We start from the raw sequence: 70,207 nt of genomic DNA on the forward strand, positions 1-70,207 counted from the left end.
GGCCACGTCGCCGTCGCCTTCCCCGTGACACAGAAATGTCTCGCACACAGTTTCCTCCTCGCATGCCCGTTCCCCAAGTGTGACGCGTATATCATTATATCGTTGTATTATCTGCTATGGCAAGAGTAAACCCCACCGTAAGTTGTGATTCTTTTCTAGGATCGTCAAGTGGGCACTCGCTCTACAAGGTTTACAATGTTTTCTCCGAGTGTTCTTTCTTGTTTAGAACGAAATGAACATTCATCTACTTCACAATTTTCTCAAATAGCCAACACTGGCAGTCTAACCAAATTCCCGAGAAGTATTTATCAGATGTCCAGCAATTAATACTTTTGGTTGGAATTATCCCACCTCTCTCGACCATAACACATGGGTCAATAAAATACTATATAATATTATACGTAGCAACACACAAACACTATGCTAGTATATAATTTACATGGGTCTACCCTTCCTCCCACCTCTCTCGACCCTAACACATGGGTCAATGTGAGGGGTACGACAAATCTATCAAGAACTACCCCGAAGTACCCCGACAGATCTATCGACAAATAGGAACCGTCCATCTGATAAAATCTTATGATGGTGAAGGTAGAAAGTACCCCGAAGTACCTAGAATAAAGTATCTAGTACTTCCGAAATGTAGGACCAAGTACCAAAAAGTGAACCGAATACTAATTTAATTTAATTTTTATAAATATTGTCCATATATCAATGGCTATAAAGTACCTATTGGTACTTTACAATTATTGTAAAAGAGCCCAAAAATTAAACCTGCTTTATGGATTTTGTGATGGGACACGGACGATGCAATTTGTAAAAGAGCTCAAAAATTAAACCTGCTTTATGGATTTTGTGATGCGACACAGACGATGCAAACGAAGAGCGGGCCAAAATGTCCACCCCAAACGGTACAGGAGGGGACTCCGCTCTGCGTGGAGCAGACGCTGCGCAGTAGGTGTCGACCTGACATGTTGGTAAAAAACTTGATAAAGCCATTGCCGAGTCAGAGGAACATGTAAAACTCCGAGCAAAAGACAGGTCACGCGGCAGTAGTCTATCATGTAAGATAAGAAGTAGTAACAGGCTGGGAGGCCTTTTTTTTTATTCCGGGGCGCAGGCATCCTACCTCTACCGGGACGTGAGCAGGTAACCTAAACATGTGCTGAGAAAAGAAATTAGTTTTTGATAGAAATGTTTTTGAACTCACGATTCCTATGGCTCTACTCTCCCTCCTACTTCCTTCGACTCAACAGGCGGGTCCAGTGAGGGGTACTCCAACCGGCGGGTCCAGTGAGAAGTACGGTGGACACGATCTGAGTAATAAATATTTTCAATTATTTTTTATTTTTATATAATATATGGATAGATTGAAAGAAGCAACCATGTTCGCCCAAAGGGCAAAGAAATTCACATGTTAATGAGAAAAAAAGAAAGGATCATTGGATTTTACTAGTATAGATGCACGTACGACAAACACGTAATTTGAAAAAAAAAACTAATTAGCTTTTTTAGAATGGGCAGGCAATTCTAGCTGGAGCAGGGAACCTAAATGCAGTGCAGGTCAAGGTGCTAAAGGTCTGAAATCCAGACCAAACCTGAACCAAACCAATTACAATTATGCTCACCGATGAAACCTCACCGGACCAAATTGCCTGAATCAATAACCAAACCAATCCAATCTGCACGTGTCTTCAAACCAAATGGAACCCGCTCCTAGACTTGGCTTTGACGTGCTAAAGACAATTTTTTGAAACGAAAGCTAGCGACATTTAATATATGCGGGGAGATCAGACTGAGCCGAACCAGTCCACTCTAACTGCTAACCCGAACTAAACTAGCCCAGCAGCCTTCTCAACCTGTTTACTACCAAACCGAAACGTCCCAAGAGGAAAACCAAACCATTTAACCCGGTTTTAACACAGACCATTACAAGCATGAAGTGCAGGATGCTTTATGTGCGGAGGCAAGCCCAGGAAGCCCTGTATTTAGGGAGGCGCGAGCTGAGATAAGATCATCTTTCGCTGTTTCACATATTAATTTTAGTCCTTGTTCTTGTAATATGGTGGCACATGAGCTTGCTCGCTTAAGTCTAAGTTGGGACCCGGGTCAATTCATGGTGTGGAACCACCCATCCCAAATTTTGTAACTCGTCTTGTGTCTCAGCAACTTGACTGAAGCTGTGATGGAATAAAGTGAACACAAGAAGCTTAAAAAAAACACTCCCTGCTGCAGTTTTTTTTTTTTGAGAAACAGTTCAGACGCAAATGCTAATATTGACCATGACACCTCGGTCGGATATTCCAATAATCAGAGACCGGGAACAACGATTTATCTGAGCATATTCAGATGTTCTGGAAGTTCATGTACAATTCCTGTACCGAACATTCCGATCTGTACATTTTATAGTGTAGCATTATGAATTTGCCTACTAACAGTTCTTTCTAGTGAAAATTCAGCATTCTTTGATGGAAAATGACTCAATCTAAGCCAAAAGACGTGCATACACGATTACTATTTTTTCCCAATAGTTTCTTTAGAAATGGCCAGCATATGTATTAATAATTGCTTACCATTTTTGCGCGAAATAGATTGCATTCACCCATCCTAAAATATAGCAACTTTTAGACTTGATTGAAGTCAAATATTTTTATCATCTTTAATCAATAATATCTTGAAAAATAATTATTATTAAACGAAAAGTTAATAGTTTGTTTCATTGTTGATCATCTTTATAATTTTTTACTACATATAGTCAAAGTAGGTTTCAATTTTAAAAAACTAAAAAATAGATATATTTTAGGACAGAGGGTGTCTATATATATATATATATATGACCCAACGAGAAGTATGTACATGGAGTATGTGATTATACTTGAACATCTGTGATAGTATATACATTAGGTATGTAACTATACATAAAATATGTGGACATACTTATTTTCATATACTAGTATTAAAGTATAATCATAGTATATTTAAAAAAATGGCTGCTCTTTAAAATTTTCATATATATATCCCTTTGATGTATCTTAGAATTAGTATGTGAACATACTCGAAGTGACAAATGAGTATGAAAACATACGCACGGTGATATACTGATGATGGGAGTAGTTATACGCGAGTGTAGAAAAAACTCGTCATATATATATAGTAGCTCTATTGGATACCCTGGATATGAAATAAACAATTCCATACCCGAGCCACTCGCGCCCGATCTGCCGGTTTTCCCCATCTGGTCTTCGTCATCCGGTCCGGGGCTTCGCTCTCCCCGGCCCACCACCTCCCCACCTCTACCGTCACCGAACCCGAGCCCAGACCCCGATGCCGCACCACCAAAACTGCCCAGCTCGGATCCCTGCCGTCGCCATTCCTTCTTCCCCAGACTCGCCCCCAATCCCGGCATCCAGCTCCGATTCGCGCCCCCAATCCTAGCACCAATTCGCCGCTCCCACCTTCAGACGCGACCCCAATACCGGCGCCCAGTTTGGATCTTGGCGGCACCGCATCAACCTATCGTCGGCGCTCCTTCACCCAAGAGACGCGTCCCCAACTCCGGCGCCGTACCACCCCCATCCTGGCGCGCCTCGGTCTCCCGTCGGTTTGTCTTCTGGTGCGTCAATTTGTCTCCTATTCACCGCTTTACTCGATTCCTCATGTGTGTTGATTCAGGTTCTCTCCACTTTTCTGGATCGGCGGTGACGGCCCCCAAGATCCGCCGAAGCCGTCAACCTCAGGGCCGCCCGATCGCCGGAGAAAAAGGCGGCTGCGTCCACCTCGCCCTCGGTGCCGCCCGATCGCCGGAGAACAAGGCGGCTGCCGCGGCCAAAGACGCGGCACCGGCGCCGCTCGCTGCGCCTGCTCCATCTCCCTCGCCAGTAGGGCAGAGGATCTCTAGCTGGCAGGCCACGGGGTCCGTGCGCGCGCCCATGCGGGTCGGCAAACTGGCCTCCGCCATGCCTTCCTCGAGCAGATCCACCTCCTAGCGCGGGGCCTCGGGCGCCAAGCAGCTCACGCGGCGACTGCGCCTGCAAGAAGACGCAGACGGAAGTGGCGGCAGGGAGGAGGACGAGCGCCTTCTGCTTCTGCTTATTATGCAAATCGATGAGGTAGGGGGCGTATGATTTTTCGTCTCCCATTCGTTCAGTTGAAATCAATTGTTTTTCTCAATTCCCGTGGTGGATCTGGACGATTCATGCAAGCATCGAGCATTAGCTTAGTCTGATGCGCTTTTCTTGGCAGTGTATCATCAGCGTCAGTCCATCGCTCCCACTGGCACCGGCGACGGCCCACTCAGCCAGGTTCAGCGTCGAGTGTCTGAAATGGCAAGGTCAACTTGCGGGGTTGCGGCGCCTGGCTCCATCATCATCACCTGAAGCTGTCGATTTCTTCTAAGGTTTCCTCCCTGCTGCTCGAAGCCCTTCCATCCCCTCCTCTATCCTATTCCATGTTGCTCGATTTCTCATGGCTACTTGACTACTAGTGTAGTGTTAGGGATTTTCTCTTTTGGAATAGGTCCAGCTGCCGGCGCACGTCCCTAACCTAGGAGCTAGACGCAACTAGCACCCCCAACCTCTGCAGGCTCTGATCTGAATACAGTTGTAGAACATCCTCTTTTGAGCTGCTGAGTGCCAGGACCATCCATTCAACCCAAGATAATATTGACAGTGTTTTGAATTTTGAATTAGCTAAATACATCGACTATGCTATCCAATAATAGTTTCTGCAATTGGATTTAGACTTTTTGTTTCTAATGGATTACCTTTGAAACTAAACTTTTTTACTTACAGATTTTCTAGCTGTTCATTTCGATCATTCATCGATGAAGAGGTGGTTCTGCCGATGTTGTGTTTTTGAGCTCCCTATTTAAAAGATTGTGTGTTTAATCTTGCATGCACTGGATTTTATCCTCTTATAAGCAGATCTGTTGGCCCCTCCTAGTTTAATCTGGATCTCCTGTTTTAGCTATGCTTTTTCCCCAACAGTACCGTTGATGCAAAAAGAATCTTTATTTTTGTCAGGTTAAGATTCATTATGCCATCTACTATGCTTCCATCCTATCATCCCTGTAATTAACTAGCACATAAATAAGGAAAATTTTAGCAGTTCAATGCCTCTATCATTGATGTATCTCTGGTTTACTACCCAATACCCAATAATGTTCCAAATTAATCTACTTATACAGTACCACGAATGCTTCGTTATAGAAAATGTGATTTCTCAAACTGATTAAATGCCAATTCTTTTAGTCGGCTTCTTTTATAGATCAATTATTCTTTGCTGATCAATTTCTGTGAGCTGACGATTCCGTGGAAGTGAATGCTGGCTGAAAAACTAGGCATGTACATGCATCTGATTTTTTTTTTTGAAAATTTGATCAATTTGCAATATACTAAGCACAATTACATTTGCATCTACCCATGTCTATTTATTTTAGGCAGAATAGATTATGAGCCTGTTGTGCTTTTGTTTGTTTTAATGCTATGTATATGTATTATGCTAGTACATTCCACAGTTTTTTTAGAACAGTATATTCCACAGTTAAGAAAATATCAGATGACTATGAGAACTCACAACAGCAATTTAATCATGTTGAGCTAGATTGGGTATTCAAGTTGGCATATTTGCCAACCATTTTACTTTCACCATTAAATTAAGCAATCTCTGGTTCGTGGAAGTACATTTGGATTTGTGTAGTTTGACTTAAACAATTTACATCTTCAGTTCAGCTGGTGAACACTATTGTTCATGGATCTTATTCACGGTATTGTTACAGATTTAAGGTTCCTGACTTTTACTTTGCTTAGGACACATTGCAGGTGTGAGAGCATCGAGTAATCTCTGCACCAGGATCACATTAGAGCAGATTGGTCATAACAAGCAAGTTTGACATTTGTTTGCATTATGGAAGACATCCAAACTCGCTGTTATGTCAGATGCTGGTGAAAGCTGAAATATCTCTGAGGGAAATGTAGAAAAATCTTGCTAGCGTCATCGTTTATATCTTTCCGAGACATACATTTGTGTGCCTGTAATATGATTTCCAAGGCATCCCGGTGCATAAGATATATAAATTCTTTCATGTATACTTTGTTCAAAATTTCTAGCTGCTAATCCTTATTTTATTTTATTCATATATTTAGCTCATTTAGTTAGTTGATTAGTGCGAAATTTTGTTAGTCTTTCTCGTAAAAACTTGACGCCCTCAAGCGATAAAAAGCACTTATAAGGGAAAGAATAATTATGCATGTTTACCGTCTCTTTCTACCACTGTGCAACGCACCGTACCTTGGGCCCTAGGCCGTCAGAGCCCTGACCTACGTTTTTTAATAGTGAAAAAATCGCGTAAAACTGATACAATGACGCGCCCAAAAAACTGCAGCAGAACGTGTGGACGCAGCAGCGCCCAAAAAACCACAGCAGAACGTGCGGACGCAGCAGAAAAAAAACTAGAGCGGGACGCTCGGTCACGCGGCACCAAGGAACCGCACTAGCCGCTGGCGCAGAGGAAAACGTACGCGAGCCAGGCGGCCGCGAGCCGCGTGCTCGGGTGGGCGCCAGAGGTTTGGCTCGGGTACGGAATAAGTATTCCATACCCTGGGTACTGAATAGCGGTGTCCTATATATATATAGTTACACGGTTGGTCTATTCAGCACCCAGTGTGTTGAATAGTTATTTAACGCCCACGGCTCCGGCAGAAGGAAATTACGGTGCGTGATTGAGAGGATAGTAAAATATAGCATTTTGTTGGCTTTTAATGTGGTTTGATGTGGGTCTGGTCATAATGTCGTGGTTTTACACGGGCCTAGAATATTTAATACAACTTCAATGTCTTGCATGTTATTTTAGCATTGGTTGACTGGTAAAACAGGGGCGCCATCAGTGTGTCATAGTGAGGCGCTTTAGCTTGAAATTTCTAATAGAGTATAAATTATAATCAGTGAATGTAAAAAACTAGATTACAGTTACGTGGGTCGTGGCTTCAAGAAAAGAATTTGTTCCATGCATGTGTGTAATTAGGGCTGCCCTTGTCCGTGTCTGGTGAAGTGTAAATTAGACTGTATGGGAGTAAAAAGTGGTTTTTCGATGATTCTAAGCACAGTAGAAGATGAATGATATTGGGCGCTCCCAGCAAGGCGTTATGGATGAAGCCTCGATGAGATCCACGTCACATGTTATTGTCAAAGATCTGATAAGTCAAGTTACATTTAGTAGTACGATCCTAGAAGTAATTTTAAGATTAGTAGTATGATCGTTGGTAAAAGTTAGTAGTAAAAACATATGCCGGTAAATATTAGTGGTACGATCCTAGAAGTAATTTCTGTGGTGTTAGTATGTTTCAGGAATAATAGATCGGGAGTAAAAAGCTAGTTTATTGGGGGTCAAATATTTTTAAAAATAGACGGGCTAGCGTGACAATGTTTATTCTATATGTGGCATATTTAATTTGAATATGAACGTAATTTGTGAGAGATGGGGTCTGGAGTTGGAGGGACACGGTGGGCAGGCATAAACGTAGATTGTTGCTGGGCATTTAAATCTTGTTTGACTCTTGCTAGCCAGGATAATTAATTACAGGATACTGAACACTTTAGCCGGGATGTAAATGCTAAGATTATTTATACAAATGGAAAATGATTAATCTATTGAAGTAAAATGATTCAGACATTGGAGTAGAACATTTCATCCAAGTGCGTAAAATTATTTATCATAAAGAGTAGACCTCTATTGTTGTTGTGCAGTTATTTAATTGAGCCGTTGTAATATATTTTAGGATGACTACGAGTAAAAATCTAGGAGTACTTAGTGCTGCCAACTCCTAACCATTTGCTTCACAATACTGTGTACCCCGACGTAGCAAGCCATGGCGTCAACATATCACAAATGTCTAGGGATTCTAAGTATTATAATGGTATGAAACATTGAAACGAGTAGTAAGTTGATTTATCTGAAAGAGTAAAGTGATTCTCAGAAAGGAGTAAATGTTTCATCCGAAGGTGTGAAATGATTTATCCAAATTTGTAGAACGCCATTGCTGTGGTGTATTTATTTCATTAAGCGGGGTCTAATATATTTTTGAGCATGATGTTCCTGCGGCATGCAAGGAATCTCCATTGATGTTATCTTAAACTTGCATTTGAGAGCAATTTTAGGAGGAAGTCAAAACCTGCATGCCATCCTATTAGTTTGAGCGAGATTTGTGAGAGAAATATATGCAGGCCTTTGTGTATTGAAAGAATGCATTGAATCTGTAGTTGTCATAAAATTGAAGGACGAGGGATTTCAGGAGGCTATTAAAAGCATTCATGCACAGAAACTAACTTGAGTGAGATTTAGGAGAATAATTAGCATGCATTTGTGTTTTAAAATGAGATATCCTTATATGAATGTGTAAAAAACACATGATGGACTCATACAACACACACATTCCTTTGGTCTCAATTTTTATTTCTTGTGTATATGGCCAATTATTCCTTGTTCTATAATATTATTTCTTACTTGGCATTTAATCCATTCATCTATATAAACACAATTTTAGAAATTATTCCTTTACAAAATACTCCTTTGTTCTTAGAAAATTAAGACATGTAATATCTAGAAGTAATTTTCCAAATTTTGAGAAGTAAAATTAATTATGACATCGATCCAATGATAGAGAAGCTGTTTATATTGTTATTACTTCTCTAATTTTATGATAATACTCTTTGATATTGATAATATTACTACTAATATCAGGTATGTGAGAGAAATAAGGGGAGAAGATAATGCGTAATTATTGTGCACTGAAAGTGGGCAGAAAATTATGAAGTGACACATTATTGTGTAGTTATTGTAGCAAGACCTTCTGTTGCAGCAATAGATATCATGAGAATTTTACTCCAGTGTGTTGAATAGTATTCAACACCCTGTGTGTAGAATAGATAATAGGTCACACATACACACACTGGCAAAATGCCCGTGCGTTATTACGGGTGAAGCTATACAAATACAACATCTGTTTCAAAATAATTGACAACTTTAACTTTTACTATTTATAATTTGACAAACAATATCTCTTTAATTATAAAACTACATGTAAAGAGAAACAAATATCATTGGATTTGTGATAAGAAGTACTATATCGACATAATACACTTGCTATCTACACGTGCAAATATTCATATAATAGATGTATAATCAAACTTTGAACAGTAAAGTCAAAGTTGTCAGTTATTTTGAAAGCGAAGGTTGGTATATTGATTAGCTCTACCACAACAATCGCACTGCCGCCGCTGGGCTCCTCGGCGAGTTCCTCCACGTAAGTGAAGAAGTGTCGGCGAACCTACCAAAATTAGAGGATAGGAGTTGCAATCTTGCAGCTGTAGCTGGTTCCCGGGCCAGACACCGTGGAAGAGCTCTTCTTCTTCCTACTCCTCTCCATCATCTCTTCTTCCGTGCGCTTGTGTGTGTGTGTGTTTATATATGTATATATACATACGCCCAGGGTCAAGGTCACCCGGCCTGCCTTGACCTGGCCCGGGGGCGCCTGCCCGTGGGACCCACCTATCGGTCTCTGGCCTGGCACCTGTGGCCGGATCCGGGTGAGTTTAGCATTTTGGTTAGGGTTTTCTTAGGTTTTATATGTCTGCAATCTTGAAAAATGCATAGAAAATTGTCCCGATCTCGGAAAAATACGAAACTTGTTTCGTTGTATTCGTATCGCTAAGATCTACTTAGGAAAAATGTTGTTTTGTATGTTACTTTGCTGTAAATTTATCTATAGGTTTATCTTGCAAAAGTGAGTTTAATGCTTAGTTATTTGAGTATTGCTCTAAAAATTTCAAACTAAATTTTTTTAGACTCTTTGTGAGGTGTAGTTTTCAGTGGTGCAATTTTTTCACATGCTTCCTTGCTGTTTATCAAAGTTTTAGCTTGTTTTCTTATGCTTTGTCTGAAAATGGTTTAATATAGAACTTTTTTCTGGAAAGTGAGAAAATAGTAAAACCAGTTTTGTGAGATTTTTTCATGCCTAGTATCTAATATAATTTTCTTGGATTTGTTTAGACAAGTTTGCATGTATTTTCTGATTTATCTGGTTTGAATAGCTGAAAACTAATATATTTATGATTAATTGTTGGAAAATGTTTTTGCTGCAAATTCAATTTTCATCAGTTCCTTGTATTGTTCTCTGTATGCTCAATTTATTCCATGATTTATACTTGTTGTTTAGTTCATTTCTTAATTCTTGCACCGCATTCATGTATTATAGTGACCGAACCGTCGGAGGTCGAACCCGTGGAGCCCACCGAGTCCGTCGAGCCTGAACCCGGAATCCCTTTCGTGGTCGAGCCGGAAGTTAACCAAGGCAAGCAACTAAACATGAATCATTGCTCCTATTTAATCTGACTTAATTAGTTATCTCATCGGGTAATATTAGGTTATGTATAGTATATATGTATTGCATTCTTGTACCTATCTGCGGGCATTATCCTTCCTTGATTTGTCATCCTTGTTCTTGGCACTAGTTAGTCAATTAATTACTTAACTATGCTTAGCCTCGCTTAGAATATTTATATTGCTCGCTAGACAGGAATAATTTGGAGGATCACATTTACCGGTTACCCTTGATCGCACTGGTTCGGCCTGGTCGTCAGGTCTGGTAGTATCGAGGTTTGAGCGGAATGGTAGGGCCTAAGGAATGAAGTCACATGGGCATAGTCCGCTTGAACCGATTAAGGACCGTCCGTGGATGGCGTTGGTTTTGAGCAACTTTCCGTGCTACCACATATCCAAATAATGGGACGGATGAGCCAATTACCTTCTTTGACTTGATCATTGATGTACAGTCCTAGATACGTGGTCAAGGGCTATGCAGAGAGGCTTAGAGGTGTCCCCGGGTGGACCTACGTGTAGGAAAATTTAGAGATGTCCCCGGTGGAAACTAAGTCTCTACGCGTAAGATAGGTGTGAAGATTTCAATGATCGAGCCTTGTTGGGAACGGTTGACGAGAGTACCCCTTGCCCGACGTGATTGTTTGGGTGAGTCGCATGGTCCTCGCGTCGTGTTGGTAAAGTAGTACACCCTTGCAAGATTTTAATCAATTCGAATTGCCGCGGTCTCGGTTATGAGCAAGCTCATTATCCCATAAACTCCTCGTAGAAATTCGGTTATGATGGAGATGGTTCATGGCACCTCTGTGACACTTTACATGTTATACTCTTAACTAACTAAAAGTTATTAGGGTTTGGGCAACATTAATCAATTCTGATAGGTGATAGTGTAGAGAGCTAATGCTTATGCAATAATTACTTAACCTTAAAGTTTTTACTTGAGCCAATGCATGCATGATTCTTGCTTATTTAATTGCGTAAGTATTGCGAGTACCTTTTATACTCAGGTTGCTTTCTAAACCTAGTTGCAGGTGAACCGGAAGTGGTGTTCGGCCACTTCTATCCCGCTGATCCTAATGCGGGGGAGGAGTAGGTCGTTGCGGCTGTGGTGATGTCCTTGAGCAAGGCATCATCATCTTAAGTATGTTTTATCGTAGCTGAACTCTGTGAGAGCATGTAAATACAATAAATTTTAAGTTTCTATTTAATATGGCTTTTGTGAGCCCAAGACTTGTAATGGAAATTAGTTGAACCCTCCTATTTTGAACTTGTAATATTAAGTTTCGGACTCTGGTTTTGTAAAACTGCTCTTTGTGGATTATTGGCGATGTATTCGATTGTAAACGGTATGTGCATATGCTGATTCTGGGCGTATATTGGAGCACATACCGGGACTACCGGATTTGATATTATTTTGGATGAATGACGTGTCGATTATTCATGTCTCTAGATGTGTGATAACACGTGGCACGCTCTCTCGTAAATACGTGTTAACTCTCATCTAGATGATAATAATTATCAGATCATTTAAAATAGTATTAAATTGGGCGGTTCTCACAGCAGTCACCTTACTCTCCTCTCCATCCTCCTCGCATGGTCAAGGAGATGGAGCAGATCTAGGCCAGCCCTGCATCTGCCGCCGGGTCCCCGGAAGCTGCCGCTCCTCGTCAACCTGCACCAGGTCGGCGCCCTGCCGCACCGGAGCCTGCGGGCGCTCGCTCGGCGGCACGGGCCCGTCATTCTGCTGCGCCTGGGCTCCGTGCCGGCGGTGGTGGTGTCCTCGCCGGAGGCGGCGAGGGAGGTGATGAGGACGCACGAAGCGCAGTGCTGCAGCCGGCCGGCCATGCCGGGGCCGCGCCGGCTGACGTACGGGTACAAGGACGTCGCCTTCGCCCCCTACGGCGACCATGTCCGCGAGATGCGCAGGCTCTTCGTCCTCGAGCTGCTGAGCATGCGCCGCGTGCAGGCTGCCTGGGATGCCAGGGAAGCTCAGGTAATGCTCGCTCCATGACACTGAGCTAGCAAAACTTCCAACTGTTACTTTCCGTTTAATTCGTTTGATTTTTTAAATTCAAATTTGATCGCTCGTCTTAGTTAAAAATATATATATAATATCAATTCTTTTATTATAACTTGTTTTATTAATACAAATTCTTTAAGAATAATTTAAGTTTAATTATGTTTACACAATTTTTTTAATAATACGAGTGGTTAAATTTAGGATCAAAAAGATAAAACGAATTTTAATTTGGAACGAAAGAGATACATACATCGAACACATGTTTTGTTAGGTGGACAAGCTTGTTGAGAACCTGAGTCGTGCCGGGCCGAACCCGGTGGCGCTCAACGAGCACATCTTCGGCGCCGTGGATGGCATCATCGGCACGGTGGTGTTCGGGAAACTCTATGGAACGGAGCACTTCAAGATGCAGTTCCTGGACATGCTCAGTGAAGCGATGGACATGCTAGGCAGCTTCTCCGCCGAGGATTTCTTCCCCAACGCCGCTGGCCGTCTCGCCGACCGCCTGACGGGCCTCGTCGCCCGTCGTGACAGGATATTCAGGAGGCTCGATGCCTTCTTCGATGCAGTCATCGATCAGCACCTGAGCACCACCTGCAGCAAGCTTGATGGCGAAAACTGCAGATCAGACCTAGTGCAAGCGCTGATTGAGCTATGGAAGGGCAACGGGAGTGCGGTGCCTTTCACCCGTGACCATGTGAAGGCTATGCTCTTTGTAAGTCTTATAAGTTTCCTCAGTTGTTATGTCTAAAAGCATGACGATCTTATTTTGAGCTTCAGCTTTTCTACCTTATGTTTCTTAATCAAGGAACAAAACTATTCCAGCCGCTGCTTCAACCAAGCATGACGAAATTTTAAATTGCATTTCCATTTTTCTCTTAGCTAAGTTTTCTTTTGTTAGGACTACTCCATATATAAGTAGCACATCAGGATTTAAATCTTGAGAGGGAGATTTAATTTTCAAATATAATAATGGTTCCTTGGAATGATCATATGATTTATCAATGCTCTAAACATATATGTTGGATTGTGAATTGTCTCTGTTTATGTAAAAAAAACCATGGAAAGTCGTCTTGCTGGTCATTCAAGTTTATATTTGCAACCCTTGGAACCAGCTCATGCCATTTTGGTAGTTTGCAATCCAGAAAGATGTGTTCAGTTGAACTAGGCCCAAGTGGAATTGAGATAAGCACGAATGGTACTTGTTCCTTAGAATGTTTTGCCAAACCCTCTGCATTTATGATTAATCAATTAAACAACGGTTTACTTAGAAGGCATTTATTCTGTATATCCAAGTTTGTTATTCCAAACCCTCCTTGGTCCTTTGGTGTGCAAATTATACTCCACATGAATAGTCTATATTTCTTTTTATATTAATCACTTTGCCAAACAAAAATCTAGAACAATAGTAATCTAGCTTTTTAAGAATACCCATTGGGACTTCAAAAAACAAGATCATTTTTAACATAGAGTCACCAAAACCAAGTTATTTTGGTACCTTTTTTGAAACATTTTCGAGGACTGTACAGAAACTTCTTTCAGTTAACAAATCGAGATATTGCTACTTGATCTCTCCCAGGATACCTTTGTCAGCGGAATCAACACAAGCGCCGTCACCATGGTGTGGGCGATGTCAGAAATGATCCAGCACCCGGGGGTGCTGAAGAATGTACAGGACGAGATCAGAGCTGTGGTAGGAAGCAAACAGAGGGCTTCACGTGATGACATGTCAAAGCTGAAGAACCTGAAGATGGTTGTCAAGGAGACCCTCCGGATGGACCCTCCCTTAACTCTGCTACTGCCAAGGGAGACCATTCAGCAGGTCAATATCTCAGGGTACGATGATCCGGCGAATACAAGAATTATCGTGAACACATGGGCGATCAGCAGGGACCCTAACATTTGGAAAGATCCAGAGGAGTTCAAACCGGAGAGGTTCATAGGGTCAAACACTGACTTCAATGGCAAACATTTTGAGTTCATGCCGTTTGGCTCGGGTCGCCGGATCTGCCCTGGCATGGCCATGGCTGTGACTAACATGGAGTTCATCTTGGCCAACCTGCTATACTGTTTTGAGTGGGAGCTACCTGAGGGTGTGGCAAAGGAGGACATAAGCATGGAGGAGGCAGGGAGCCTGGCGTTCCAAAAGAAGACACCACTCATGTTGGTGCCAAGGAGGTACCAGACTGCTAGTTGTTGAAGTAAATGCACATTCAACAAAGGTGAAAGTTATGTTCGTTGTCATTGTCTTTGTATCTAAGGAATTACGTATTCCGTATCCCTAAATTAGTATTGTGGATATTTTTCTAAAATATATGTACCATAATATATAATATAAAAATGATTAAACTCTCTAAAACTATTGTAAGTTTGTACCTAGCACGCTTAACGACGTGAGCGAACACGTGTGTCAGTATCACCTTTCTATCCCTTCTTATAAACTTCTCAACCGGTGTTGTAGCAAGACTCCACTTTAAAAGTTGGTTAGGGATCTCTTAAAGGTGGTTTGATTCCAATTGTAACCACCACTATTTCTATAAGTCTTGAGGTTTAACTGATTAATTTCTTATTGGAGCATGGACCCGACAAATCTAACATAAACATAATTTCCCCTTGCGAGCAGCCGAGCAGACCAAATCAGATTCTGATGGCCGTTCAGAGAGTTGGGCTTCCTGGGCTGTAGTTCGAGAATTACGCTCCATTGGGTTCCCCTGCTTTGGTCTGCTTTTACGATCGAGTCCAAGCACCACAGAATAGCCTAGAAAATGACAAGCAAATAGGAGCGACACAAAGTTGATCAAAAAAGTTGATTTCTATCCTTTTCGCCAAGTTTCATGAACGTCAATTGAATCGTTTGGAAGATGATGAAAATACAGGTTAAAATTAAACATGCATGTTTTTAAACATTAACAACATGTTGGGATACTAGGTCATTGGTTTGAACTCTAAACAGAGCCAAACTAACCTCTCCGTGCAAACTATAGAAACTAGAAGCTTCAATTTGAGTCATTGGATCAATATCCAAGGGGTATGGGGGATTGGGCAATTTTACAATCCGGACCCGCCATTGGATTGGGTAATCACACTTTTGCAAATCCCCCCTCCCACCTCTCTGCGCCTCTCCCCTTGGATGTTGATCTGATGGCCCTGATTGAAGTTTCCATAGTTTGCACAGAGAAATTGGTTTGCACCTGATATATTCCCATGTTGTTACCTGGTCTCCGCTTTGTGCTAGGCTATATGGACTTCTTTTGAAAATTGCTCATTAAATCTTAAATCCAGGTAATATTCAAGGGAACATGCATGCATATTGGTATCGCCAATTTGCATTCCTGCAGCAAAGTGAGAACATCGCCAGCTGTTTGTCAACTGTGCATGGAGATTTAACAGTAGAATCTGTGCTTCATAATGTCTATAATTGAAACTTTTGTGTTTGTCAAATGTACTTTTAGATAACAGGGGAGTGTAAAACTGTGGTTCTGAACAATAAAATGTTGTGGTTTTACAGAATGGAGTTTCACAGGTTTAGGCTTTTAGCAATGCTGTGGTTTTCAAAATTAATAAAAATTGTTGTATCCCGACATTACCTATCTTAGTTTTCTAAACCTTCGTTATTTTGCAAAATCATACTTATTTTCTTAGACTCAAAAAATAGTTTACATCTAAACATGGCCTGGTCCTATTGTTAATTTGGCTATATTTATATAACAAAACAATATTAATATTTTTTGAAAAAAATATAATTTAATATAGTGTAAGGAATCTTCTACATGCTTGACAGCAATTAGCTAGGGATAAATCACGTAGAGATGGCCGGGTAGAGGTGCGCTGGCAGCCGCGGCTTGGCCATCAACATGTCGTGCCCCGACTCGCTGAAGGAGATGAACCCACTACGGGAGACTGCTGCTTTGTCGTGTGCCAAAGCACACGGCAAAGAACACACGGCATTCAGACGTCGGCAAAGGCGTTGTTTGCCGTGTGCCATTTATCGGGCACACAGCAAAGTCTTTGCCGTGTGCCAAAGCTGACCCACGGCAAAAAAACAGAAAACCTGGGAAGTGACGTGGCGGCCGCCTTTGCCGTGTGCCTGTAGACGTAACACACGGCAAAGTATTTTTTAGAAAAGAAAAAAAAACAGTGACAGCCGCTGCCGCCACCATGCCGGCCACCACCACCACGCCGCCGGCTGCCGTCACCACCACCACACCGGACAGCCAGGAGAGGAGGGGAGGGGGCGGCGCCCGCGGGATCCCGCCGGCCGCCGGCCATGGCCGGGCCGCCGCCCAGGGCCGTGCCCCCGTTGGCCCCGCCGGCCGCTGCTGCCCGTGACCGGGCCGCCGCTCGGGGTCGCGCCCCCGCCGGCCGCCCGTGCCGGGCCGCTGCCCGGAACCGCGCCGCCGTCGCCCGGGGCCGCGCCACCGCCGGCCGCCGCCGCTCGAGGCCGCCGGGGCTGCCGCGGGAGGCCGCGCCGCCGCCGCCCGAGGCCGCCTGGGCCGCCGCGCGAGGCCACGCCGCCGCCACCCAAGGCCGCTAGGGCCTCCGCGCGAGGATGCGCCGCCGCCGCCGAGGCCGCCCGCGCGCGCATGCCGGGGGCGCACCGTCCGCCGCTGCAGGGAAGAAGGAGAGAGGCGCGCGAGAGAGGGAAGAAGAAGGCCGCTGGTGGGGATGGATCCGTGGGAAGGTGTTTTAGCCAATAGGAAGCCTTCGTTTCAAAGAACTGGATTGCTGACGTGTCGAGTTGTGTTTTTTTTTATGATCTTATACTGTATTTTTGGATAGGCAAATGAGCTCAAATAAAAAAGTGTTCAACTACAAAGTTTTAGATCTCAACGAGCTCTACAACTTTGGTATAGAACTTAATTACATCCGAAGCCATTTGAAATTTTTAAAAAATTTAAATTTGAAACCAGATTACTTATAATGTACTTTTGAAGTACTAAACAATCTCAAATAAAAAAGTTTTCAATTACAAAGATTTATATTTTGTTGAGTTTTATAAATTTCAAAGATAACTTATTTACGATCGAGGTCATTTGAATATTTTAAAATTTATGATTTCAAATTAGATAACTTATAATAATATTTTAAAATATTAAACATTCTCAAATATAAAAGTTGACAACTACAAAGTTTTAGATTTCATCGAGCTATACGACTTTGGTATAAACCTTTTTTACATATGAGATCATATGAAAAAGTTTGTATTCAAATAATACATTCACTAACTCTCGCATATATAATCACATTTACTTCTTATGTGATGTTTCAATTTTGTAAACATCATCATGATAAAAGTGTGCGTAATCTTCTCAGCTTTTTATCACAGCATTCACGTGTGATACCATCACATCAAGACAAATCTCATGATTTTCATACTTCATTTGCTATTTTTAGAATTTTAAAATCATTTGGACACACATTCGTGGGCGTGTTTTCTGGACAAGATGTTAAAAATTTCTTTTTATTTCATGTGTAAGGCCTCAAATTGGACTAAATAACATGAATATAATTTTTTCGCTACTTTTATTCTATTATTTGAGTCACTTGCGGTTCAAATTTGACTTGATTAAAAAATTACTTAAAATGCAATAAATTAGTTAAATATAGTAAAATAATTTAAAAATATACGAAATTTTAACATGGAGTACTAAATGTTGTATGTAGAGGGTAGAAAACGTTTCGAGGTGAGAAGTGAAAAAAAATTATGACTTTGCCGTGTACTAAAAATAACACTCGGCAAACTATTGAGTTTGCCGTGTGCAAAAAAAAATGCACACGGCAAAGTCTTTGCCGTGTGCAAGCACACGGCAAAACATGGATTTTGCCGTGTGCTTTTTTTGCCGTGCGTTTTCGTCGTGGCACGCGGCAAAGTATCTCTTTGTCGTGTACCCGACAAAAAGCACACGACAAATACCTAGGCAGACGGCAAACTAGCGATTTCCCGTAGTGACCTCGGATCATTCTCGGCGAGCGTGACATCCGCCGTCGTCGGATCGCTGGTGGCGAGGTGCCTATCTGTCGGCCCAAAAACCAGGAGAGTCGGCCCAACGGACGCACATCCGAAGGAAGTCTTACTACACCCCAAAAACTAGCTCAAGAGGTGAGAGACTCCTCCACTTTTATGTATAGGGTTGCGGCCGAGGCCGATGCGGCTGAGGATGACGTGGCTGCCCTTGGGGACGTGGTAGCCGGAGACAGTGGCGTCGGCGAGCACGACGTGGGGCACGTTGAACGGCGCGACGGGGTGGAGGCGGAACGCCTCGCGGAGGCAGGCCTTGAGGTACCCGAGCCGCGGGATGTCGACTCCTGCACCAGCCGGTCACGGCCGACGACGCTGTCGATCTCCTCCACCGCCTCTCCGGCGCGTTCACCATCTCGGCCAGGGCCCACTCCACCGCGTTCGACGGGTTGTCCATGGCCGCCAGCATGATGTCCTGCGCCTGAGCTTTGACCTCCTTGATGGTGAGCTCCGGCTTGCCCTCGGCGTCCTCGAGGGTGATGAGCACGTCGAGCAGGTCCTCGACCTCCCGCCTCTCGCCGCTCTTCCACCGCCTCCACCGCTCGTCGATGAACGCGTCGTGCAGCCTGGTTAGCTTCTCGTTGGCCTCCATGACCATCTCCTCGTGGCCGTCGAGGTCGAGGCCCTGCAGCCATGGTAGGTAGTCGGAGACGCAGAAGGACTGAAGGAGTAGAGGAGCCCCAGGGAAGCGAAGACTGCGTCCACGTGCTGCACTTCCAGCTGGCCAGGCCCGCGGTCGGGCCGCGGCGGCTCGCCAAAGTAGCGCCGGCCGAAGACGAGGCGGCGGACGACGTTTCCGCAGTAGTGGCGCGCGACGTGCCTGACGTCGACGGCGCCGCCTCCGCCGCCGGACCCCGCTACGGCGAGGTTGTAGACGTAGCGGGTGAGGTTGTCGGCCTCGCCGGCGCGCTGGCCGTGGAGCCACTTGTGGCGGGCGGGGCAGACAATCTCGGAGGCGAAAACGCGGCGCATCTTCCTCCACTACTCGCCGTGGGGGGACATGGCGGCGTCCGTGTAGCCCCTGCTGAATGTCCGGGAGGCCAAGGTCAGCGGCCGGGAGGCGAAGTTGGCGTCTTGCTCCTTGAGCACCGCCCGTGCGATCTTGGGCCAGGCGACGGGGATGACGTGGACGCCGCCCAGCTTCACGCAGGCGATGTCGGTGCCCGCCTTCTCCATGACGAGGTGGATCCGCCGGAACGCGGGCTTGCCGCTGAGCAGCATCTCCGGCATGTTGCCGACGAGGGGCCACGGCGTCGGCCCTGGCGGGATCGGCGCGGTGCGCGTGCTCTTTCGCCGCGGCACGAGGGTTTGGACGAGGTACACCAACATCACCATAAGGAGTAACGCTTTGATGACGACAGTGGAGGAGGGCAAGGGCGATGCTCCAAGCGATGGGGAGGCAGCGGCCACCGCCTCCATTATTGCCATGTTCAGTTTTGCAGGATGGGAGCGTATTGGAGAACTGATCGATGAGCTGCTCTTCAGCGGCCTACTCACTACTCAGTTACGATAAATACACCAGTTTGTTGGATCCCCGGGCAGAATAGCAGAGTTCTGTAGATTTGACATGGCATTATTATAGTGCTTAAGAGTTAACCTTATCAGTTAGAGAAAAATCCTGAGGTCCTCAATAAATATACGTTTATCGAATTTCTCAAAAACTTGTCTGAGTTTACTCTTCTTTCTGGATAAATATTAAAATAAATCCTTAAATTGTACACAAATAATCTAGATTATTTTCAAATAATCTAGATTATTTTCAAATAATCTAATATGATAAATAAGACATCTCAATACTTAGAAATGAGAAGACATATATGGTAGGAGGAAAGGGGTGGCAATGGCACGAATTCAAAATGACTGAAAAAATTTGTGAAAAAAATGACTGAAAATTTTTCAATAATTAGGAAAAAATGTCACCACCAATAAACGTGTTTATTGGTTTTTCAGGGTTTCTTTTTCACGGGAAACTTTTCCTCGTATGACAAGGCATCGATATTGACCGGTAGCCTTTGCATGGACTTGTGGCTAACATGCGCCCAAACCCATTTACAAACACCATGGCTATATGAGAATCTCCGAAAGACTAAACTTTTAAGATCGACAATAATGTTAGGAGGTGTTTAGATCTAGGGACTAAACTTTAATTCTCACTTTTGACACTGATTAGATGGTCAAGACGAACCTATTGATGCTAATTAGCCTATGATTAGTACATGTTTACTGTATTACAATATTATCAAATCATGATCTAATTAATTAGTATCAATGGGTTTGTCTCAAAAATTAACCTTCATTTATGCAAGTGTTTTTTCAATTAACCTATATTTAATATTTCTAATTGGTGTCCAAACATCTGGTGACGGGCAGTCCCTGTAACCAAACAACGCCTTAGTGGTGGGTCTCGTTGGACTAGCATATAAATGAAAAAACAGCATCATCGACTATTCAAGAAATTAATGTTCGCACTAAGTCTAATTGAGACTCAAATCAAGTAAACAGGTTTTATCTCGTAAGGAAAATCTAACCAATTGAGCTCGCACGTGCGTATTAATATCTTAAAATGTTCGCACGTGTGGTCACCCGCCAGTTCTATGACTTTTCAAAAAAAAAAAAGATATAGTATGTACTGTTAGATGCATGTCATGCCATTCAACCACCAGTTCTATCTTGACGAACAGCCCTCACTGCCTCACAAGCCTTATCATCGTGATAAACGCATGATCCAGCTAGTGTCTCAATTATTGCTAGCATGGGTTCGGCGTTCAGTGAGTTGTATACGTGTATGCATCCCGGCCGCTTCATGGAATGCACAGAATAGTATATAATGACGATTGTGCTAGGTGTTCTGATTCCCACGTTGTACATCTAGTCATCATGTGTTTTGTTAGGTTTTCAATCCAACCCTCAGCTTACTGTATGTGTCGAGGTCAGTACCAAGCCATATATGCCAAATTATTGGCAAATACAAGGGCAAAGAAGGTCGTCTGCAACTTTCACCGTGCATGCCTAAGGGCACCATTTATCAGTGTCCCAAATCCCTATGTTGTCGCCATCAATCCTGACCTCATTCACAGGGAGAAGAATCTTTACTAGATCCCCCCCCCCCCCAACACACACAGAGAGAGAGACTTTTCAATAATCCTCATTTTGGTTCATATAAATACCCCGGCCCCATCAAGCGGCGTCAAGGAGAATCAACACCATAACATATAGACCATCTAGTTTTTTCCTAATAATTTTTATATCTCATTTTTGGTTTATACATAAACGATTCTTTTAGTCCCGGTTGGAGGTTTCAACAAAAACTAAAGATCTCTCGCTCCCTAACCGTTGGACCCGGAACTAATGTCTATATTAGTCCCGAGGCCAAATATGATGGGGACAATTGTGCGGGATGGATGTGTCGTTTTTGTGTAGTAATGAATCAAATGCATGTATATATGTATACAAAGGTGAAAAAGAACTACCTCTCAAGGAATGCCACGCGTCTTTTCTTTGATATATTTTCAAACTCAGAAGTCCTTACATATTCGTGGATGGAAGGAGTATAAAGTGCCAAGACGACAAGTTCTATTTGTTGGTACGTGCAGCCGGCACTCTCAGCAGCCATTTGTATGGTGCACATCCAGTTTTGGGTCAGCCTTGGACGGTTACTTTTTTGTTGAGAGCCATCGCCGGATGATGAACCGTGAACGAGGAAGGCTAGCTGTTGCGTGCAGTATTCGTCACTATGCCAAAACACAATATAGAAGGCACCCCATTTAGTGGCATATCATTGAGCATCTATCAGAGCGGATTCTCTTATGTAGTTATGTCGAGTCACTGACATGTCGTCATGACATACGTCATCAAATAAGAAATCGCTGGCAAATGAATAGAAACCATAGTGGTCTGCATTACATCATCACTCACTATGCTCAAAATTTCCCCCTTGCGATCGTGCAGCTCAAATCCTTGCGATCGTGCAGCTCAAATCCTTTGGCTGGGTATAAAAAGAGTTGGGCTTCCAGGGCCGCCAGGTCGTGTGTGTGTGGCCCCTCACCAGCCGCCGCCCATCCACCGGAGTTCGAACATTAGGATCCCGCTTTTGCTTTTATGGAGGTGATTCTCTAGCTGAAATTGATTCCCTATGGTTCTTTAATATCAACTTTATGAAAAAATAATTAGGAGAAACTATTTTTTCAGCTCCCAGCTTCGTTCATTTCAGATAATCACTTCACAAAATCAGTATAGAATCACTTCTCTCAAAAAACTATTTGGTATTGCTTCTTTGGGATTCAGCTGACAAGCTGCTTTAGGAAATCTGGCAAATAGGAGCTTAATTTCCTTTATAGCCTTGGACCGAAGCGTTTCTATATTTTGATAGTATATAGATATCTGGATGACACTCAAAGTTCAATTTGTGAAGGTTTAGATCTACATTTTGAGAGAATGGAGGTCTAAATGACATAACGTGCCGAGTTTATAGACCGTCCATATATTTTACTCAACAATCCAAATATATATAAAGTCCGATTTTGACCCCTCAACTATTGAGTTTGTCCAACTTTAACCCCCAACTATGAAACCGGGTACAATGGACGCCCTAAGTTGTAATACCGTGCAAATTTAGCCCTTGTGCTCGTTTTCGGTGGTTTCAGGCTGACGTGGGGTGGTTTTGACCCGCCACGCTGGCAACGACGTGGGCCCACCCACCCAGCCTGTCGTTCTCCTCCCTCTCCCCTGCCTTTGACGCGGACGATGGCGGAGGTGCGCCAGGTCGGCGGGCCGGGGCACGAGGAGAACGGTTCCGGCGATGGGCTCCGCAAGTTCCGGCGGCGGGCGTTCCCGTCACACGACGCCACAGTGTTCGTGTTCTGGTCCCCGTTCCTGGTTCCCGTCACACCACGCCTGTGCCAGCGCCGTGCCGCGTCGTCGGCCAGCGTCTCCCCTGCTTTCGGCCGAGCTCCACCCTCTGGCCAGATTCGCAGCCACTGCGCTGTCTCCTCGCAATTCCTCGCACAAGGAGCAGCCCTGTGACCCAGTCAACCTCCCTACCACCTTGCTCCAGTCTGCCATGCCATGGAACCTTGGCGCTGGCGAGTCGTGCCCGCTCTTGCCGCCTGCTCTATTTCCAACTACTGCCGCAGCCGGGCCAAATCCGTCGCGGCCACGCTGCCATTCACCGATTCCTCCGGCGTAGGGATCCACCGCGCCCTCGCAAAGCTCCCCACAGCCGCACCCTGGCGCACCATCCGTCGGAGCTGCCTCCCCACCGGCCGCTTGCGCCGCTCAGCACCGTCCTCGCCACCACGACCACCGCTGGTGAGCTTCCCCCTCCGGTTCCCTTTTCACGTGGTGGTCCTGCCCGCAGGGCACTGGTTCCGCCTCGCCGTCCGCGGCGCGCTCCGCGATGTCGTCCTCCGCGGCGCCAGGGCTGCGGGCTCCGTACCCGGCCGCCTCAGCTTGGGCCCCACAACCCACCTGTGCCGGTCGCCTCCTCGCGCGCCCTCTGGCTGTGCGCGCCGGCCGCGTCATAGCGCGGGTCGATGGGCGCGTGTCGCCGCCATCCATTGCCTAGCGCTCACCGCCCTTTGCCCAGCGCCGCCCGCCCACCAAGGGCCGTCCGACTTGCGTTCGCCGCCCTCTGACCCTGCGCCGGACTCGCCACCGACCGCGCTGCGCCGTGCTAGCTTCCATCCGCCCAGCGCCGCCCGTCGTGGGTGCCACCAGGGAGGAGCTGCAGGAGCCGGCCTCGACGGCGGTGGCGCGAGCGTGCGGGCGTCGGACGCGGCGTCGGCGGCAACGGCAATGCTCTGCTCTGCTCCCTCTCTCTCTGAGTCTCCCCTCTGGGGATGAACCAAGTCCGTCACGTCAGTGCCACGTGTCCAATACTGCCGCCACGTCAGCACAAAACCACCAAAAATGAGCACAGGTGCCAAAGTTGCACGGTATTACAACTTAGGGTGTCCATTGTGTCCGGTTTTATAGTTGGGGGTTAAAGTTGGACAAACCCAATAGTTGATGGGTCAAAAGTGGACTCTTTCCTAAAGCTTTTTATGTTTTTTACTCTCTAGTGCTCAAATACTTTGTAACTAATGTTCCTATCCTACAATTAGCCATGAAAATTCTAGGTAATGTTCGTAGAGACTCATCTAAAATAAAAGAAAACTTGAAAAAAAAATAAATTTAGAAACATCAACCCGTGCTATTTTTTTCATTCCATACTATGTACTAAGTCTGAGTGGATCAAAATGTGGTACTAACACCTTTTTTAACTAGGATAAAGATTAGTTTACTCGCCTTACATATCAACTTTGTCTACTTAACCCACTAGATAAAACTTATGCTCATTTACTTCCTTGAACTATTTTATTTGGTCCAATCTACCTCTAATGAGATTTATCTTTTTTATTTCTCCCTGTACAAGTGGGATTTTAACTTCAATTTTTGCAAGATGGTTTAAAATATGATACACTATGTTAGAAAATATAATATGAATTTCTCATAATTATTTTTTCATTCAAAAATGCAATTTCATATTAAATATTTCTAACCTATAAAAATAAAAATATATTAATATATTTTTAACATAAGGCATCATGTACTCTATCCACTCACAAAATTTAAACTTAAAATTCAATTTGTGCAAGGAGAAATAAAAAATATTCATTAGGGGTAGATTGGACCAATTGAAATTGTTCAAGGGATTAAATTGAGCCTAAATTTTGCTCAGGGGGTTAAGCGGACACAGTGGATCTGAGCAAAATTAATCTCTATAAGAAATTATAGATCTCACGTGCATTTGAGAAATCACAAGTTTTTCTTATATGAATCTATATGAAATTAATCTCTATAAGGAAATAACAGCTCTCGATGAGATCTAGAACCTTTTAGTTTGTCTATCAGTTTTTCATTTGATCTGAACATTAGGGCAACTATATATTTCGATGTCTATATGGGTTCAAATGGGAGAAGATCAAATCCAAGTTTTATCTCTGGAAAAGCTAAGAATTCATAAGAGAATCATCTCTATCTAAATCTACACGAAATATTACAATTTTTGAATATATGTGTTGTGTGTGCAGTGATGGTGTGGGCGACTTTTGTAAATTTTGCACACCCCATAAAACATGTCAACTAACTTTTGCCATGCAGCACATTCCTCATGTGCAGATATGTACACACAAGTGGCCGACAATGATGGACCGACGATCATTTACCTGGTGTTGTTTGGATTTAGGAGGTAAACTTTAGACTATGTCACGTCAAAGAAAATCTTAATTTTTATAAGTATTAAATGAACTCTAATTACAAAACTAATTGCAAAATTCTAAGGCTAAACTGCGAGACGAATTTAATGAGATATACTAATCCATAATTAGCTGATGGTTACTGTAGCATCACTGTAGTAAATTATGGATTAATTAGGTTCATTAGATTCGTCTCGCAAATTAGCACCCATCTGTCAAAAAAATTTATAAACAGATTTTATTTAATACTCCTAAATAGTAGGATTCTTTTTGATGTGACAGAGGCTAAAAAAAAGTCATGAGAAACAAACAGGGACATAATCACACAACAGGGACTTTTATTTGCCATAATTGGATGTCCTATACTTGATTCCAGTCACAGAACAGTATAAGGATTTATTTTGTATTGTGCACATGTGCAAGAGCACGTGCGATGACATTGATATATAGAGATAGTAACCAGACTCTTATGCAGTACATGACCTAGGAAAACGAAACAACAGAAGGAAACAAAAAAAAGATAGAAGCTATGTTTGGATGGTATTCTATAAAGTTTTTAGTACATACGTAAGGCATAGAGTAGCCACAAGATATTTGAGGCCACCAATTAAGTGGAGGGCGTCACACCACGTGGAGCGCGAGTGTGTTTGAAAAGATAGAGACTGCTATATTGCGTGGCATGCATCGTATTGAACGGTGTCCTATCACATTTGTATGATGTGGATGGATGCAACTATCATGTTTTAAATGGTGTACTGCCAAATGTGCAGCAGATGCTGCAATTTGTTGGAGGAAGACCTCGTTTGGTTAGAGGTGAAAAAAGTTTCACGAAAAAAAGAATCTTGCGTGTATGGAGTATTAAACGAAGTTTATTTGTAAAATTTTTTTATATATGGATGTAACTTTACAAGCCGAATCTAATGAGACTAATTAATACATGATTAGATACAGTAGTACTACAGTAACTATGCTTTAATCATCCTCCAAACATGCGGTCAAAGGCCACGTTAGCTACGGTATTACTACAATAACTATGGTTGTGGAGGTACTTTTATAATTAGACTTCATTTAATACTTCTAATTAGTGGTCAAAGTTGCAAAAAAAAATTCGTGAAAACTTTCTCACCCCTAACCATGGTGGTTAGAGGCTTGGCACAGCTAGATGTGGGTGGTCGTAAGTGTTCATGCTAGTCATCTTCTATCGTCCTTAGCGTGAACCTTGAAACTGTGTTATTGTGTATTTAGAGAAAAAAAATATGTGAGGCTAATTTAGGTTTATTGTGCGTCTTTATATGTATTAGTATTATTAGCCTTGAATTAGGTTGAATGAGTGATGGCCCAGTATCATTTTTGTCTTGCTAGGCCATATAATTGGGCCTGTGGACGAGTGACTACATGTTTTTGTACATGGGAGTGTAGTAGACTGCTGGTGTGAAGTGCTGCTGCTAATGAATCCAATGACGAGCAGTACAGGAAACGCTAATTTACAATCACAAGATAGAACAACATTAACGAAAACACCTCCATAGTGAACAGGTTAGGTGCTGGAGTCCCAGTTGTTCTAGATCTTGTGAAAACAGATGCAGCGTCTAATCTTTGCACGGCCATGACGGTTTACATACTAGTGAAAGGTTAACAGCCCCTGGGAAAGCATGCCCACCTATTCAGAGCACAATACCAAACACACGAGGTGAGGTGGAACAGGCAAAGAAAATTACGATAAGGCATATTACAAGACAAACTCAATTATCTTTAAAGGTACAAATTCCATGTTGATCATCACGTATCAAGATCTCACTTTGAACTTCCAGCAGTTCTTACTCCTAATAGGCTACACATATTCTACCAAAACCATGGAATCCCATCTCAAATCCCAGTTTCCTTTATATGTCAACCGAGCAGCAGCATGCACGATGTTGCAACAATACCTTGGAAACAAGGTGCTCTAAGTTTCTCTAGAGAGTGGTTCTATCAGTCAATCTTCACAGAAGCATAGATCTTCCTCACGAACCAGAAGCAGGCATAGAAGCCAATGGTACCAGTCAGCACGAAGAAGGCATAAGAGATGATCAGCATATAACCAAAGTACAGGATGCCTGAGACAAGCTTTGTGATCTCCAACTTGTTGAAGAAGTAGAAGATAGCATAAGCAAACAGATAGAGCGCTGATGAGCCTGCAGTCAGGTATGCCCTCCACCACCAGTGGTAATCCTCGCTGCATAGTTGGAAGTAGCATAGCACAATCGTGATCTCAGCACAGGTCACAATGAGGATGATGAAGACTATGAAGAGGAAGCCAAAGATGTAGTAGAACTGGTTCAGCCAGATGGATGTCAGGATGAAGAAGAGCTCAATAAAGACAGCCCCAAATGGCAATATGCCACCAGCAAGTATAGCAAAAGCTGGCTGCAGGTACCATGCTTGCTCGGGAATTTGCCTGGGAATCTTGTTCGTCTTCACTGGGTCCTCAATGGCTGGCTGCTTGAATCCCAAGAAACTTCCAACAAAGACCAGTGGTACAGAGATGCCGAACCAGAGGAGGAACAAAGCAAACATTGTTCCGAAAGGAACTGCACCAGATGATTTCTCACCCCAGATGAGGGCATTCAAAAAGAAGAAGACCGCAAAGATAATACCAGGAAACATGAAGGCAGTTTTGAGGGTGATCTTCTTCCACTCAGTGCCTTTGAACATCTTGTACAGGCGAGATGAGGTGTATCCTGCCAATACACCCATGAACACCCACAAAAGGACCATAGCAGTCATGAGTCCTCCACGGTTTGCAGGAGATAAGAATCCAAGTAGCGCAAACATCATGGTTACTAGTGTCATCCCAAAGAACTGCACGCCGGTGCCAACATAAACACAAAGGAGACCTGAATGGACAGGAGGCCGGAATACATCACCATGCACTAACTTCCATCCAGTTTCTTCCTGGGCCTCATCCTGATTGTCAAGCTGATTATAGTTTGCTATGTCCTTGTAAAGGGTTCTCATCATGATCATGGCTACCATACCAGAAAGGAATAGGACAATCATCAATGAATTAACAATTGAGAACCAATGGATTTGACTATCGCTAGAAAGAAGGTAGACATCCCAGCGAGATGCCCATATGATCTCACTAGCCTGCAATAGGTCAATTCGAAATTAATCAAAATTTGGGAACAACAATCTTTGTCACAATCTTTGAGAAATGAGCTATATACCTCAAAGGTAACATCGTAAGAGAATACTACATATGCATCAGGGGCCACCTCTTGAGGAGTGTGACTACCAGGTGTAATCTTAATGTTAGCATTGCAAGTTTGCGCTGTGGGATTAGTGTCATCCCAGGCACCATATTCATGCTTGATGCTGTAACAAATGAGCAGAAAGAAGTTATCAAATATAGATGACTTCATAGTTCATATGCAGATGGAAGTGGGAAGCAATGTAAGCAGAAAGAGAACAAAATGTTTGAAATAGGTCAGAAAAATGTTGGAGTATGCAAGCTAAAGATCATGAAACATGACATACCTGCTGGGAATCACATGGAACCCAACAATGCGAGCATCGGGAGAAGTTTGGTCTTCATGGTACAAGACTTTAAAACTCAAGTGGTTGTTGATATAATACTTGTCATCCTTGAGCTGGCAATATTTCATTCAAATCAAATAAGGTATCCAATAAATATTTTAACTAATTCATGTTTAACTTATGAGACATAAATTTGTTATGCTCACCTTATAACCAACTCGGTAACCATGCTCAAAGCTTGGTGTTTGGCTTCCTTCCCGTGTCTGTCTAGGTACCACAACTGGGAGATTATCTAGAATCCTAAAATGCACAAGTTAAACAGAACAAATTAAGTTAGGCACAGTACTGAACCTAACACATAGTGATATAATTCATGCACACTTCAGAAATTTCCAGTCTCACGGACATTACAGTCGAACAAGCAAATGACAGTGAGAAAATAGAGTGATAGATCTCATGTGCACAAATTTGAAGCAGAAAAAAACTCAACTCTAATTGCTAGATGGTCACATTGTTTACTGACAATAAAAAATATATAAATTCAGCTTTAACTTGAAACCTACATGTTAACTCGGTATTCATCATCGATTTTTTCTTTGAAATTCTTCACAGCTTCTTGAGAAAGCTTTCTTCGACAAATAATCTTGCAACTCTCATCCCTCCTCATCTTGAACTGTATTAATCAAGAATAAAATGACAGCTGATCAAACAAGTTCCCACAGTATTTTGTATTTTTGTCAAGCAATCCCCCTTCTTTTTACTTGAACTAAGTATAAAAGAAAAGGTTTCATGCCCTTACATTATAGACAGAATTTTCGATGCGGTCCCCACGAAGGACTTCACCCAAGTTCTCAGCACTGTTCTTAATCGCCTCAGGTTTGCAGTAGTCCAGGAAATAGTAGTCATATGGAAGCTGTGTCTTTATAGATGACAGTTTGTTGACTTTCACCTGAAGCTCATCATCCTGCACAGTGGGTGATCATAAAGAATTAATACTAGAATACAAATATTTGGCATTCTGTTTATATTCTGGACAGTATGGGGTCACCACTTCTATGGTCAAATAACAATCATCCCTATATCATAATCAGTGGATATCAGGAGTCAACAAGCTTGCAATGGATAAAACGAATACACAATGTAAAAGCCAAAAGAGCAAAATTCATCTGTTGATTGAATTATAAAATAGTGTACAAGTTTTCTAATATTTCCTACCTACCATAGTGATTACACTTTGACTAAGTGAGGCACTAACCACCAACTACCTGCAGCCCTCTACTGGCAAAGCCTTATCTCGTGGATCAACACTCCAATGCAGCAATTTCAATAGCACTGAACCAAGAGATTCAAACTTTATTAACAAACAGACACAGTGCACGCACTGCCAAATCCACTTGTCATATAATCATGGAACTAGATCAATTGCATGTGTATCATAGTTCTTTAGGATTTGGCTATCCTAAACCTTCCAGTATTAGTTAGCAACTGCACTAACTAGAATGAAAGCTACTCTATCAAACAAGATGCTTATGCACGTTTGCTAGCAACGAATTGTCTCTTCGCTAATTAGCCATAATGATACAGATTTAGCTAGTTATATGAAGGCAATGCTTCAGCTCACTTCAAGTCCTCCAGTACTTGCCACTCGAATGCCAAACCTTAATGCAACTGATTGAAGGAAACTGCAATTGGTGAAACTTACGAGTGACAAGTGATCTACTCGGCCCCATACACCCACTTAGCTAACAGGCCAAATTAAGCACAACTTGTCAAAGACAAAACAACAACAAAATCAAGCAGCAACATATACAATCACAGCATTGTATATACAGTATCACACATGAACTCAAACAAGAAAACACCAGAAAACTCAAAATTCACTGTTATTCCCGGTGACCACTGCATCGAGCTATGCAAAATGCAACACTAAAGTCCTCAGCGAATGACGAAAAACATGTTATCAGTGTCAGGGGCCACGCGAGGAACGGAAGAGCTAAACTCTCCAACGATCTCGCGCCCCGGCATGGCGCGCAGCATCAGTTTCCCCCCACGCCCAGAACACGCGTGCACACCAAATGCAATGACACTGCGCATCCCTAAACCCTAAACCACGCGCGCAGCCACTGCTCTCCCCCCGCGCGTCCCGGAAGCCAGATCTGAGGCCGCTCCTCCCAGCACTGCCAGATCCGCGGGCGCCGACAACCGGAGAACAAGCACCTACCGCTGGATCCGACAGGGAGAGGAAGCGGGGAAACATGCGGGCGAGAAGACAGGGAATGGGTCGGTCGATCACCTTCTGGAAGTCGCGGGGTGCCACGCCGGGGAGGTAGAAGGCGCCGACGGGGGAGGAGACGGCGCAGAGCACGGCGGCGGCGGCGAAGATGAGGATGTGGCGGGGGCGCAGGCCGCCGCCGGGGTTCGCCATGGGTGCGCGGCCGGTGGCGTTGGACGGGGAAAGGAGTGGGATGGGGGCGGGGCGAGGGAGGCGGCGGCCGGTGGGCAAGGGCGACTAGTTAAGGACACGCGGCTCGAGGCCCGGGAGGAGGCAAGTCCCTCTGTTCGGCTCGAGTCCCAGGATTATTCCATTCCTGGTAAAAGAAAGTAAAGAAACTGAATAAATGAGGTAAACTTTTATTCAAAAATAAAGAATAAATGAGGTAAACGCCTGTAGTAGATTTTAAAGAAGGCTTCGTTTGGCCTTTTCTTATATTTTTTCCATATAAAACCGTTGTAAAAGTCATAGGTTTATCATATATTTTTTTAATTACACATTACAACTCAAACAGTCACACTATATATATCGTGGTTGTGCAAGCTTTCTAGATTACATCTTCTATATATATCGTGGTTGTGCAAGCTTTCTAGATTACATCTTGGTAAATATAGGCCTCTAGGAGTGTTCTTGGTGACTATAAAAAATTTTCTACAATTTTGAGAAGTTTGCCGAGTGAGCATACAATATATTTTGCTAGAGGCCTGCTTATGATCAGGTAAAGCCGGGCTAGATCATTAGATGAATGGTGGAACATTTAAAAATGTTGTTGGTCAAACAATGAGATCAAGTAGACAACATCAGATTGATTCTACTAGCTTCATAATGAAAAGTAATTTAATAATGTAGAGCATTTTCTATTTGAACTTATGATATCTTTATATGCTAGTCAATAGTACTATTTCAATGCCTTGTAGACATAGTATATTCTATACTTGGGACATGAAAAGTAATGCCGATTCCAAAAAAAACACACAATGGACAAATTTTGATGCGACTTATACCAAAAATAATTTCCAAATATATTTAGGTGAACGTATTGCTTCTAAAGGCGTACCAGCAACACAAAACGTGAGCACAGCCAAAATCAAACTGACAGCAACGAGCAACCCAACGTCCTTTTGGATTAGGCTTGGTTGCTAACCCAAGAAAACGCACTTTTCTCTTCTGCAAGCTAAACAAGTCACAGCACGCGCCGTACACGCAAGCATTTGAAATACTCCCAGTCTCCACCAACTTGTGAGGGAGCAATAGTTGAAACTTGAGGCCTCGAATTAAAAGCTCATTTACAAATTACACAAGCATCATTAGAACATGTAGTTTCAGCAGCAAACCGAAAGAAAACATTCAGTAACGTTAGGCAGCATGCGTTTTGCTGCAGTTTATTTCCCCTCCTTTATTCATTCACAAATGTAGATACAACCAGTGCGTCCGAACATCCTGGCCCAGAATGCCCTTGCTAACAGTTCTGGCAGGTGAAACAAATAACTCAAGTGTATGATATAGCGATACATGACATAATATTACAAATGTCGCCGTGACCGAGTCATCTACAAATAACTTGCGCTCACCAACGGAAAAGAATTGGACCTGACTATAGATAAATACAGCGAAAAGGCCACAAGGCCAATCTGTTCAATTTATTCAAAGCTGCACTTGCCAAAACATTGGAACCCTGATCAACAATCAGTGGGTAGCGTCTCTGCTGTAGTACTGGTCCAAGGTCTTTGCAGGGATACGATGGAGGAGCTCGCGAGGGAAGATGCGAAGCAATGTCCATGCGAGATCAAGGGACTGGAAGATGTTCCTCGTGTCATATGCTCCTTGTGTCACAAACTTCCTCTCAAACTTGTCGAGGAACTCCAAGTAAAGCTGTGCAAGAGATAAAATAATAGTTCATTAGGTTTTGGACTTAAAAGACACCAGCTTATGAATTTATTTCACTCGCAACCGACCAGATCCTCAGACGAGAGTGCCTCCTCTCCAACGACTGCCTTCATAGCCTGGACATCCTTTCCAATTGCATAGTTGGCATAAAGCTGAACAGAAAATGTAACATGTCAATTCGTCTTGCACATCATAGATTGAAGGAAAACCAAGCATCTGATTTCAAAATAGGTACCTGATTAGATACATCGGAATGGTCCCGGCGTGTCATACCCTCACCAATAGCACTCTGCAAGAGTAGTTCAGCTGTTCTTAGAACTAGCCTTCAGCATAAATGCGGACAGAGTGACAGCACACAGAAAACTTATCTTACCTTCATCAATCGGGAGAGAGATGGCAGCACATTGATAGGTGGATAAATCTGAAAGTAATATGCCATCACATCAGTATATATAAAATAAGATAAGTGAAAAAAAATGAAACATTACATATCTTAATGAGAACTATAGCTGATTCCAGAGTTGCCCCATGTGAACCATTTGATAACTCCAAAAAAAAAAAGAAAGAACATGCAAAAGCACCTGTCTGTTATGGAGTTGTCTATCAATGTATATCTGTCCCTCGGTAATATATCCCGTAAGATCAGGAGTAGGATGCGTGATATCTGTATAGGAGACACAGCATATTTGAGTTAAATAGCCAAGAATGTGAAATGCATGATAATGACAAATATAAATGCAACCAGATACTAGTTTAAGATTGGTCTACTGGGTCAGATGAAAAATGACTGGGCCATAGTAGGCTGTGGAGTCAGCTCATAGACCAAAAGAAGCAAACTGGTTCATGCTGAACTAGAAGTGTACAAAACCAACACTTCCTCCACTCACAAATACAAGTCCTTATAGGTTTTTCCTAAGTCACCTTTTTTTCACTTTGACTAGCAATATATATATCATCTTAAATGAAAAGAGCTATAAACTATTAAAGCATTTTTCATAACATAAATATAGTAATTTCAATCATGTACTGTCAATTTATATAAGCTTTTAGGATTGACGGCCAAAGTTAAAAAGTTTTGACTAATGTTTGCGATTGGAGGAATTAAGGATAAGGCATGGTAACAACAAAGATTAGAAAAGCAATTAAGTTCAGTACTTACCATCATTAGGCATTGTTAGAATGGGAATTTGCGTAATGGAGCCTGATCTTCCTTCAATACGCCCAGCACGCTCATATATTGTTGCCAAATCAGTATACATATACCCAGGATAACCACGCCTACCTGGCACCTCTTCTCGAGCTGCAGATACCTACAAATAAGCACAACGCCCATTTAGCATTATAAGACATAAGACATCAACTTACCAATTTATTAGCTAAACGCAAGTGTTAAAGATATAAAAAGGGTCATGCAAGACTACCATAATAGAACTAGTCTGGGTTGTTTAATGATGATCTAAAAAAATACCATCAAAGCTAATAAAAACATAAAAAGCTAAGTGTTGGGGGAAAGACCACAAGCTAATAGAAACATCAAGGCATCTTGCTAGCATCCATTTAGCCATTTAGGGCAGTTTAGCATGCACATTCAAAGTTTCTACAAGATTTATGGTACCGAAGCTTTCTTTTAGTTCATTCCAACACAAACGCCACAATTACATGGATAATAAATTCCAACATGCAGTGAAGCTATAATGCTACATAACTCTTGAATCAATTATATAAAAGATCAGGGAGACGGTCAGTAATGAACATAGCAGCACCATGTATTTGCAACAAAGAGCTCATGATTCACAATGTCCTTATGAATTTGCCATACAAGACATCATACAAAATCTCAAAGCTTAATACCTCACGAAGTGCATCTGCGTAAGAACTCATATCTGTCAAGATGACAAGTACGTGCTTCCCACATTCATACGCCAAATATTCTGCTGTTGTAAGTGCAATCCGAGGGGTGATAATACGTTCAATGGTAGGGTCATTCGCCTGTAAAACAGACAGCAGGGCATTAAGAATATGCTTTGCTAGGCATTAATTATGTCAATTTTTAATGGTATGTTTGGATTATCATTAAGTAGGTCCATGCTTTTGCCTAAATGCTTATAGGATCAATTATAGCACTCTTAGCAGAAATAAAATGATAGATGACACTGTATAGCAAGTCACTGTAAGTACCAGATTCAGAAAAAGAGTGACCCGCTCCATGGAACCATTCTCTTCAAAATCGCGTTTGAAGAACTGGGCTGTTTCCATGTTCACTCCCATAGCAGCAAACACAATAGCAAAGTTGTCATCTTCACCACCCTGCAGGTTACAAAAAAACAGAACCAGTTAAGCCGTAGTTGAACATGTAAAGCATGCATTTACACTATATGCTCCATAAAAAATGTTGCCCTCACAGAATAGAGAATAAGTGCAATAGGACCAATGAAAACTACATTTTCAGATACGGGAAAACCGCCAGGCACGTCATAACCTACTTAAGGCAATATATGAGCAGAATTCCTACCAGGTTGTGAGAGATTCCTTTTGTTTTTTAATTGCTTTCACTTTTTCATATTTGGAATGCGGAAAATAGAGATTTTTGGGTGATGGATGGGGTTTGTAATAAGGACATTGGCTACCTCTGCATGCTTGCCTTTCTCCAATGTCTTCACAAGACCAGCCTGACGACAAATCTGAGCAGCAATTTCATTGTGAGGGAGACCAGCAGCAGAAAAGAGAGGAATCTTTTGACCACGAGCAATAGAGTTCATGACATCAATGGTGGATATCCCCGTTTGGATCATCTCCTCTGGATAGGTTCTCTCACTGGGGTTGATAGAGCTTCCTGGAATAAACATCAGTGTAAATCATTACAAAAAAAAAAAGACAATGATTTATTGATTTAACAACATCAATAATTCTAAAAGCGACATCTCCACAATGATCATGCACTCCGCTATGAGAATCATAGATTCTAACAGCATGCTAGCACTCAGAAATTACTTACCAGAGATATCCAAGTACGCCTCAGGCAATATCGGGGGGCCATTGTCAATAGGTTTTCCAGAACCATTAAAAATGCGCCCAAGCATATCAAGTGATACAGGAGTTTTCAGAACCTGTAAAGAAAAGCAGCATATAGTCACTAAGCAAACAAGGTGGCAACTTCTCAATATACAAACAAAGAGAAAGAAAACAATGTCACTGTTAAATTTCAATCTGGCAGATCCTGTACACTTCATTCTTCCAATGTTATCCAATTGTCCTTCGTCAATTAACATGACTATAAATAGCTTCATGGTTAAACTAGATATAGATATCATAAATATGTACATTCTGTTTATGAGCTAGATCACCAAATCCAAAGTTCCAAACTACCTAACTCAAAGAGTTTTGCCTGCTAAACACTTTATAGTACATAAACAGCAAATTTGACAAGATAAGATACCTCGCCTGTGAACTGCACAGTTGTGTATTTGTTGTCTATTCCGGAAGTTCCTTCAAAGACCTGATGAACAAAGCAGTTCATTCACAGACATCAATATAAAAGCTTAAAGTTTTCTGTAAAATGGACCTCAGAATCAAAATGGAGATGTTATAAAGAAAATGTGTAAAACAAGTAACCTGCACAACAGCTTTTTCACCGTCAACTTCCAAAACTTGACCACGGCGAGTTGTGCCATCTCCAAGTCGGATGTTTACGATTTCCTGGTACTTTGGGCCCTAAAGATGGGCACACAAGCAGTCAAATTGAGTATAAGAGGCTAGTAAACTGAATTGATAAAGAATTGCAGGGTAATTAGCAACATAGTTAAGAAAACTACACACACCTTTACTTTGTCCAATATAACCAGAGGTCCGGCCACACCAGAGACAGTCCTGTACTCTGCACACATAAAGCAAATTACTAACTAGTACACATCATCTTTGTTATGTAGCCTAAAATGCGTGTAACACAGAATGACAACTCAGCAGACAGCATTAGCTCTAATCAGGAAAAAAGAAAGTTTGATCTGATGACTACTTGCATAATTGAACAAGTTTATACTAAAACAATAGGCAAATAAACGAGCAAGTTTATACTAAAAGCATGATCTAGCAAAGAGTGCCAAACCTGATGACTAGTTGCATAATTGAAACTGCAAGGCTACAAAATGTAAATGTTAAAATGAACTAGAAGCATCCCCACAGGTGCACTATGGTCGTATGCTTCGACAAAGCCCTGGTGCTGTGAATTGACTTATTTTTAGGGCCAACCTACCTAAGCTATCATTTACAAAATTCAATGCATTGGCGATGCATACCAAGCTATCATCATAGTCAATAACCTATTATCTTGTAGCTTAAGCTCAATTGCAAACAAGGTGTTTAACTTCTCAAAGCGTAACTCATCCCTACATAACTAAGCTACTGATGCTATCACCAGTGCTCGCACTGGTGTTCTGCAACGGTACAGCGCACAGCCACCGTGACTCAGCAACACATCAACATCCGAAATTCATCACAAAACTGAAGAGCCCAAGACACGACTGCGCGAGCTCGGATCTCGTCGGGCTCGTGAGTCGTGACTCACCCATGCCGATCTCGAGGGTTCCCTCCTCCATGTCGGCGCTATCCTTCACCAGACCCATGCTGAAGAACCTGCAGCGAGCAACAGCACCCGAACCATCAGAACCGAGAAAAACAACTGATCCGCGCCTCCCCAAGACCCCAAACCGCGCATATCACTTGGACACTCAAGCCTATGGGGGAAAAATGTCGGGAAACAGACGGAGATTAGCACTCCGCCACGCAGCGATCGAACCCGCAGCAGGCAGAGCAAATCCGAGCCCCCCGGAATAGAGAGGACACGGATTCCAGGGCTCTCGGCACGAGCCCCCGCAGGACGGATCAGCTCCGAACCAGTGGCGCCGGGGGGGAAGAGAGGCGTTGCTCGAGCGACGGAAGCGATCCGCTCCAGCCCCGCACGGATCAACTCCTCCAAACCAGCGGCGGGCGCCCGGGGGAGGGGAGGGGGAGGTAGGGGAGGCGAGATCGAGGGCGGGAAGAGCAGCTACCTGGATCTGGATCGCGGCGCGGGGAGCCGCCTGCGCTGCGGAGTTGGGGAAGGAACGTGCGAGACGGCGTGGAGGTGGCAGATCGGATAGGCGACGACACACGGATGGGGAGGGAGGGAGAGGAGGGGAGGAGACGAGCAATTAATGCCGGAAATTATAATCACAGAGAGGGAGGGGCCGTGGGCAGGAAGGCCCGTTTTGCGTGTTCGTCCTGGCCGAATACGGAATTTCAAGAGGCATCTAAAGGCCATGTTTAGTTCCCAAAAATTTTTACACTACCCAGCCCATCAAATTTTTGGATACATGCATGAAGCATTAAATACAGTTGAAATAAATAACTAATTATACAATCTAACTGATTTGCGAACTAAACACAGCCTTGAGTTTGACAGCGATAACTGATTCCGTACTCGTTTTCCACTTTGGATTTGAATTCGACAATTGGAGTAGTAAGGCCTTATTTAATTCATGAAAAGTTTTGGATTTTGACTTTCATTGTTATTTGGTAATTAATATCTAATTATAGATTAATTAGTCTTAAAAGATTTGTCTCGTCGTTAACAGTTAAACTGTGTAGTGAGTTATTTTTTCAACGACATTTAATGTTCCATGTATATGTTCGAAGATTCGATGTGATAGATACTGTAGAAATTTTTTTGAAAACTAAACAGGGCCTAAGATCGAGTGCGCACACTGAGTTGAAAATTTCAAGAGAAAGTAAAATCACTTAGAGAGAGAATCCCGTTGAAACTGCCAAAATTTCCATTCACCTCACACCTCAATGGCAACCAAATCTTTGTGTGTCACGCAATGTGGAATGAGTCTCACTCATAGGTTATGAAAATAACTAATTGAGAAATAACAAGTATAAAGTTTATGAGTAACACGACCAAACATGCGTGAAGATCGAAATGTCCCCGCATTTAGCAAAGAAATAAGGCGCGTCTCCACAAATCTTGTAGAAAGCATGCAGGTACGACAGTATATAATTGAGTAGTCGCCTCCGATTGTGCTCTTTTTCGTGATGTCATGAACTGTTTGGCTGGATGCTCCGTTCACCTCACACCCCCAACAACTACCAAACCTTTCGTACGTGGCACAATGTGGAATGAGTCTCACAAACTATAGCCTGCAAGCCAAACGGGAAATGTAAAACATCGCAATATATATATCATTTCATCCATATGACAAAAATGATTTAATTCCATTGCGTATGAAAAATGCATTCGTAGTTAATTGAATATATACAAAGCGGGCAATCAACTTCTAAACTATACTGAATTATTTGCAACCATTATTCAGAAATCTATGTAAAAATGCATATGTGCAAGTTGAACTATTTGATCATGCTATGAGAACCAATTATCAGCAATAAAAAATTCTATCAGAAACATTCAAAGAAGCTTCACAACTACTTTAAACTCTTAGCTTTCCGTATCAAGGAGTTGATTTTGTTCCCCTTATACCTTTACTCCTACTAGTAGGGTGCACGTGCGGCATCGCACGTGTCTGAAGAACAATGTCACAAAAAATAGCCACCCTAAATTTTAATTGCAACAAATATTTTTGAGAAACTATATATATGATGAAAACAAGCAACGAGGTCTCAATTGTGGTGAAAACAGACAAAATATTTGAAACATGAAAAAAGTATATAATTATAAAAATAGATAATTAGTATGTATAAGATAATGTATAATAGAATGTATAAGTATCTAATTATAAAAATATATTCGAAACATGATACCGCTACGAATACGGTTGCTTTTCTAATAATGCATTGCATTCTATTCGCTGCAAACTTACAGGATAACACTCCAATAGCCCTCGCCGAGTAGGAGGCCAAGTTGCATTCTTCCCTAGGGCCTCGACAGGCAACATCTAGCTTGCCGCATGCTTTCCCACCGCTCGCTGGCCATGCATCCCCCATCCGCACCACTGCTCACCTCATATATGCGTCACCGCATGCCTCCTGTATTGTCGAACACTTTCATTATCGATGCATGCTGCTCAGTTGCCATCGTGAATAGTCATAAGCCACTGACACCGAGCCATCGCGTGCAACGATAGAAGTGTAATCAACCATGGCCATGTGCATGTGTTATATGCACATGACCAAATAATGCCATCGTCATTTCTTCTGCAAATCTGCCAGGCACAATGCCTCCATACTGCGTACAAGTTCAATACCCATTAATGTCATGCCTATGGAGTAGACATGAATTTTTCTTTTAGCAAAACAATTTTGATGTTCGATGTATTCAATTATATTCAAATTTTAGAAATCTTGTGAGCTGCACTATCTGTCTTTGATCGGTAAAAGCTATCATCTTTTATTTCAACTATAATATAAAATATAATTCTTGCATACGTTACTTGTTTTACTTATTTATTTAATTATTTCTTAATTATATCTTGATGACATCACTCTTGCACAATATTTAATTACTAATTCCCATTTACTTCCTAATTTCAAAACTGTCCCTTAAATCCATATAACTTAGTTTTTTGTTTATATTATTGCCTGCGCGCCAACCTTTAGTTTAAATGCTTGGCAAAAAATTTTAGACTACACTAATCACACGAGATAGGACAAATTTGGACCTGACACTCTTGCTGAAAGAACTTCAAGTTATGCTGGTACTACTCCTAGTTTCAAGTTATGCTATTACTACTTCTAGTTTCAAGTAATGCTATTATTACTCCCATCCCAGCTTTATCCAAAGACATGTTATAAGTGTCCGTGGCTCCAAGTTTCTCAAATATTACTATCAATCACTCTGGGTGTTAAAAAGAGCATTGACTATTGAGTACAAATTTCCCAGACATCTCTACTCAGTCACAATATCAGGAAATTAACTTTAGCTTGTTGGTATGTTGAGACAGTATTGCTGGGACTCCCTACTGTCATGGCTCAGTTCTTTTACTCTCTAAAATTCTGCACAGGAAAATGGGAGAACAAAGTAAATAAGTTACCACAAGGAAAAAAGGTTCATCAATTTCAGGTGCTAACTTGAGAAGCATTGTCACAAGAATATGAAGTTCCCACTACCTGTTAAATGTCAAACCAAATAATATAGAAGTGAGATCAACACTCATGAATACTCATTGAAGATGGATATTGTATGCATCAGAATGTATGAAGCTTCTCACATGATAGTATAGGACAATTGACATGAAATCTTTGATAAATGGCAGAGATTCGATATCCCCTAAAGATGTTCACAACGCAATCAAGCAACAGGAAAACCAGCTTTATAATATAGACAGCGGGCTAGAAATGTTGCCATGAAAACAGTATGCATTTATCACTGGCCAGCTCCAAAACAAAAATAGTGTGGATTGATTAAATGACATGTGAAATCGTTAAAAGAGCAAAATGAAATGAGGTATTTCTTTCCTATGAACATCCTCTCCTATTCTGCAAATCACCTTCTTCCTCTATCGATTTCACATTTTCACTGCTATTCCTCAGGCGAAGCACAAAAATCACAAATTCCATTCGCAGGCTGATCACTTTAGTCAATGCCCCACTTGTAGTCCTCGTCTCCGGTGGTGACCAAGCTCCTTCACCGGGCGGCCAGGGCCAACACAGCTTACACTTCCTTCACGAGGGCAGGGCTGCTGCTCAAATTCAGGGTAACCTTAGGTAATCAGATCATGTGGTATTTGTTTTAAAGTAAACCTTGGATAGTAATTTTGAGTTAAGGCCCATCTTCCTCAATTATAAAAATAAATTGATAACTAAGCTTAACAATATTCATGTAGAAAAGGAGGGGGTATAAAATTTAGTTGACATCTCTTTAAAGTATATCGATTGTAGTAAAAAGAGATGTGGTCACCCAAATTTCATGAAATACACCCCGGAGATTAGTTCTGCCGATTGATTTTATACCCAGATTTCAAATTGTTTTTGTCAGAAAATGAATTGTTCATCTTATTTGCAAATAAAAAATTGAACCTCTCAATAACCCAAAATTAAAATTTGATTGATATTAGCATGTGAAATTGCTAAACTGGACAATAACAAGAAGTCATTCGAAAACAACCATTTTCTTATTCTAACTAAAGTACAGTGAAGAAGCCACTAAAAGTATTACCAGACTTATGTGCAACTGCATAAAAATCCACCTTCTAGCAGACTCCTATTCAATAGATCAGTGAAGTATTTCCTCCTTGATGACTTCAATAATAATGATCTATGTCACTATCATGTTGACAGATGAACCAGGCATTGCTCCCTGATGACTTGAAATTTCTTTTCTAATACTCAATACACTTGACTTGAGTACAGTTTCTTTTCTTGAGACATGACCTAGCACCACTTTCTTCAAAAGTAATCAGAGTGCCCAAACCACTAATGTGTGAATTATCTCTTGGTACACACAAAATTGCGAAAGGGAGCTAAAAAATTATTTTCACTCAAATCATAGTTTGACTGAAATTTCTTTTCTAATACTCAATACACTTAATGTGTGAACCAACTCATTCATTATGAATGAGTTATTAGACAGAAAGGTGGGAAGTAAAAAAGAAGACTGACCTGAATGTAAAACTTCAGTTTCAATGGGAATGATTGCTGCCACAGTAGTGTGACCAGAACTAATATGTGACCAATACTGATCACAGAAAATAAGTTTATAAATTGTAAAAAAGAATGTTTAAATCACTCAAACATAGATCATGTTGTAAAATTATTCAAAAAGACTACCTCTTTAGTCTATGCGAAAACTGAGACTGAAACTCATGTTAATGGTTGCTAAGATCTGTACATTTATTGTAGTAAAAGAGGACATGTTACAGACAACACATGTGAAATGCCAAGCAAATTTCCACAGTAGCATGAAGCAGAATAATATTGTTTAACAAAGTAAGTACTATGCTCCAGCAATTAAACGTAATGGAATGCAAGTGAAATGCCAAGCTAGAAATGTAGAGGAGAGGAGGAAATGGAATTGCTTAGAGATATTTTCTACATCTACATCAAGTAAATTCTAAGAAAAATACACGCAGGTTAGGATGCAGTAAAGAAGACATACTTGCCTTCTGCACTTGCAGGAACCAACCCATGTCCTTGAAATTTCACTCCTGCTCCCCATTTGAACTTCCCACCTCCTCCTCTTTTGCCGCCACAGCACTGGAGCTCTCTGATTGGGCAATATACTTGAAGCCACCATCATAGTCAGATGTCGTTGGAACATCCGGATCATTTCTGAAGCACGAGACAGTGCCGCAATCTCCATTCCTAAACGCTCAAAGAAAAAAGAGAAAGAATAGGCCCGAATTATTCCAAGAATAAAAAATGCCCAATGAGGAATAGATTGGCTAGGTAGATAACATTCATCAGGCGATGAGCAAAACTGCAGTTCTGAGAAGTGAGAACGAACTGGACATATTAATCACTATAGTATAGGAGCTCACAAATCGACAGTCAGCAAACACAACAAACATGGGAGACTGGAACCCAGATTCAACCAGCAAAATGCAAAATTAAACAAATCCAACAACGTAAGAGGGCAAGGTACTGCTATAATGAAGGTTTAGCTGCGCCCAATACACGCGCCAAGGTAGAATCGAGTGGTTGGAGCGTCGTACCTTGGCTGGAGCTGCTCTCCAACTCCGAGGCCCGAAGCCGAATGGGGGCCGTAGAGAGAGGGGAGAGAGGAAGGAGGCGGAGGACATGGGTGGGGCGGGATAGAGGAGACGCCACGGCCGACGGCTCCGGGGAGGACGCGGATGAGGACGGGGTCCTCAGTGGCGGCGCCAGAGCCGGAGAGGCCCTCGCCCGCGGCGGCCAGGGTCGGCGGACTGCGGCGCGGTGCCGGTGCCAGGGTCGGCGCCGCCGACGAAGATGAGGTGGATCAGTGGATGTGATTCCATGGGCACTGACGGGGAGAGTCCGAGAGTGGGAGAGAGGGGCGGCGTGTGCGGGACCCGCCGCTGGTGCCGGCCTCCTCCGTGAAGTCGCCGCCAGGTACGCGGCCCTCCGATCCCATCCTCCCCTCTCTTGCGTCGATTGTTTCATTCGGCTCATCAGCAATGATGGGTGGATCTAACGCGCATTCCTAGTGAACTCACCAGGGTCGATGAAGAAGGCGGCGGGATGGGCGAGCGCGGCCGCGTCGTCGTCGTGATGGCCCAGGCGGAGTTCACGCTCGGGAGAGAAGGCGGCGGGATGGGCGAACGCAGTTCACGCTCGGGAGGAGGCGCTGGAAGTCGGGGTAGGAGCCGGGCGGCGGGGAGGAAAGGGGAAGCCGTAGAACCGTCGCAGTGCCGTCGGGGCACGCAGGCGACGGCGACGGCGACGGGGACGGCAACCATGGGAGACGGCGCGTCGCAAGGGCCGCGAGTTGGGGCGGAGGGCGCCGCGGGGAGGCGGCGTCGCGAGGGAGGAGGGGGCGTCGGGGAAGGCGGCGTCGCGAGGCGTGCGGCGGGGAAGGAGAAGGGGGGGGGGGGGGCGTGATTGACGCGGATGGCTCCGCGGTGTCGTCGGTGGAAAAAAACGGAGCGGAGAGGGGGGCGCGGCGACGATTGAACCGGCGGATGAACTGTTTTGTGCCTGACATTCTGTCAAACATTTGGTGCATCTAGGTGGGTCCAAAAATAAAATTTGTGAGGTGGGGTATAGGAACTAATTTTGATGAAAAATGTTTCAATTTCTATAGATCCATATAGTATAGATAGATACGCCGTGGAGGGAAGCCCTCACAGCAACCGGCCGCCCTCCGATCGACACGTAGTGGGGGGAGGACGCCCGACGCGGGTCTTGGATTCGCGCCTCCGCCGTTGCGTCGCCCCAGTCTCGCTGCAAGTGGGCCGCGCCTCTGGCGCACCGCCTCGCCTGTGTGTGGGTCCCGGTGGGGGCCAGGCAGCGCATCTCCGCCCGCAGCCGAGTCACCGCCCTCTGCGTCGACTCCGCCTACGCCTAGGCAGGCGGTCACCGCCGCCGCCGCTGCCAGACGTCATTCCTAGCACCCAAGTTGCCGACGCGGCCGCTGTCCGGCGAGCGCGGGCTCGCGGTGACGGGTGCGTAGCTCCCGGTCAGCGAGATGGCGCGGCGGCAGGTGCGCGGCTCCCGGTCGTCGAGATGGCGCGCGGTGGGTGGTGGCCATCCTCCGAGCATGGTGACGACGGTCCCCAGCGGGCGCGAGAGGGCGACGCCGAGGCCGTGCCCAAGCCTCTGCCTCTGCCCGCGCTTGATTCTGAAACAGATTAAGGGAAATCGGAGGGGGAGAGAGAAGGGGAGGCAGCAGCAGCGGGCTGCAGCAGGGAGGAGCACGCAGCGGCCGGCGCGTGAGCGAGCGACGCGGGGTGGAGCGGCGTGGTGGCGGAGGGTGGCGGGAGTGGACTGGCACGGGCGGTCGACGCCAGTGACGAGGCCAAGAAAAGGGAGCTGCGGGAGCTTCTTCGTTCCGAGATTGAGGCTGTGGGGACGGTGGGAGACGGAGAGGATAAGGGAGAATGGGAAGAAAAAAAAGAGGAACGGAAAATAGAAAAGGAAGGAAGAAAAAAGAAAAGAAAAAATGAAATGGAAGAAAATAATAAAAAACCAAATGAATGGAGTGCGGCGGAGCGCACCATATACCTAGTTTCTAATATATACACCATCTCCTTTGGGTCATGAAATATAACTATACAATAATCCATCCTCTCCTCCATCGAAGTTAAAAAGAGTTAAAAGAGTAAAATGCACCATCGATGTGGCACGTTCTTTCAATTGATATATAGCAGGACAAGTTTAGAGAACTGGTTGACACAGTGGGGCAAATTCTAGTATCCAAAAATGTATTGGTGTCCGGTTCACCTCTCTGTTTCAATTGCTTCTCTGTTATAAAGACTCATGAAAAGTCATCTTCGATCCTCCTCTCCTCTATGTTGCCCAATTAAATTTCAATCATTTCATACATACTCAAGCAATGAAAAGTACCCAATCGTATATTATACTATATATTTAATGGGAAAATAAAGTTGATTTTTCTTATTGCCCTAAGAGTTTTACTATACTATATTATCTATGCTAGCTACGGCCTTTGAGAAGAGCATTTTCTGTACTAAAGAAAACCGGAGTATCATTGATGGGTTATACATGCATGTGGGTGCTATGCCACATGGCCTAGAGTCTCAACAGGATAAATATTACAGAAAGTTGATGCTAGATGTAAGAACATGTGGAGGGTGACGAGATTAAGTTTTGGTGTTGAATGACTGTATTCATCTTCTTGAAAAATAATAAAACTTATCGCATGTATATGCGAAAATGCCACTACTAGAAAAACTGTCTTTGGCACCGGTCGGAGAATGTCTTTGGTACCGGTTTTTTGAACCGGTACCCCCAAAGTGGTACCAAAGGAGCCTTTGGTACCGGGTAAAATAATCGGTGCCTAAGCCTTCAAAATTCACGCAAAATATTCTCTTTGGTTGGCACTTGAACTCGCGACTTCTAGCCTCGCACGTTGCTCCTTTACCATCTCAGCTACACAGTTGTTCTGATCGAGTATGAGATATTTTCATTTTAAAGTAATCAATGGATGAGCCTAAGGTACCGGTTGGTGTTACCAACCGGTACCTAAGGCTCATCTATAGGTACCGGTTGGTGGTACCACCCGGTACTAATATAAAAGTTACCACCCGGTACCTATGGAGAGTCATAGGTACCGGTTGATAATACCAACCGGTACCAAAGGCTCATTCATAAATTCCATCCACTCCAAAAGTACTAGTATGGAAATGAACCGGTACCTAAAAGTACCGGTATGGAGATGAACCGGTACCTATACTAGCTGTTTGCGCATACATATACCTTCTCCCTTTTCACCCCCTGAAGGCATTTTAATCCAGAGAAATGCCCTTGAAGGCTTCAACCCGACCCTTTGAAAATTGAAACAGACAGCAAAGAGTGCTGGCTGCATTTTCCAGCTGGAGGTGAAACTTGTTAAAAGGTTTGATTAAGACGTCGCATTGACATGATTTTCTGTGACCGCTGCCTCTCATCTCGCCAACCTTTTATTTTTTTTCCGCTCATGAAATATTCAAGTTCAATTCCACATAAAAAAGGGTTCAATATAATGATCATTATAAAAGCAGCATGACGAAGTCTAATAATATCCATTAAAATATGTACACAGGTTATCTTGTTTTCCTTCCTGGACTCTGATCTAGCAATTTGTACTTGCCTAACCCATTTGAAAAAAAAAATATTTATAAGTAATAATTAGGAGGCCATGGTAAAATAATCTACAGTTCATCCGCGCCTGATATTTGTGCTTTGGATGCGCGGTATTGCTCGTCAAATGTGATGAGAGGCTGCTGACGTGTGTACTCCCTGCCACGTGTATGGTCTCGGACTATTTGCTGCTATTGGACCACGTGGACAGCTGTTGTGGGCCATCAGGCGTGCATAGGATTGGATGGGTCGATCGATGGAGAGAGAAAATAAAAAAGGAGCGACGTAACTGGAACAGACAAACTGTAATGATCGCTTCATTGGCATATTATCATTTTTTGTACAGACAGAAGAAGTTTGTCAGCAAAAACATTTCAAATGGAAATTTGGAGCTGAGATATTTCTGAGAGAACCTGAATGCCTACCAAAAGAGTCCTAAACAGGAGACTTAAACCTTAACGGGTAGGAGTAGCTTTTACCAAGAGAAATCTAATGGCAGCACAACATCAGCTTGATGAGTGCAGTGAATTTTTAGAGCAAAATGCAGTGAAAATTTTCTATGCTCCCAAGTCCCAATTGGTTGGTTTAGGGCCGCTAGGCCCAGGCTGACTCTGGCCCATTAGTGCTTTTTGGTTCACCTGTAGGCTTAGCAGCATCGCTTGCCGTCCGGCAGGGTTTGCAATTGCACCCCCAAACGCAGGCTGAGTGTTTGTTTTTACTTGGTTTTGGGAGGCCCAAACACTTTTTTTTTTTGAACGAACGGGAGCTGAATTTGCTACACCTGTGAGCATCCTGTTTTGCTTATGCATCTACTTCGAGATTCTGTTTGGCGCTGCGTTAGCATAACAAAGTATTGTTTGATGGAACCATTTCCTGAATTCTTAGTATTCGGCTGTGTCTTCTTCTCTAAACCGCATCGCGAAATTAGATCTCAGTTCAAAATAATAGACAACATGGTTGCCAGGACAAGGCACTTGGCCTGACAGGGGGGGGGGGGGATTTGGTGGAGCCGGGCTGCAAACCTTCCTCCTTGCAGCCCCGCCCAGATGAGTGCCACCTGGAGATCCAACAGCCTGGAGGACAGGTTCCCTCGGCTCGGGAGGGACGTCCCTGGCCAGGCAGCGAGGCAACAACGGCTGGGCTTGGCTCGGCTTCCGGCTCGATTTTCCTTCCCATCGTGTTTTCGTCGGTTGCCAAAGCACGCAGAGGATGCCGCCGCCACCATGCAGCCAGAATTTACAGGCGACAGGAGTCTGATTCATCTCCGGAATTCGTCGATTGCCGCCGTTGCGATCCCCGCCATGGAGCCTGTCACAGATGAGTCAAGGGATGCGGCGACGGCTCCTGCATCAATGATCCCTACGTCAACATGCGTGTTGATGCCAAATGAGGTACTTAGTTGTACATGCTCTTGCCGATCATCAATGCGTATCATCCTTGCTGATCATCCATGCGTGTTGATGCATCAGTGATCCTACGTCAACAGGGAAGGGTCGTTGCGGCCGGCAGCAGGGGCCCGGCGCGTGAGGCCGGAGGCACGCCGGCAGTGGCTGGTGGGGGCGCGTGCCAGAGCTGCGGCAGGGTGATAGCGGCAGCGAGGTCTGGAAGAAGGGGCCGGGGCGCCGCAGCGGCAGCAGCGACGGCGGTTGGACCAGGATGTGAGAATGAGTCTTGACGGAGCACGAAGCCGAGTCCAGGAGCCATCCAGCCGATGGAGCTGCATCCCATAACTGAGCCGCGAGCAAGGAAAACTAATGCCTGCGGAGTCTGTCGTCCGGGATGTTGGATCTCCAGGTGGCACTCATCCGGGCGGGGCTGCAGGGAGGAGGGTTTGCAGCCCGGCTCCACCAAATTTTTTTCCGACAAAGGGGACATATTGCTTCTAGCTAGTCCATCCTATAGCTCGCGCCCTCGCCTTGGGCCTTGCCGCCGGCGCGCCTGCGACCCCAAAGCCCCAGACCCTAGTGAAGGAAGCGCCTGCCCCCAGAGGTAAATTAAATCCCTATTCTGATCCCCTCCTTAACCCTAGGCAGTAGATAAGTAAATGATAATTGATGTCACATGTCAATTAATAGATGCAAGAATTGATGAATGAGAATCATACATGGGTTGATTATTGATGTATTTCATTTTTTTAGATTCCATGAACAATGAAGAGGGATAGGGACATTGCATCACTTTTTTCAGAAGCATAAATCAAAGAAGCTTGCTGCTTCTGCATCTCCTTCACTGGTTCCGGCTGCACCAGTGGTGCTGGTGGTGGAAGAGGAAGTTCAAGAGCCAGTTCAAGTGCAAGAGAGAATAATTGAAGAAGATGTGAATACTAGTCTTGTGGCATCTAGTGTGCTTTCAGAATCAATTGAAGCTGAAGATGTCTTGCCACCAATTCCACCTCCAATTGAAAATGTGTTGCCACCACAATCACCAATTTATAATGTCAATCGCCTTCCTTATGATCCAGGTGAAAGGCTCCCCATTGCAAGTTATCCTTTTAATGATCAAGATGCAATTAGAAGGTCATATATTCTAAAAGGTCCATTCCAACCTTATGCACATGAATTTAAGAAAAGACTGATTGGAGGTAGAGAACGGGGTTTCAATTTTGTATGGTTTTACAAATATGGGCCCTGTTTAGTTGCATCCAAAATTCCAAAACTTTACAAGATTCCCCGTCACATCGAATTTTTCAACGCATGCATGAAGTATTAAATCTACACAAAATAAAAAACTAATTGCATAGTTTGCTTGTAAATCACGAGACGAATCTAATGAGCCTAATTAATCTATGACGGGACAATAATTACCAAATACAAACGAAAGTGCTACAGTGTTTTACACCCTAAAATTTTTGCAGCTAAACACGGCGATGATTGGGTTGAATATAGTATCAAAAAGGAAGCTGTGTTTTGCTTCTTATGCTACTTGTTCAAGCACAAACAAAGTAAGGGCAAGGGGACAGGTGCATTTACAGCAAAAGGTTGGAACAATTGGAATATAGGAGAGAAATCACTTCTGAAACATATGAGTTCTGTTGCACACAAGGAAGCTCAAGAGAAATACATTGGCTTTATGAATCCTGAAGCAGCAATCGATGATAAAATTGAAAAGTGGAGTAATGAGGATCGTCACCTTTATATGATCAGGTTGAGGTATTCACTGAGATGTTTGAAGTTTCTATTGCATCAAGGGTTGGCCTTCTGTGGACATAATGAAAGTGAAGACTCTAGCAACAGAGGAAATTTTATTGAACTTCTGAAATTTCTTGTAGCCAATAGTGAAGAAGTCGATAAGTATGTTCTCAAGAATGCTCCAAGTAATTGCTCCTTAACCAGCCCAAAGATACAAAAGCAACTTATTGAATGTTGTGCCACAGAAACAAGAAAGAAAATAATTGAAGAACTTGGTGAGGAGTCCTTTGCAATTCTAGCAGATGAGTCTAGTGACATATCACATAAGGAACAATTAGCTCTTTGCTTGTGTTATGTTGATAAATTGGGAAGGCCATGTGAACATTTTCTTGAAGTTGTTCATGTAGATGATACAACTTCTTTATCACTTAAGGAAGAAATTGAAACATTACTTGTTAGTCATGGCTTGAGCATACTACAACACATGTGGGCTTCTATGACGAAAACCTCGAGACATCGGATATATCCGTGGTTAATGTACTAATTTTGTGATGTTTTTTATTAGGAATTATTGTTTAGTGACAAATAGATTGTGTTCGTCGTTAAGACCAACTAGAAATCGTTACAAATTTACACAACTCTAGATTGTGACGAATCACATTTCGTCATAAAGCTTAACCAATAAGCGTCACAAAATTTATGACAAAACTATACTATTGATTCGTCGTAAAAATTATTTTCAAAAAAAATAGAATTAATCCAACCACATACCATTCACATCTTTATTTTATTTCTTTGACGGGATTTTTACTTTTATTTAGTCAAATATTCCTTATTCACGGGCTCATTTTAATCGGCGCACTAGGCTTTTAGGCGGGCTCCTGAACTTGCTGTCGTGGGCCTTGGATGCGTTCCGAACTTGCTGTCGTGGGCCTCCCTATTTGGGCCGAGCGGAACAAAGAAGCCGGCCCATATCTGCACCTGGGCCCATGAACAAAGGAGCAGCGGTTCGGCGCGGTTTTTTTATTTTTTTATTTTTTATTTCTGTTTTTTACAAAAATATATTTTCGATTTGGAATTTTACAGAAATATACCCCGGCCGCCCCGCTGCCTGGCAGCCGGTACCTGGCCGCCCGGCAGCCGGGCGGCAGGGGCTTATCCGCAAAAAAAGACGAAAAAAATTACAGACAGGTCCCTGGGGACCGGTCGCCCGGCAGCCGGCCCTCCAGGCCGCCCGGCTGCGGTGCGCCCCCCTATATAAGGTGTTGGCTGCCCCTCACCCCCCATTTGCCTTACTAAAAATCCAGAAAAAAAGAAAAGAGAGGGAGGGAGGGAGAGGAGGGGTGAGGGAGAGGCAAAGCGGCGAAGCCCTGTCGGATTTTCAAGCCGGCGACTTTAGGTAACTAAAATTTTCTACATTTTATAAATAGATTATGTTGTAATTATTTTTTTGAAATAGTAGATTAGCAATTACTTCAATTATTGTTAGGAGTGATTAGTGGTATATTTAGGTGCAGTTACTTATAGTGATTAGCGTTGATATAGTACATTTAGTGTTAGATTTAGTATTAGAAAATACTAGAAAATTGTTAGAGAAGTATTAGAAAATAAAAAAATGCAAGATAATATTAGAAAATTGTTGAAAATATTAGAAAATTGTAGAAAATTATAGAAAATTATAGAGAATGTTAGAAAATTGTAGAAAATTGTAGAAAATTATAGAAACTATTTTGTTGAAACAGTGGATTATCAATCAGTTTAATTATTATTAGGACTGATTAGTGGTACATTTAGGTGTAGTTACTTGTAGTGATTAGCGTTGATATAGTACATTAGCAATCTAATTAATTAATCTTAAAAATTGCAAGATAATATTAGAAAATTTATAAAATGTTAGAAAATATTAGAAATTATTATTAATGGTTAGAAAATCTTAGAAATTATTTAGGAAATATAAGGAAATATTAGAAATATTTAGATGTGTGTGATTGTATTGTATTGTTTTGATCTTACGTGGTAGGTATGGCCGGGGTTACTCCTGCGTTGCTGGACCCAACAATAGACTCGGGTCACCGGTCCTTCCTTGCGAAGGTTCAGCACCAAGAACTAAACGTGCTGCGTCCACGTCCACCTGCAGAGTTGGTTGCTGTAGACCCACGATGGGTGCCCAGGTGATATGTTGTCTATTTTCTGTTTTAATTCGTTATACATTTTGTTATATAATGTATTAACATTTTAGCACTGTATGATGCAGGCTGAGCGAGGCAGATCTTCTCACTGTGGCTCGTCTTGCTGAGAGTGCTTTGGTGAAGCTAGACAGGTCTCTACTTTCAGCTCTCGTTGACAGATGGAGACCTGATACATACACGTTCCACCTCCCTTGTGGGGAGATGGCACCGACCCTGCAGGACATTGCGATGCTGCTTGGTCTTCCTATCACCGGAGACACTGTCGGGCCCCGTGTGGTACCTTCTACGTGGCTGGAGGATCTTGAGGAATGTTTTGCAGGTGTTGCCACCACGATTGATCCTGAAGATTTCAATGAGCACCTACAGTCGAAAGGCCCTTCCAAGTCATTGCTCCTACAGTTTCAGGTTCAATTTCGTACAAAACGATGCGTTGATGTATTTTATGGCTTTGAAATAACTCATGTGTTTCTTATTCTCAATGTTCGTACTTCATTGCAGTCGGATCTGTTGGCAGCAGATGCTGATGACTACAGCGTGACTAGATCACTCGAGGCATACCTGCTGTGGTTATTTGGGTACATCATGTTCAACAACTCACATGGGCACTGTGTGGATAGGGTGCTTCTGCCCTACGCACAGGAGATTGCGGATGCAGATGAGGATGCCATACCTTTATATAGTTGGGGTTCAACGGTTCTTGCATGCACATATCGTGGACTCTGCAAGACATCACGGCAGAATGATATGAATACTGTCATAACGGGATGCCCAATTCTGCTACAGCTTTGATCTTACGAGAGGATTGCTATCGGTCGTCCCATGCTTGACCAGTCACCGTACACGCGGGATATGTACGGTGACATGGAGGACGACAGACCCACCATGGGGACTCTCTGGTACTCTCGACAGGTATGGACATACATTGTTCTATGCGTACTATGTTCATACATTGTTCCCCCAATACCTTTCTTATGGACACATAATTTTTATTTTTGCAGAAAACATGGCCACATGTACAGACCCGGCGGTCTTATCCTGAGTTTGTTGCCGAATTTGATCGATTGACCCCAGAAGACATTGTGTGGGAGCCATACAGTCCTTCGACTATAGCCGCACGTGCACCGCTTGGGATATCTTCGGTGTGCACACAGGACCAGGGCCTATGGATGACTACTGCAGCTTTGGTGTACGACGTTGCAGTTGAGGCCCACTGCCCGGATAGAGTCATGAGGCAGTTCGGTCGACGCTAGTCTTTCCTGTGTCTTCAGCGTTGGATCGTGTTCAGCGCCACGATCATAGGTAACAAAAATGTATGAGCACCCATGTACTAATAACGTGAAACTAATTTCTATTTAACGTGCAGTTTATCAAGGGCTGGACATCCTTTCTCGACAATGTGGGTCACTAGATTACAACCATGGGTGGCTGCGTGGGATGATGCAGACGAGCAGTTGGCTGAGGATACCGGTCCACACACTGAGCCTTCATTTCGGGCGTACCTGACCTGGTATGAACCGAAGACTCGTTGCCGTTTGACGTATGTTGACATGCATCCACAGCCGCATGTTGCGACTTCGCAGGATCGCTATGCACGACACAGGGATGAGGCATTAGCTGAGGCGGTGAGTAAATATTGACGGCATTTTCGATCTTTTAATATTTGTATACTAAATTTTTTTGGTTGCAGTTCGAGGCATGTAGGCTGCTTGAATTAGATTGCTCACTGAATGTAATGAGGATTCATGGCGGGTCTACGATGAGCGTGCCGGCACAACTCGAGACCTGGACCACTCAACGTGATAGAGCCCGAGGTATCCTTCAGGCCTTTAGTACGCGGAAGGAGTACGAGGATTCCTGCGGATCGTCGCAAGCGTCGACGTCGGTTCCTTGTGGTCCCGCATGGCAGCAGCCTCCCTTATACCACCGACAGTACGAAGGTATGATGTGATATTTACCGATCCGTATGTTTATATGCAGTATTTAAATATGACTCCACACAGGGTACGGGTACCCCGGTTCTCAGCCCTATGGAGGGCCAGGTGCCTCGCAAGGGCCTCCATTTCAAGGAACCCAGTTTACCTCTACGCCACATGCTGGAGGGACTTTAGGTAAATATGTGGTGCATAATTTTATTTGCTTATGTTTTATGGTCGAAGGCTCATACGTTATTATTTATAGTCAGGATCACAACAGTTCACCGGAGCGGGGCCGTCTTCGTATCACCCTATGCCGTCACCAGGAGGATATGAAGGAGCTTCTTCCTATCCACCACCACCACCACCTCCAACACAGGGTACGTACAATAATTTGTACGGAATTGCATTCACCTTTTGAATGTTACTTAAATTTTTTTTTCGTGATCTGTAGGGTGGTCTGAAGACAACGCCGCGGCCTCCTTGGAGGAGTTTACACGGTTGTTTGCTACGCCTGCCCAGGACGATGATCTCAGCTTGCATACACCTCTGGCTCAGTTACGCCGTCCTGCCAGAGACGTGAGGCCACTGGAACGTCATCGCTACCCTATAGATCACGTACACGCACAACGTAAGAGAGGTCGGAATGGTAGGGGTGGTTAGTTGTTTGCACTTGTTTCTCCGGCGGCATTATGGACTGTTTCGACTGTTCGGATTATGGTTGTTTATGATTGTGGTAGTTTACTTGTCATTTGTTTCTATAGATATTATTGATGTGAACTTGTTATGTTTGTGGGTTCCATAATGCTCGTGAAATAAGGGAAGTTCTTGCGAATTTTTTCTGTGATTTAATGAAGGACAAGTTAGTTGCGGGAGGAGTTAGCGGCCGAGATCCCGCCAACGATGAAGACGACTACCGCATATAGAGCAAACTTCGTGACACGCTCGTATAGCTCAAAATATGGACCATAGTGTATCTAGCTGCGAGTACAAGATCACAGGTTGCCACTGCTCAGCACGGTGATCACGGGTTTCGCATATGTCGTGCCCAGACAAACGTGACAAAAGACGATAGCCCAATAGCAGTGCCCTTTCACCATTTCAAAAAGATATGACAACACAGCAACCACACCAGCTCACCTTCAAAGCAGACTCTCGGGCGAGGACGACGGAACTGTCATTCTACAGCGAAGGTCTGTGGCGTGTAGTGGGGAAGGCGGCATCTAGGCACGATCGACCGAGCGGCAGCGATGCAGTGCTGTGAGTCTGCATGCACTTAGATGCTCTGCATGCACAGAGATGCATCGAGTAGTCAGTTCGAGAATTGAATCTAGCTTTTTCAGTGTTCAGTCAGCTAGCCTCTTCACTGTGTTGTCATGTAGGCTTTTCAGGTCCATTTACACTCCACACTCCAGGTATCAGAACTTTGTGCGCCTATAAATACGCCGAAGTTTGTGAACTCCCAGCAGCACTCAAACACCAAAGCTCATTATATACCCAATGTCTGGAGGTGGGTCTAGCGGGAAGAATTACTACGGTTTTGGGAAAGGAAAAGGGGAAGAAAGGGAGACCCCATAATATGGGAGGGGCCTCTTGGACCTGATTCCTTTCCGGAACCAGTGTTTGAGTTTCCGCCACAGCACAAGAGTGAATTTACCAATGAAACTCCTCTACGACAATACGATAACCGTAAAGAACCGTGACCAAAATGCAGACATGGTGAGGACTGCTTAGTGCATATGTGTACCGACGGGATGGATGGCGGTCGGCGTTTCTTCAAATGCCCACACGCATGGGTAATACTCCGTTGTTTTATTTCTTTATCTTCATTGAGATATCTTACATGAAATTTATTTTGCAGTCTTCAGATGCTCCAAAAAACTGTGGTTTTACCAGGTGGGTCGATCCTGCACCAATTGATTCAGTTCAGGAGTTCATCGGGTACCTCCAGATAAAGATCTTTGATCTGGAATGCAAGGTAAACCATTACGAGGAATTGAGCGAGGGTAACAAAGACGACGAAGATGATGATACCAGCAGTGCTGCCGCTTCACAGGATGAACCATGCACTATTTCTTACTGCAACTGCCCTTGTCACAAGAAGAACGGCCCTGCCCCTCCAGCACCACCGCCTGCACCACCTGCAATGGGTGGATACTGCAGAGAAGGCTCAACGCAGTTTGCTACGTGGGGGTACGGCTACTAGGACTACCTAGTGCTAGTCACATGCTGCATCGTTGTATTTGTTGTGTTTTTCTAAATTACCTAAGGCATGTTAGCTTAGTTCAGAATCTGTTTATCGTAGTTGCAACGGGTTCTGCCATGCCACTACATGTCTGATGTGTGTTTCTTTAATGTTGTATTATGATGTAATTCCTATGGTTTATATTGTGTAATACAGTTTTTAGTTCTTAATTCTTACCGTTATATTTGATGTGTGGTTCACAGTATTCTAATCTCCTGAAAATGTCCGAAAATATTAAAGGCAAGTTCAAAGATTCACTAGATTACTTGTGCGTGCGTGGCACATCGGCGCCGTGATCTGTGGCGCCAAGACGTGTTATCTCGGCGCCACATATTACAGCGCCGATCCCCAGGGTTTATTTCTGCAAAAAATTACAAAAAGGGCACATATGTGAAATTATATCGCGAAAAAGACTAAATTGCAAAAAATAAGGCCGGCCGCCCGGCTGCCGGGGGGCCTGGGGGGCCGGCTGGCCGACTGCCAGGCGGCCGGCCCCCAGGGACCTGTCTGCAATTTTTTATCATCTTTTTTCTGCAGATAAGCCCCTGCCGCCCGGCTGCCGGGCGACCAGGTCCCGGCCGCCCGGCAGCGAGGCGGCCGGGGTATATTTTCGTAAATTTCCAAATCGAAAATATATTTTTATAAAAAACAGAAATAAAAAATAAAAAAACCGCCGGTTCGGCAGCAAAAAAAAAACTATATTTTTGTAAAAAACAGAAATAAAAAATAAAAAAACCGCCGGTTCGGCAGCAAAAAAAAAACTGGACCTGCTGGAACAAGTCTCGAACTGGTGATCTCTTGCTAGCCAAGTCCAGGTGAAACCACTGGGCTAGTTACAATTTGTTGAATTGATAGGTAATTAATTTATATACAATTTGTCTCTCTGTACTGTTTTGTATGAGAAATTAAATTTGCAGAATTGCTTCGGTCCTTCCTTTTGTTCTACAATTATTTTTCTTGTCGCATTGATTCCTTCCTCCCCACTTTGGTGTAAGCATGATTTTTTACCAGTGCACATGAATTCTTTTGGCAGTTTCATTTGCTGATATTACTCAGTAATTCCAAAATCTGTTTTTCTTGAAATAGATTACATAACTTACAATTTGTTTATCTATCTGAAAATGTAGGTGGTCATTCCCCTTGCTCAACTGCGATCAGTTAACTCCTCGACAAGCAGAACAAACGCATCAGAGAAATACATTCAGGCCTCGTTCGGCAGCCCAGGCTTGATTCCATGCCTGTTTTGATTCCAGGCCCGGTTTGAGTGATTCCACCTGTGTCACTCAATCCGGCCAGGATTTAAGCCTGCTAATCCACTTAAACCGAACAGCACAGATGGAACCAATCCGGTAAGCTCGAGATACTGATGGAATCCACCGAACGGCTCAATCTCATGCATATGCAGAGCACATACAGAATAGCTCAATCTAAAGATACAGATGGAACCAATGAGTACGTACAGAACAAGCAATGCTAGTATAAAACTGGCCTGAATTCTCATGAATGTTCATTACATAAACATACAAACACATTTGAATCTTCACCGTATAAATACCCAGGCGCGAGTCTTTACATAAGAGACCTATTGAGTCATGTTTGAAAGATTGTCAAAGCAACAAATAAACAGAACTGAGAAGGCTCGTTCTCAAAATCCAATAGGTAGGTAACTTATGATGATGTAGGATAAAATAACATGATAAATCCTCTTATACTCAGACCATGGCCTTGTCCTATGCCTTTCTACCAGCTTGAGTATTGACCTTGGAGCCTCCTGCAACAAACCAACATGTAGAGTTCAGGACATGCTTATTTAACAAAATAAGCTATGTGACCAAGGATAAATGCACATGATTTTAGTTACATGCTCTTCAAGATGTGTGACCGTGGGAAATAATTAAGGCTCTCACTCGGTGACCAGCTCCCAGATCAGCCAAGGGGAGATACTAGCATAAAAGTATATAGGAGGACACACGAAGCAGTATGAAACTATCATATAACAAAGTATATATAGAAAAGGGGCAGAAGCTGTCAGTAATTTTGTAACACCGGTAATAGGTGCAGTCATTCATTCAGTTAAGAAAGGGACAGAAAGCTAGATCAAATATGGCTAACAGTACAACTACAGAGAATGCTAAACTAGATCAAGTGACAGTGAGATAGTCTACATGCTACTTCGGCGAGATCTGTACAAATTCAGGGAGATTGATATGACTTGAAATAACAAGTAATATGACTTGAAATAACAAGTACAATTACAATATAATGAACTTGAAATAAAACAAAAGAATGCAGCAAAACCAGTTATCATCTCCATTTTGTGTTGTGACTAAAAATGGCTTGGAACAATGTCTCTGAAATTGACAACCACCTAACAACAGTGCTAAAATAGAAGTACTTTCCCAACTCCAGGATGGGATCACACGGCCAGTGCCTTGCATGCAGCTAGCTTATTATCAGCTACCAGCAAGTTGCTTTGTAGTTTGCACAAACAGCCATGCAAATAAGCTATGCATTTCAATGTTTCAAGTGTGTGTAATAACAGAAACAAATTAATTTGGTCAAAAAAACAGGAAGAATTTAAAACCAAAGGGTCAATGCACAGATATGTGTACAGAGAGTCTCCTCACAATGTTCTCATCTCGTGAATCTGTTGCACTTCGCGCCGTGGTGTCTACAATGATGGGCAAGGACATCATTTATGTGCTACAAGACTACACAGATTAACGTCCTCGTGCTTGGAAATCTCAAGAACAAGGCAACAGCCATGACCAAGAACCAGATCTAAGCATTCAGAAACAAATCGGCCCATGGAGGAAGGGAAGAAATACAGAGATGCAAGCAAATAGCGGCTATGGTGCTCGCCGTCCTCAAACGAAATCGAATCGATATCTCCCAAGGTCCTTCCCAAGAACATTCCCCGAATCGTCAGAGGCCGTCACCAATGGCAGTGGAGGGTGGGAGCATGTAACACTTCAGGTATTAATCACCTATAATTAAGAATTAATTTCGGCCATTAGCTCTAACTTCCGTGACAATTCACCAAATCAAGTTGTTCTGTCAGTCTGGGCCAGACCGGTCTGACCGGTCGGGGCAACCGGTCTGACCGGTTGAAGCTGGGCCAACCGTTTTCTTGGGCCCACATCATTTAAACTGCTCTCTTTCTCTCCCAACCACTTCCTCATCCTCGCCTCGCCCAGCTCAGCTCCTGCCCGAGCTCTCTCCCTCTCATTTCCTTCCCAAGCCCTAAGCTCTTCAATCCTCCCTCTTCCTTTGATTTCAAGGCCATGGGAGCTTCATATTGGCATAGGTGATCATCTCCTCCACGTGCTCCTTCCTGGGGTGCTGGGGATTACAAGTTCTTTGTGGGGGAGGAGCCTATTCAAGGTAAGCAACTAGAGTTGGTTTGATTTCCTTTTCTAGATGATCTTAGGTGATTCTCTCTGGTCAAAAACGTCCAAGTGGATCCATGAACTAAGGGCTAGAAGGGATTTAGAAGTTGAGGGCTAGTTTAACTCATCCAAGGTATTTCACCTAGGGTTGGGTGAATCCATCCTTCTAGGAGGTTTTAGTCGAATCCCTTGGGTCAAGATCATTTATATACACCTCTGAACTAGTGCCTGGAAGGGATTGAGTTTTGGTGGGTTAGTTTAGCCGCGACTTGGGGTCTAGTTTTTTGCTCTGGTTGGGACCAGTCCGACCGGTCGGAGGGACCGGTCTGACCGGTGGTGTGACTGGGTTAAGGGTGACCGGTCTGACCGGTGTGGCAGTGGCTGAGAGGGTTTCATAGGGAGTATTTGGTGCAATTAGTTTGAAATTGGTTTGGTTATTGTGTACTTGTAATTTTTGCAAATTATGCATGCATTTTCTCATATCATATACATATGCACACGAGTAGCAGCCGCGGCGGAGGAGGTGGTATACGAGGTGGTTGCGGAGCCACAGGAGCCACGGGCCCCGCAGCAGGAGGTCCGTGGGGAGTTGGCCCATGGCCCATCTCACCCTAGCGCTGAGCAGCAGACTCAAGGCAAGCCCCGGTGCACATCCTACTATTTCAAATTATGACACCTATATATGTCTCTAATAATTGTGCATTAGGTTTAGGAATTATTTGAAACCTTAGTTGCATGATCCCTAGGTTTTCCTGGGTCCTATACTAGTATGAATAGGTCGTTAGCACTGCTATGCCTAATAGGGCTCGATAGAAGTCGAGTGATAATTCTGTCACTCGCGAGATATAGGATGTCTTTATATTACAGTATATGAATTATTATATTCAAGATGGAAGGTATGGGATGGGAGACCGGATGGGGGAAGGTGTAGCCCCATCTGTGTTGATTAAGGACTGTTCCGTTATCGGCTGTGCTGATCGGGGATTGAATTGTACTAGCCGCATGTCGAAAGTAGGAGGTAGTCGAAACCGGTAAGCCGAGTACTGCTTTGCTTCGAAAGTACAGGAACCCGCACCCAACTCCTGGGGCGAGTCGAGTAGTCACGGAAAATTGGGGATGCATATATTTACTTTTGGTGGTCTCACGTTGAGCTCGGCTGACCATATGTCGTTGGGCTGGTTCCTGTAGTTCGAGGCGGGGAAGGGAAAGGTTGGTGCGTGGGGTCCGACGGGGCTTTTGCGTGCCGTGTTGGTTAGGTCCACCTTGCAAGGTTAAATCGAATCGATTCGCCGTGTCTCGCGGTTATGAGAGCCTTGATCTCTTGGTCACATCGTAGAAAGGAAAATGAGTAGAATGAGAAGAGATGAAATGTGGGCTGATGATATCTAATTAATGATTTGATCACATTGATTGTTGTAGTTTTGCCAATCATAGATGATTAGTAATTCTATTAATAGAAATGAGAGCTAAAACTTGGGAAATAAGGACTCACAGTGTTTTTCTGCAAAATATCCACCAGCCAAAAGTCTTGCATGTCTAGATACGTGGGCTAAGTTATACCCACTGGTCGGGTAAGTCTTGCTGAGTATTAGTTGCTCAGGGTTTGTTGCTACCATATTTTTATTTCAGGGCACCCAGACGTGGATTTTTGCCCCTGCTGCGTCAAATTTCAGGGCACCCCGCCAAGAATGCTGACAGGAAGCTCCATATCTGAATATATGAGATTGGCTGTATCATTTCAAGCAAATCACCACATATAACCAGCTATAAGTCAATGATTTTTTTTACCACGACCATACTTCAAATGTGGATCATATCAATTGAACGAAAAAGCAGTGCATCAATCAAATGAAAAAGCATCATATGCACAGAGAGTTTCAAACCTTACATCTCCTTGGTGCCCTTGGCTCGCATCTTTCGGGGCTCGGCGTCCGTCTACCTCCCGTATCATCACTGGCGTGCACCCCACCCGGCTTCGCGCCTCGTCCGCTGCGGCCTCACCTCACCCAGCGGTGGTATAAAGTAGCATTAACTTCTTATTGGAATAAAGTAGCATGGTATAGTGTGCATTTCTGACAATTCAGAAATTTCAAACCGAGACAAGCAATGTTATTTTTCTCATGGCTTATTTTTCAGACCTGGAGCTCGAGCTCGACGACGATGTGATCCCCGGCTCCCTCTCCGGCTCAGGGGGCTCCATGGGAGCGGGGGTCACTCGCGCGCTAGGGTTTGAGGACGGAGGGCTCGACGCTGGGTAGGGAGGAAGGCTCTGGGGAGCGCGACGCTAGCCGAGAGAGGAGCGCCCCGACCAGATCCGGCAAGGAGGCGGTTGGATCCAGCGAAGGTGCGGCCGGATCTGGCCCCAAGCGACGACCGGCGACAGGCGGCGGCAAAAAACACAGTCCCACGCCGAAGCCCCTTCCCCCGCAGACTACGCTGGAGTGCCACGCTGCACGCGCAGGCTGCGGTGCCGGCCGGGCAGCCCGCAAGCCGGCCGCGGAGCCCCTAGAGCCTCCCCTGATGGCAACGTGGCCGCGCCGCACGGTGCTCTCGCCGGCCACGGTGGGCTCGCGGCACGCCGGAGCCCTCCCCCCGCCCCTGAAAGCGGTGTGCCGCACCGCACGCCGGCCGCGAAGGCCCTTCCCCCGCCCCTCACCGCCGACGAGGTAGGCGGCGTGGCAGGGGCGAGACGGCGGCGGGGCCGGGCTGCGGCGGAGGAGGGGCGGGGGGGGGGGGGGGGGGCGTTGGGTGAGGAAGACGGGATCGCAGGGCGGCAGCGCTTGATTTCTTAGAGGAAAAAGAGAAGGGAGAGGGAGAGAAAATAGAGAAAAGAGAGTATATGGAATCGAACCGCGACCGACCATGCGGAGCACGCGCGGGAGGGAGTGCGGGGTGCGGGGGGCGGTGGGGTGGGCTTCAACGCGTTGAAGCCTGGCGAATCCATAGAAGATAGGCCGTAGGATGGAGTTGAAGTCTGATAGCACGCGTTTTGGGTTGTTGATTTCGATTAAGTTGTTTTTCTGTGTACATTTTGTTGGGGACAGGTCAGTTCTGTTGTCTCTGTGGGTGACATTTTCGGTGGGTGGCCGTAGCAAAGAAAACTTCGTGCTTTAATGGATGGCTATGACCTTCTGTGACGATTTGCTCATGACAACTAATCAGAATGTCATAATGTTATCCTAATTTATGACGTTTTCTATGGGCTAGTATGATTTAGTGACGAAAATAAGATGTTCATAACTAAGGCCACTCACAAATCGTCATAAATTATTGCAATGCCATATTAGTGACGAATGCTACTATTTTTCCATGACATCTAGCAAGTGTCACAAAATTTATAATAGATTTACATAGATATATTATGCTAAGTCTTAATTTGAATTTATATAGAATTAAAACAAATAAGTTGTAAAACATGTGAAGCTAAAATGGGAAAAAAGCATCGAGATTTGAACCAAGACCACACGGCTTACATTCAAGTAACTTACCACTAAACCAAGTTTTTTTTTACTACAAGACAACTTATATCCAGTCTATTATATATAAAAAATGAGTTGATATATGTAAAATAATTATTTTCGTGTGTTACTTTGTAATAATGGTGCCAAAAAATGAAAAAGAAAAAACATTAAACAGGCTGCCGCCGGAGAGGGAAAAAATATTCCCTTCTCACGCTCAACACAACCCATTCGACCGACCCTAGCGCCGCCCCTACCTTCCCATGGCCGGGCACCCCGGTTGGCTCCCTAGGCCGGGCACCGCTGCAGCCAGTTCATGGCTTCCCAGGGCGCGGCGTCGCCGTCGTTGCCTAGCGGCTCCCCTGGGTCGGGCGCCGCCGCAGCCGGTTCACGGCTCCCCTGGGCAGGGCGCCGCTGCCCCCGTTGGTTCTCGGCTCCCTAGGTCGGGCGCTGCTTCATCTCCACCATGGCGCCATCTTCGCTGCCGCTCCCCCCCTGACAGTCACCCCCAAGCGATTGTGCCCCATCCTTGAGGTAAGCTCTAAGCCCTCCTCCCTCAACCCCTTCCCTAGATCCTCTCGATTTAAATCACGAGATCCAGATGTACTTGCAAAGAAGCTCGATGTGTCAATTTCCTGATAGAAATTGATTGATTCTTATTCTCCTTATATGTTGGTGCTAGGGTTTTTATGAGCACCAGAGAATCCACTCACTTCCTACCAGCTAACCCCGTGAAGATGGATTGGTTTGTGCCTATTTTTTCCTTTGATCTGTAATGTAATATGCTTGCTTGTGTAAACAATCAGACCAAAGATCTTGGATCTATAATCCTTTAGGTGATTATGGTAATTTTTTAATCTAAGAGTATATGTGGATTTTCCCTTAATATATGGATGAAACCTAAAGTAAATAATTTTGGGGATGCCATGTGAACCACACTTAAATTGGTTTGCCATTGCCTTCTGTACAGGTTTGTGTTGCAGTGAACTAGCTAGAGACTGTTTGGTTTGTGGCCACAGTCCGCCATGCCTCAACTTTGGCGCCGCCACAAAACAAAAGCTGTTGTTTGGTTCCTGATACAGATGTGGCATGCCACAGTTTTTTCTCAAGAAGCTAGTTCATTTTTTTCGCCACAGGTGTGGCGCCTAAATTGGCCGCCTAAACTTCGGCGGCGCCACAGCCATGGCGTGGCAATCTATGGCCTGCAACCAAACAGGCCTTAACTATTCAAGACTATCAGGAGGAAGAATGCTTAAATTTTACTTCTGAACTCTATAGGAGGAGGATTGAATTAGCCTTCTAGTTTCAAGGTAAAGCTCTCCTCTTTATATACATATGAATATGAATGTGCTCTGTTATGATGTTGGTTCATCTTTTCCTTCGTGGTCAGGAAGAACATCACAGTAGCTTGTGAATTCTAGCTTGTGCTCTACAAGTCAGAAATAATTGACTAGGACTAGCGTGTAGCCGTGTACATGTTAGGAACTCTGGCGTGTGCTCAGTAATTTCTGAGCAGAGTAAACATTGATTATGCTCAGTAACAACTGATGCTCACATTAGACTAGTTAGTGCATATTTATTCTCAAAGAAAGTATTTTATCCTTTAATTCTTATTCATGATCAAAATCACCAGTGAAGCATGGTTCCATGTTTAAATGTATGAATGATTCTCGTTATAATTTCTAGATGCTCTAAATGTTTTTTTATCCTTGTATGTCAGCTCTGAATACAAAAGTATGCTTCTCTGAGTACCTAACACTGTTTTTCTAGTTTAATCTGTGCGCATATGAAAGAAACATGGTTTGTTGTGACTTGGGAGCTGCTACATAGCTAGCTTTATTCTTTACTACACTCTAGAACTTTTACACCAGAATTTGCATCTGAAGTTTATGAACCATAGGTCTGCTGTTTTGAATATGAGCCACCTAGTCAGTCTAATCAATTAGGAGTTAGGCACCATCCCACCACCCCCCTGCAACTTAGAAGAAGACAATATATGTTGTTGTTTATTTGTTAATTAGATTAGACGCTGGTTTCTTTTGTTGTTTTTTTAATTATGATGTCGGGCTATTATTTTGTCTTGGCATATTACACTAAGTTTCTGTTGTGTCTTAATTGCTTTTTTAGTAAACCTGAATAAACTTGAGCACATGGTGTTTACTGATTGAGCCATGTGACATTGTTTGGTGCTCTATGATATGATGTGCTGCTAATGGAAGCTTGTTTACTCTTATTATAGTAGTACTTGCTGCAGGCTTTTTGTTAGTGTACAATTGGATTAGTATAGTGCTTGTAGTTCCTGTTTCCTACAGTGCATATGTCCTGGAACAATTCAGAGCTGTGCGTGATTTGAGTTACACTCTTGGATCAGGACAACTACATAGCTAAATGCAAAAGCCATGTGAGTGAACCTCAAATGCAATCTGACAGACAACTTTAGCAGTCTCGGATCACAAAAACAGGGGCTGTCTAATTTATGTTTGCTGAATGCCTGAAATCTTTTAGGTGAAGTTATATATCATGCATTAATGTTTCAGTCCATGTTATAATCTATATATTTGGATAAATATTATGTCCATTTTAAGTTAAAACTGCGGTGAGATGTGTGTGGTCCTATTGCTAAGTACAGAGCATTGTGTTGTGTTACTTTCGATTCAACTAATACCAGCGCAGTATAACTTGGATAGAAATTCAGGTATTGTGGTTTTTTATTACTTTGGGTGATGGCTCATGTTAAAGAAAATTAGCTAAGTATTCTATTATTCTGTCCCTATGCAAAGTAATTCCGTTACTGCATGGTGCTTCATTCTAAATGATTAATGGTTGGTAGAATCTTATGTGATTAGAATGATTAAACTTATGTTATCTTGCACATAACTTGCTGATTTTTTGAACTGCAATACCTTTATAGCATGGATAAATACATGCTTCTTGTTATAACAATGCTGCTCCTTTTCTTGTGATAACTTGTGCAGGATTGGCTTGGCACAGACTTTGCAGTTGCCGAAGCTGTCAATTTTGTAGTAGAATCAGAGGTAGGGTTCAACAACTCTTTGAGAGATAATGGATGACTAGCAATGTGAGCTAGAAGACCTAAAGCTGAAGTTGCAAGGGAGAATCAATGGGGAGTGATTGAAAGTTTGAAGAAGCAAGGAGAGGAAAGCAATGCTCTTCTTCGCCGCTTGTTACGCCTCAACAGGGAGTAGGTCCTTGACTACTTCTAGGTTCATGATGTGGTCTATTTGTTTTGCTACATGTGGTTGGATAGTTGGCTATGAGTCCATTATCTTAGCTGTTCAGTGAACCTGTTATGGAGTGACTTGTCTTTTTTGTGATGTCGGGTTGTAACAGATATTTTGTGAAGTGACCTGTTGTTTGTTTTGAAATATGTTGTTCTAAAGTGATATCAGCCCAAATCAAATAATAAGATTGAAAAAATATGTTGAATTATGACTAATTAAATCGCTGCATCACATGAGGTAAAAATTTTTATGACGTTTTCTATCCTACGTAGCTTGTGTATAGTCATCCAAGCACACAATTTTGTGACGTTTCTTGATATTGATTATGACAAAAATGAGTGTCACAAATTAGTGATGATAGAATAATGTCATAAGATTTATGACGAAAAAGTATGATATGGTATAGGCGATGAATTGATTTTCGTCACGCAAATGTTACAGATTATGATAGATGACAAAAATACCACTTTCAATGACATAAATGAAACGTCGCAGAAGCCCATATGTGTTGTATGTCTCCATTTCTATACTGCCTTGGCCATAATTTTTCTGCTCAATTAAACATGGAGTTCTCCACATTGAACTGCAAACTTGCTATGAACAAGTAATGAACCTGATCCTGTGACTCTAAATTTTTTTGCATATTATTTTAGAAATAGGACAAATATAAAGATGAGCCGCCCACTGCAATTGATCTTTTCGAGGCATTTCATTGCAGCAGGAAGACTGGTTGTAGTGAGGCAGTAAAGGAAGCCATTGTAAGTATATGTTTTGTGGTTGATTAGCTTTATCAAAATTAAATGTGTTGGTCAGACCTAAAGCAATTTTCTGTAATCATTTCTTACTATAGTCATGCAATCATGTCTTATCCTGAGAAGTTAGAGATTGCACTATGAATTGATCATGCCATTGTACTAATGCAAACTGTACAACCAGAATTATAGTAACCGTCCAACTTATTCCTGCAGTTGGATTATATATTGTTTTCTATTTTTTATCCTTATAACTTGCTGTGATGCCCAGCTTTAGCTTTGTAACAACCTGATAATTAAATAATATACAACCTGATGTTCAAATAATAAATATTTGCTCAGTTTTGGCTATTTCTTGTTTGGTGAACTGATTGATATTTTAGAGAAGAGAATTTTTTGCAAAGTTAAATGTCTAGTTTGTGATGGTGGTTCATAACCTGCTCTTACTGTTCTAGCAAACTGATGATCTAGATACTAATGCAAAATATTTGTATTGGATGAATTCAGGCTCAAATGGTAGCCGTTGTGGCTGATCCTCCAGAAGAAGGTCAAGCAACAAAGACTCCTACTGAAGCTGTCGCCCAAGTTTTGCCATCAACAAAGTTTCTTCGAAATGTTGGCCTTGAGATACCAGCATTAAAGAAGAGCACATCAGCTAGTGCACAAGTACAAGAACTTCAGGCAGAAGTACAATCAGAGAGGGAGAATTCAGCAGCTCTGCGAGAGAAAATGGAGGATCAACAAACTAAGTTAGAAGACTTGAACCTGAAGTTCCAAGAATCCGAAGCAGCAAGGGACAACCAAAGGGAAGAGATTGAAAGTTTGAAGAAGCAAGAAGAGGAAACCAATACCCTTCTTCGCCGCTTGTTATGCCTCAGCAGGGAGTAGTTTCTTGACTACTTGCAGGATCGAGGAGGTGTGTCGCTGGATATGGTGGCTGGTACATACTTTTTGACTGAGTTCATGGAGTTGTGTTGATAGTTTAGAGAATTTTTATATCTGTTATCGGGCTATGATGTGCATCTGGCTGTGATGTCGAGTGACTTGTTACTGTTACATTGAATCTGTTGTTACATTGAATCTGGTGGCTTTTTGGCAAGTATGTTGGGTTGTAATAAATATTATGTGAAGTGATATGCTGTTCTGGCATTGAATGAATCTGCTATTAATGAATGCATTATGGGCTGAATTATTGATGAATCTGTTCGCTGAAATGGCTGTGATGTTTAAATGGTTAAGGTCCATTTGGAAATTGGACTTTTAATGAATAAGGCCCAAATGGAAAGTAGGCTTACAGAAAATGTTGGGCCTTAAACGGTAAATAAACATCAGCCCAAAAAAAAGGATAAAAAAATCAAATTGGCTGAATTTAATAATAAAATGGGCATAAAATTCATCTCTGCCCTTTTACTACATGGGCTTTATTGGGCCACCAAAAATTTTATGACGAACCAAATCATCATAATGGAGGTGCCACGTCATATTCTAGTCATCACCACATCATATGACGTAAAAAATTTGTGACGTTTTTTGTCCTACGTGGCACATGTACAGTCATCCAGGAAGATAGTTTTGTGACGTTTCTTGGTGTTAATTATGACGAAAACTGAGCGTCACAAATTAGCGATGATAGAATAATCATCATAAGATTTACGACGAAAAAATATGTTTTCGTCGCAGAAGACTTTTTATGACATGGTATAGGTGACAAAAAATTATGAAAGACGATGAAAATACCACTTTCAGTGACATAAATGAAACGTCGCAGAAGCCCATATGTGTTGTAGTATATATAACTCGTATTCGTGGTCAATGTTATGATGGAGATAGTAACATGAAAGGACATATTAAAGGGCTGAAACACATTGATTATGCAAGAAATCACCATCTGCTTATTATATTCATTGTTTTGCACATCAACTCCAACTAGTTCTTGTTGCTATTGCCAAGGGAAATAATGATTGTGTGTGGTTTTTTGATCAAGTATCTCTCTTGCTGAATATTGTTGGAGTTTCTTGTAAGCGTCATGGCATGATTAGGAATTCTAGACTTGAAAGTATCATGAAAGCAATTGAGTGTGATGAACTTGAAACTGGGAGTGGATTAAATCAAGAGAGGGGATTACCTAGGCCTGGTGATACATGGTGGGGCTCTCATTACAGAACTATTGTCAACATTATTGCTATGTATCCCACAATTCGAGACGTACTCATTACTCTTGGAGAAGATCCAACACAAAAGGGTGATTGGCCAAAAATACATGTTATAGTTGGAGTATTTGAGTCATTTGACTTTGGGGACCGAGCGTAGCTCAGTTGGCGCGCACTTCAGATGTGGAGGCCGCCGGTCCCGCGTTCGA

The 70,207-nt window shown here is 43.4% G+C and overlaps 4 protein-coding genes, 3 long non-coding RNA genes and 2 pseudogenes across 21 annotated transcripts; 5 read left to right on the plus strand and 4 right to left on the minus strand.

Moving 5' to 3' along the window:
- LOC120703718 overlaps positions 1–265 on the plus strand; it is a 2,862-nt pseudogene extending 2,597 nt beyond the window's left edge.
- Positions 266–3,255: 2,990 nt separating this feature from the next.
- Positions 3,256–6,088, plus strand: LOC120703720. Of its 3 annotated transcripts, none has more exons than XR_005687181.1 (3): positions 3,256–3,613; positions 3,673–4,109; positions 4,243–6,088. It is a non-coding gene; the product is annotated as an uncharacterized LOC120703720 (long non-coding RNA). The 3 variants fall into 3 exon arrangements; XR_005687182.1 differs by having other exon boundaries at positions 3,587–3,601; XR_005687180.1 differs by lacking the exon at positions 3,256–3,613 and having other exon boundaries at positions 3,623–4,109.
- A 5,849-nt stretch (positions 6,089–11,937) lies between these two features.
- On the plus strand, positions 11,938–14,754 carry LOC120703721 (4-hydroxyphenylacetaldehyde oxime monooxygenase-like). Its single transcript, XM_039987877.1, has 3 exons — positions 11,938–12,365; positions 12,664–13,107; positions 13,972–14,754. Exons 1-3 carry the CDS (start codon positions 12,177–12,179, stop codon positions 14,590–14,592), a joined length of 1,254 nt encoding a protein of 417 aa, XP_039843811.1. The 5' UTR covers positions 11,938–12,176; the 3' UTR covers positions 14,593–14,754.
- A 3,726-nt stretch (positions 14,755–18,480) lies between these two features.
- On the minus strand, positions 18,481–20,021 carry LOC120702173 (annotated as a pseudogene).
- A 7,316-nt stretch (positions 20,022–27,337) lies between these two features.
- LOC120703722 (transmembrane 9 superfamily member 7-like) lies at positions 27,338–31,707 on the minus strand. 2 transcript variants are annotated; one of them, XM_039987879.1, is made up of 7 exons: positions 31,459–31,707; positions 29,965–30,129; positions 29,729–29,838; positions 29,372–29,465; positions 29,166–29,278; positions 28,856–29,003; positions 27,338–28,775 (listed from the first exon to the last, which is right to left on the minus strand). In XM_039987879.1, the coding sequence occupies exons 1-7, from the start codon at positions 31,588–31,590 to the stop codon at positions 27,618–27,620; spliced, it is 1,920 nt and encodes a 639-aa protein (XP_039843813.1). In that variant the 5' UTR covers positions 31,591–31,707; the 3' UTR covers positions 27,338–27,617. The 2 variants fall into 2 exon arrangements, with proteins under 2 accessions (XP_039843813.1, XP_039843812.1); XM_039987878.1 differs by having other exon boundaries at positions 31,387–31,668.
- A 1,076-nt stretch (positions 31,708–32,783) lies between these two features.
- On the minus strand, positions 32,784–38,574 carry LOC120703723 (V-type proton ATPase subunit B 1). Its single transcript, XM_039987880.1, has 15 exons — positions 38,370–38,574; positions 37,886–37,953; positions 37,143–37,198; positions 36,937–37,035; positions 36,761–36,820; positions 36,320–36,431; positions 35,952–36,157; positions 35,503–35,631; positions 35,176–35,313; positions 34,484–34,634; positions 33,906–33,988; positions 33,698–33,745; positions 33,560–33,613; positions 33,393–33,476; positions 32,784–33,309 (listed from the first exon to the last, which is right to left on the minus strand). Exons 2-15 carry the CDS (start codon positions 37,941–37,943, stop codon positions 33,124–33,126), a joined length of 1,464 nt encoding a protein of 487 aa, XP_039843814.1. The 5' UTR covers positions 37,944–37,953; positions 38,370–38,574; the 3' UTR covers positions 32,784–33,123.
- Positions 38,575–39,113: 539 nt separating this feature from the next.
- Positions 39,114–44,833, minus strand: LOC120703724 (transmembrane protease serine 13-like). Of its 6 annotated transcripts, XR_005687186.1 has the most exons (6): positions 43,965–44,816; positions 42,470–43,614; positions 41,523–41,993; positions 41,346–41,421; positions 40,176–40,540; positions 39,114–39,498 (listed from the first exon to the last, which is right to left on the minus strand). XR_005687186.1 is itself a non-coding variant. In XM_039987881.1 (3 exons), the coding sequence occupies exons 1-3, from the start codon at positions 44,401–44,403 to the stop codon at positions 41,892–41,894; spliced, it is 747 nt and encodes a 248-aa protein (XP_039843815.1). In that variant the 5' UTR covers positions 44,404–44,817; the 3' UTR covers positions 41,532–41,891. The 6 variants fall into 6 exon arrangements, 1 of the variants encoding a protein (XP_039843815.1); XR_005687189.1 differs by lacking the exon at positions 41,523–41,993 and having other exon boundaries at positions 43,409–43,614; positions 43,965–44,828; XR_005687187.1 differs by having other exon boundaries at positions 40,176–41,421; positions 44,448–44,821.
- A 10,270-nt stretch (positions 44,834–55,103) lies between these two features.
- Positions 55,104–55,549, plus strand: LOC120705188. Its single transcript, XR_005687826.1, has 2 exons — positions 55,104–55,142; positions 55,217–55,549. It is a non-coding gene; the product is annotated as an uncharacterized LOC120705188 (long non-coding RNA).
- A 7,761-nt stretch (positions 55,550–63,310) lies between these two features.
- Positions 63,311–69,037, plus strand: LOC120703725. Of its 7 annotated transcripts, none has more exons than XR_005687192.1 (4): positions 63,314–64,388; positions 64,537–64,599; positions 64,825–65,164; positions 66,830–67,311. It is a non-coding gene; the product is annotated as an uncharacterized LOC120703725 (long non-coding RNA). The 7 variants fall into 7 exon arrangements; XR_005687195.1 differs by lacking the exon at positions 63,314–64,388 and adding exons at positions 67,750–67,854; positions 68,356–69,037 and having other exon boundaries at positions 64,395–65,164; positions 66,830–67,056; XR_005687193.1 differs by lacking the exon at positions 63,314–64,388 and adding exons at positions 67,756–67,854; positions 68,356–69,037 and having other exon boundaries at positions 64,395–65,164; positions 66,830–67,056.
- Positions 69,038–70,207: the final 1,170 nt, after the last annotated feature.

The sequence above is a fragment of the Panicum virgatum genome, chromosome 4K (assembly GCF_016808335.1).
Source record: "Panicum virgatum strain AP13 chromosome 4K, P.virgatum_v5, whole genome shotgun sequence".
In the NCBI taxonomy this organism is placed as follows: Eukaryota; Viridiplantae; Streptophyta; class Magnoliopsida; order Poales; family Poaceae; genus Panicum; species Panicum virgatum.

Bases quoted from the DNA above. Each gene is read 5' to 3' on its own strand.
- LOC120703721 (XM_039987877.1), top strand. From the start codon at position 12,177: ATGAGGACGCACGAAGCGCAGTGCTGCAGCCGGCCGGCCATGCCGGGG. The intron at 12,366-12,663 runs GTAATGCTCGCT...ATGTTTTGTTAG, and splicing joins GGGATGCCAGGGAAGCTCAG to GTGGACAAGCTTGTTGAGAA. The intron at 13,108-13,971 runs GTAAGTCTTATA...GATCTCTCCCAG, and splicing joins ATGTGAAGGCTATGCTCTTT to GATACCTTTGTCAGCGGAAT.
- LOC120703722 (XM_039987878.1), bottom strand. From the start codon at position 31,590: ATGGCGAACCCCGGCGGCGGCCTGCGCCCCCGCCACATCCTCATCTTC. The intron at 29,839-29,964 runs GTAAGGGCATGA...TGATTAATACAG, and splicing joins TCGAAAATTCTGTCTATAAT to TTCAAGATGAGGAGGGATGA. The intron at 29,004-29,165 runs GTATGTCATGTT...CATTTGTTACAG, and splicing joins TTCCATGTGATTCCCAGCAG to CATCAAGCATGAATATGGTG.
- LOC120703723 (XM_039987880.1), bottom strand. From the start codon at position 37,943: ATGGGTCTGGTGAAGGATAGCGCCGACATGGAGGAGGGAACCCTCGAG. The intron at 37,036-37,142 runs GTGTGTGTAGTT...GCCCATCTTTAG, and splicing joins TTATATTGGACAAAGTAAAG to GGCCCAAAGTACCAGGAAAT. The intron at 34,635-35,175 runs GTATTAAGCTTT...GCTTATTTGTAG, and splicing joins ACGCAGATGCACTTCGTGAG to GTATCTGCAGCTCGAGAAGA.
- LOC120703724 (XM_039987881.1), bottom strand. From the start codon at position 44,403: ATGAGCCGAATGAAACAATCGACGCAAGAGAGGGGAGGATGGGATCGG. The intron at 43,615-43,964 runs GTACGACGCTCC...TTGAGCGTTTAG, and splicing joins GGAGAGCAGCTCCAGCCAAG to GAATGGAGATTGCGGCACTG. The intron at 41,994-43,408 runs GTATGTCTTCTT...GAATTTGAGCAG, and splicing joins CCTGCAAGTGCAGAAGGCAA to CAGCCCTGCCCTCGTGAAGG.